We start from the raw sequence: 71,232 nt of genomic DNA, 5'->3' as shown, positions 1-71,232 counted from the left end.
CCTGCAGAAGTCCTTTGTTGAAAGAAAGCAATAAAAAGTTCAATTTCTAATTGGCCACACATTTTGAAATATGCAGAGGAAACTCTCCGTGTGGGGGAGTCGCGGGGACTGTAACATCTCCCCCACTTAACTCCTCCAGACTAGTGGCAGCAGCAATTGGCAAACACCTGCCGAGATAATCACATGAACTACTTCTCAGTCTAAAACTCCTCAGAATGTTGTTAAAGGTTCAGTGAAGAAACATTGTGATGACGTGCAGCGTGTCAGAAAGAGCCACAAGGAAAGTCAAGTCATGTTTGACATGTACAATGTTTTTATAACTGACAGTAACATGGTTAACAGTGCTGTAAATGTACGATGTACAAAGCTGGTCGAGAAATTCCAAAGCAGACTTGTATGCATTGGCAGCTCACACTGTTCACATTTTATTTCTGAACAAAATATTGTGAGCCACATTTCCCCCCCAGTAACTTCAGCTGTGTGATTCTGTTTGTGGTCGACTTTTAAAATGTCCTGAAATTTGAGCCTGCAGGTGTAAATACTGTTGCAAGTTGCTTGTAGACCCTGTCGGGAATGAATTTGTGGCACAGTCTAACAATCTTATTCATTTTTTTTTTTCCCCGCAGCCCCCTCCACATAGCCGCATCCAACGGTCACCCCGACATCATGAACCTGCTGATTTCCTGCGGGAATCACTTCGACAGCACCAACGCCTTCCAGCAGACGGCCTGCGACCTCCTGGATGAGAAGGAGCTGGCCCGGAACGTCATCCAGCCCATCAACCACACCACGCTGCAGTGCCTCGCTGCCAGGGCCATCATCAAGCACAGCCTCCACTACCGGGGGAACATTCCCGAGAAGCTGGAAGCCTTCGTCTTGCTCCACAGATAATGATTGTACAGTAACGGGGTCGCGAGGGACAGAAAGCGGAGCGGGAGCTGACTGTATACGTCAAGGAGCTTTACACACGCTTAACCCACAGGGTGTTTAAAAAAACAAAACAAAACGGACKGTTATCTGGGTTTGGTTTGCTAGAAGAAACTCACACTAAATACCCAACTTAACCAGGATGGACTGAATTCGCCGATAGAGCCGCAGCGCTGACCACCATCAGTCGGTGGGGATGTATTAGAATCACAGTGCAACATGGATTATAACCGGTTGTTTCTCTTAATGAACTTGAACAGAGGGATTTACATATTTTTGCTTGAGGAATTTTTTTTTTTTTTTTTTCATATTCCACAATGCTATTTATTGAATGAAACTTGAGAGATTTTTCTCCATGCTGGCTCTCATCCAGTCTCGACATCACCTGCTTCTCTCCTCTCCAGTCTTCAGCCTACTACTACTGTTCTTATTTAGGTTTTTGCTTTTTTCCCCTCACTTTTGCCAACGGACCCGGACTCTTCCTCAGCCATCATCAGGTTTTTTTTTTTTGTACTCTTAACAACACACAGAGGTTTTGTTCTTTTTCTTTTCTGCTGAGTGGAGTAGATTTTACAGTCATTAGTCTTTCCCACTTTGATGTGTAACAAAGCTTTACAAAATGGGGACAGGGGGATGGAGTGTGTGAACACCATAAGTGCTTTATTTTTTCTATGCACAGGCTGGGCTGTTGGAAAGAGACTGTTGTATTCTGTGCCGGCACTTGTCTGTGCAATATCTCATGAGGTTTTTTTTATTTTTTTTTTTCGTTTACTTTGTTGCTTCCTTTCGTAATCCGCCTTGTCGGGTGGAGGTGAAACCATAATGCTGACTCTGTGAGAAGAGTGAACGATTTTTGAGCGACTGACGTGCGGGTGTGTGTTTTCCATGCGTTGTTGTATGCGTAATTTTTTTTATTTTATTTTATTTTTTTCTCGAAGAGTTACACAAACTGAGAGCAGGCGTTTAATGTAGTGGCGCTCATGAAGATTCCATATTGCACACGACGGCCACTGAGAAACCGCAGAGGCCGAACTCTCCAGAGTGCCGGCTCGTACACAAAAGTGACCTCTCGACGCTCGCGCGCGGCTGGCCTTTAAACGGCACCGTTTATTTTAGTTTTGTAAATTTTATCCGACCCGATCGAGCGGCAGAGAAGTCCGGGTTAGCTCGCTAACGTTTGCCTCGCTGTGCATGTGCAGCCCGTCACCGCGGGAGACCTCCCATGACGACTCCCACCAGACCGCAGCTGGTACGTCTTGTACGAGCACCAGGACTGAAAAACGAGGGAGTGAAGAAGATGCCTCAATACACAGATTAGTAAAGCTTTGTGATCATCATGTTTGCACATATCAGCTCTAGACATGTGGGTTGAGAGGAAGGAGGGAGGGGGAAAAAGGGCTTTTCATAATTTGTAGGATTTCATATTGCAGTTCCAAACCAGACAGAAAATGTACTAGGGCACCCAGGGCAACTCGATTTGATCGGCACTTTACTACAGCGGAGATTAAGATTTGATATGGCATTAATCAAGTTCATATCTTAATTACCAGTTTGACAATAAAACCATGTTGCACTTGTCGTCTTGACCAAATCTCTTTCTTTCAGAGTATTTGCCGTTTGTGAGTTTTACTGTTTTTCTGCTTCAAATATTTTATCCTTAAGTATTTGTTGGCTTTAATAGAACTAACTGGGATTTAAAATGTTGCATATTCTTAAAAAGCCTGAGCAGAACACAAACATAATTTCATTGGGTGTCTCTTGGTTCATATTTCTGGTGCTTTTGCTTTAAAAAAAAAAACAAAAAAACCCTGATGTTCTTTCTGAACAAAGACACCAAGTATCCCCCCCACGCTCCCGAAGGGAGGATTTTAAGCAATTTGTTCTTTTATGCCAGAAAAGATGATGTGATTTGCACAAAGCTTCATCTGCTTTGTGAAAACAAGGAATCCCATGAAGACAGAAATGGAGAGCACACAAGGAACTATCTGTAAATGTGTGTTCGTAATGTAAAATTAAAAAAAGTGAAGCGATCTTGCAAAGTAAAGAAGTTTCCAGGTTGGTCTTGAGCTGATCACCTGTTTGATAAAACTTGTTTAATTTGAGTTCAATATTTAACTAGACTTATTAGATTTTATTGAATTGCCTTTAACAGTCAAATGATTCACAACGCAGACTAGTCGATACATTTATCCTGCAGCAGAGCTGAGATTTTTTTTTTGTGGGTTTTCGCTTATGGATTTTTCGCCGATTGGCCAACACTGAGCCAAGAAGCTTAAAATCAGGGAATTGCTGATCTGATGATACGAATACATCCACATCTATATGCCTGAATTTTGTCACAACATCTTTAATAAATTGCTTAAATTATGGGTTAGCAATGCTAAAAGAGCTGCAAAATTGTAAAAAAAAAAATGCATTACCAGAGATGTGCTTTGTTTGTAAAGATAAATTTAACTCCACGCATTCAGCTACAGTCTGATAAACCTCTCTTCCTTCTGTTGACATTTGTTTAAATATATAGCAGTTAGCTGAAATACTATTCTGACAATAACTTGTCCTTGTTTTCAAGCTACTGTTTTGAGATTTCAGTTATACTTCAGTTAACAGTTTACAGACGAAGGTTGCAGGGAAAAAAACTCCTACTGCTTTATTAACTTTAAATTTATTTTAAACATTTTTAATGACTAGTTGTGGCTTCCCTTCTCCCCAACACTGACTCTACTACTGGTTTTTGTTGGTCAGTTCTATTTGGGACATGCCTAGGCCCTTCCTTTGGTTTTAAGTAAATTTAAAAGCAAAATCTTAATCATAAATACACCCCAAAACAACCTTTTATAGAAGCCGGTTATTAGCTTATTTTACTGCGATCCCTGGAACCGTTTTCATGCAATGTAGTAAAAACATACAAAATAATTTGCTGCTGTCCAACAACCACACCAAACAAGCTTTGCAAGTAAAAAAGGTGACCCAGCTGAAAACCATTCCAGATGAACAATTTTCAAAGGCCACCTTCGTGTCTGGCATTTGAAGCTCTGTCCCCCTGCTTCCTCCACACAGACAGCAGTAGCCGATGCCAGAATGTCACACCTATCCCTCCCGAGCGCTCAGAAATGAATCACTGCCAGGATCTCTAACAAAGCAGAGAGTGGGGATTTCTTAATGAGTCACAAACAATGTGGTTTGGCCATGTCTGCCAGTGTGTGTGCGCGCGCAGCTGACTTCCAAGGCAGGACAAAGCTGGTTTGGGGAGATGCTTCAAACGCCGCTCATCTCTTGTTTTCTTTAATCTGGATTTCCACTTCTTTTTTTTTTTTTTTTTTTTTTTGACGTCTCATTTTGAACGTAGATCACTTGGGTTGGCCTAAAGAAATCAGACGGCTGGAGGAAGTGAGGCAAAAGGTATAAGCAGTTTTGGCTCAGTTTTAAAGTCCATGTCATTTACTGGCACGGTTGCTCGGGGAAGTGTCGGTAAACTGCTTTATCACACATCACGCCCTGCTTGACTCGCACAAACATTACTCAGCAGGTCAACAACATAAGATACAAAAGACATTCCTATCATCTTTTGGAGCAGAGAGAGAAAAATCCTCCTGCTCTTCATCTTCTCCCTTCAGAAGCTGCAGCTGACCTACATCTCCCTTGGCAGGAATGTACTGTAAATATCCCTCTTTGAAGGTAATTGTTAAGTATGCTGGATGCATGTGGCTGGATTGAACAAGTCGAGCCTTGTCGCAGCAACATGCAAGTGTACGTGCAGTCCTGCCCCACTTTCCATACACATGGAGATTTATAGCGGTGTCAGCACCACGTCCCTCAAGATGGTGGCAAAGCCGAAGGAGGGAACAGAAAGGGGGATGGGGGGCTGCAGAGGAAGAGGGGAGTGCAGCTGAAATGAGCAAGACTGTGCACACATAAAAGCCAGATTTTCTTGAAAATCACTTGTCAGCTCCGGCAGAGAGTGGGTGTAGTGAGTCACCGGGTTGCCCATGAAGTCCCGGGAATAGAGGAGCAGATGGGAAGCTTCCGTCCTGAAAAGGTTGCGAGGGGGTTAGAGCGGAAAACACTGAGCCTATTCTTCTCTGCGGGATGCGCATTCAGTCAAGATTGTTTTAAATTGCACAATGTTGCTATATAAGCGTAATCACTGCTAAGTAAAAGCATGAATCTTTCAAAGCGAGCAACATCTACAATGACTTTAGGCGTTTAATATTATGGAAGGGAAGCAAAACCAAAAGGACATCTATACCAGAATTTAAAGTTGTTCTCAACACCTTCACTACATGAGTAAAATCCTTTCACTGGCTAAATTTGATTCGTTGTAAAATTGAGTTATTGTAGAGAATTCACGTAATGCTGAAAGTAACGGAAGGAAAAGGATTTTGACTTTTTTTAAAAAACTAAAATCTGTATACAGTTGTATGCACACACGTTCAGTCCATTTACTCGTTTACTATCAAACTCCGAAATAGTTTGATAGCAAATCTAATTAGTGAGTAGATTCCTCCTTTGCTTACTTTAATCTTGATCTAAACTAACTGAATTTGCCAGAAAACATTAGTGAACAAACAGCATAACAAATAGGTTGCGGAGATTTCTAAAGCATAATTAAGATAATAGAACAATTTTCCAAGCTTTAAATGTCTAATAGAGCTGTGGTCAATCCATCATCCAGTTGCTATGCTACCAAGGCAACAGCATCCGCATATACAAACAAACTGAGCAAGGAAGGCATTCCTTTTAGAAGCATTCCAATTCTGGCATTTATAGAAAAGTGAAGAAAGTCAGAAAAAACAGTCTTAGTTTGTCACAAGGGTAATAGAAGGTTAGATGTGATCCACATGAGAATCTTTGATCAAACGTGGCAGAAAACACCCTGAACATGGCATTTGTATGATGAAACACGGTAGCTGCAACATCAGGCTGTGGGACTGTTCTGGTCAAATGGGAAGATGGATGGAGGTAAACGGGGAACCTGGGAGAAAACCTGTTAGAAAACCTGATAGAAACTGCAGAATGGATAAAACTGAGGCACCTGCTCAGGAGCTCTAAAAATACAACCAGAGCTAAAATAATTGTCAGTGTACTAAAATGGCCTAGTCAAAGCACAGCACTAAATCCAGTTCAGAATCTGTGGAAATACTTAAGTGATCACAGACACTCTCCAGCCAATCTGACTGAGGTGGAACTAGTTTTAGAAGAAGAATGAGCAACAGGTTCTGTCTCTAGGTGACTACGGCTTATCTAACAAAACCCCAAAGATCTGCAACTTAGTTTGCTCCAAAATGGATTGTGGGACGTGAAAACAAATTTCTTTCTAATGTAAATTTAAAAATCAGGTATGGTTTTTATTCCTCTTCACAATTCTGCACTACACTGTGCTTGTGCATTACATAAAAGCTCATCAAACTGCATTCAAGTTGAAAGGATTTTAATAAGGTACTCTCTGTTTTGGGATTCTTTTTTATAAATAAACGCTTTTATCTTTTTTTTTTTTTCATTTGTGACCAAAAGGTTTAAATGCAAAACATCTCAAGTAGTTTTTAGTATATCATCCATGGAGAAGGCTAAAAACATTTTTTTTATTTATTCATTCAGTTGTACAAAATGCTGCCTTGCTGTTAATTGTTTCAGCAGTAAAAGCAAGAATTAGATCGTTTCTAAGCAAAATCAACAACATAACATTTGAACGAGAGTAAACAACTTCTGCATCTCGTGTTGTCAAAACACAAAATAAGCATGTCAAACCTGATTCTTACTCACTGTGTGAAAGACCTCGATTCACAGCTCCTTTTTAAGGCCTTTTGGCAGAACTATCCGCTCGGCCTACTTCTGTCCCGTCTATATTTAGGTCTGAGTAAAGCCCAGTTGGAAAGCTGTCCTACATAAGGCGTCTCTCTGTACCTGCAGGTGAACACGCCTCAGACACCAGACACACTTTTTGATTTCCCCGTGTCTCAGTCTGCCCTCACGTGTCTCTCAGTCAGCTTCAGTCAGTCAGTGAGCCAGTTTGCCGAACGGTAGACGACAAAAGCAGCAGCAGCTGCTCTGATCCAACTAAATCTATTATTATTTGATGTGAGATGTTTTTCTCTTTTCTGCTGTTTTAACCTTGATTGTCGTGGATAAATTTATACCTTTACAAACTCAAAGAATATCCAACTTCTTTGTTTCCATGGCTAATATCCAGAGCTGGATCTTGCATGGATGGAGGGTCCACTCCTTCTGTGTCCTAAAAATAAGTATATGCCAAACTTCATATTACTTGCTTTATGGAAAGAATATCATAACATTTTGACATTGAGCTTACCATATGACATCCAGACTCCAGAGGAAACAGAAATAGCTCTTTAATTAGACAACATTGTACCTTGGATCTCTACTGTAATAAGCAGCTTACAGCAGACAGAAGGTACCCTGAGCACAACAATAGGGAAGCCTGTTGGACTGGACCTGCTGAAAAGGTTTAGGGGCACAGCTGACACACAACATTTAATGTTTCTATTGGTGGAGTGCTTTTGGATTTTCCTTGGCCATGGCGCCATGAGATATTAATCATATAAAAATGCATCTCTAAGAACATATGTATACATTAAAGAAAATCTTTTTTTGTTATTGTTCAGTTTGATGCAGAGGGCCTTTAAGCTTTTGAAACCACATATTTCTGAAGTAGTGAGCAGCTCAGGCAATTTCTGCAAGTTAAGACAACAAGAATCGTGTTTTTTGTTTGGAATTTTTATTTTTTTTGAAAAAGGTGCAAATGCAACAAACAACAGAGGACGCTGAGAAGAGAGATTTCATGGAGGTTGGATTGAAAAGTTACTTGATTAGAACAAATAATGTAGTTTAATATTAATATAAACGTTAAGAGAGCAAATTAAAAGAGTTGTATTAGAAACCACCATAAAAGTAGCAGTAGCTAAAAGGTGGAATAGTTGGACTGGGACTGTTAGTGAAAAGGCAAAGAAAAACCAAAAGTCTCTTTGCTCAGAAACTGTGAGGCTTTCTGGCTCCAGGTCATGTGGGTTTCATAAACCATTACTTCTCTTTGTTGGGCTTATTTTCAATATGTAAGAAGAATTATACAAAATGTATGAAAATCACACAAAGTAATAGCAGATCTCACTTTTAGGTTTTTATTTCTTAAATCGTGCCGTTTTTTCCCCCGCATACTTCTGTCATAGTTTCTATTTTATGTGAAGATCAACAAACACGTCAGGAACTTTAGCATTTAGGACTTGTGAGTGCAACAAATTTTTTTCTCTTTTTTTTGTGAATTTTGTGTGGACAGTGACTCAGTTGTTCTGCAGAAGTGCGATAAACCCTTTCACACAGTCCTTTCAGTTCTTTAATAAACCAAACTGTGACCAGCAAAAAAACTTTTCCCAGTACCTACATTTATTGGCACGTCTCAGTTTTATACTGCTCTGAAGTTACTTAAAGATTTTCCACATACGATTTACAATTAATGTAAAAAAAACTTTTTTTAAAGAAAAGTGTGTAGGAGTCTTGTGTAACAGTGTATAGCATATGAACATAGAGAAATATTCTGCTTTCTATGAATGAAATCAGGTATTTTATTTTGTTGACTGCATAATGTTTATCAGCTCACTGGAAAGTCAAAGAAACTGGCCAATACTCAAGGTTTAAACACTGAAGCCAGTCAGGATGCTTCTCTGTTTGCATGCTTGTGTGTTCAAACATATTTTAGAGTCAGATCGGTTTGATAAGCCGCTCAACAGCCCGTCTCCCTCTGACTCTTTTAAACATTCGAGCTGGAAGGCCGCACGTCTATCATCGGCGTCCCCTTTGACACAAAGTGCAACAAAGACAGATATGTCGTGAGTGCTGCACTTTGCATTCTTATTTACTTTGATGCTCTGACAACCTATCACTTTGGATTTGATGGCAAAACAAAAAAAGGTGGTGACAGTGAAAGTGGTCCGGAAAAAAAAAGAAAAAAAGTCTCTGATTACATAAGACACCCTGCAGCTAAAACAGAAAAGCTGGGTATTAGCACAGGGATCACTGGTCTGAACCTGATACTGGTCTGCACTGGACACACTCATCTCCTCCTCGATCTGTCTATCTCTGTCTCTCTCTCTCACACACACACACACACACACACACACACACACACACACACACACACACACACACACACACACACACGCACCGATTGGAGCAGGAGCCTGTGCTAACTGTGTGTTTGTGAGACAGTAAAAGATTATCATGTGTGTGCGATGTGTGAGAGTGGTGTCTGCTCTCCCAGCACACTGGCAGCAGGACTTTCCACCTCCAGCCAGCTGTCAAAGCAAGACTCATAAAAATAGAGGGAGAATTAGCTGCCATCGCAGTGACTGTAACAACAAATACACACAATCAGCACACATGGGAGCAACACATGCAATCGTATCCTCTTTTGACAGAGGCTTCAGCAGCAGCTGGAGCTAATTGCTATGCGGCGATGAGTCTTCGAAGATATTATTATGCCCTTGAGGAATCGTTTTCAGGAGTAACCGGCGCATAAACTGCAGCAGACAAACAAACTCTCTCCATGTGGAAGTTTTATCGGAAACCTTTTGCTTACAGAGGTGGGCTAATAGGGGAGGGTCAAATGGTTCACATCAAAAACAGTCACTTATATATGAATCCCTCCTGTTCGTGCTCGGTGATGAATGAACTCGCCAAGACAAGAACAAATGTTTAATCATGAAAAACAGGAAAAGTCAAGGCGTGGTAACCAAAGGGCCGCACTTAATTCTTATTGAAAGAGTTCTTTTCTCTTTTTGTACTAGAACACAAAATGCAAAGCAACACTATAAAATGAAACTTAACGCATATTAAAATTTTTATATGCATATTCTACGTATTTTGACAGAGATATGTTCACGGTTTCAACCAGATGGTGAAAAAGTTGATCCCGACCATGTATATATTGTGATTTGATTAGTGAAATGCACTGAGGCAGCAGGTGGTTGGCAGGCAGTGTTGGGTAATAAGTGAATATTTAATCAGCGAAAGTTCACACTTTCAAATGAAGGAAACAGAAAGCAAGAAAAATCTTAGAGGGAACAAGTGGTGAAGGGTGAAGAAGGCAAAACAGGAATCTAGTGGGCAACGTTTATTTATAATGCACCTTTCACAGACTCAAAGTCATAAAACTCTGTGGAACATAATTCACATTAAAGTTTACAATAATATAAAGAAAAACAATAACACCATAACATAAAAGCCGGATATATAACAAGATGGTTTTTTAACAGGTATTTAATTGCATCCACAGAATCAGCAAACCGAAACTACGGGACCAAAATCTTCCTCAGTTTAGGAGCCACAGTCTGAAAGGCCATGAAGTCTTACTAGTTTTACCCTTATTGGTAGATTTCTTCAGAAGGATGAATGCTGCACGAGGAATGACTGAAACTAATAATCCTTATAAATACTGGGAAGGTGGTCAGTGACATAGAGACCAGGTGAGACTTATTCAACGTGACCTAACTGAGGACCTAATGTTGCCAGATGAAAAAACATCTAGCTTGCGAGCGCAATGTGATGTGTGGAGGCTTTGTGATTTTTTAAAATCAGTTTGTCTTAGTCCTAAACTCCAGTCTTCTTGCAATCTCTGTTTAATTACTGTTTAAACTTTACCTGTAATAACATAAAGTTGCCAAGTTTTTAAAGTGCAATCAGTAATACTTTTATAACAAATTTATATCAGTAATGATTTCTTGGTTAATGTCAAGTTGTCATAACAACGACATTTTGAATAATGTCAACTTTGTATTAAAAGTGTCATAATTTACCGTCAACAGTCATAAATATTCTTGAAGGCTTATTCATGTTCATGACAGGTGTTATGTCATGTTTATGACAGTGTCATGTCAGTCTTATTCACCCCCTTCAAATAAAGTGTTACCTTTCCATTTTTATCTAAATTCTTGGAAAGAATCTTCCCGATTATTTCATTGAATTCAAATTTTTCTTTGTTATTCTACTAGAGTTTTTCAGATTGTTAAAAATGCGCATCTTTTAAAATACACGTCTTTCTCATGACCACACTGAGGGTCACATAGGGACTTATTGCTTAAGTTAATAAGAAAACTATTCAAAGTGCTTAATTGTATTTTCTCCCCAGTTTTCTTAAACATACTTTTTCTCCATCTGAGTTTTGGAGTTTTTTGGGAGGCCTAATAAAAGCCTGGGCGAGCCAAAACAATTGGCAACAACAAAAAATTCCTCCTCCTGTCCTCTTTGGACACAAGATACTTGTTATTTAAACACAGTCTGTCTTTTTTTCATAAATTCCAATTACTAACATGATAATACACAAAAAATATTAACTCATTTCATAAACTTTTAATCATCCATACAAATGTACAGATTCTTCAAAAACCAAGATAGACGCATTTAAGATAAAACACTTAGAAAACAAAGGAGGTGGCAACTCCAGTTTTCTAATACTTTGTGTGCAGCTGTGATTCTTTTCCCCAGGGGTTTACACGACCAGTCACACCTTGAGCCACGCAACGCATGTGATCAAAACTCGACTCGACATGTCAGGAAGCGTTCTTCGAGTGACTCAAGTCACCCAAAACGCTCGCAGGATGGAGCCGTGTTCAGTGACTCATCTGGCCTTAATGGGCCTTAATGGTATGATCCTTCAACCAGCTCCAACTGTTTCCAACATGATCAGAGCTGGAGAAACTTTTTAGCTGAGGAATAAAACGTCTTCAAAGTCCAAAAGGAAAAAAAAAAAAAAATCCAGTTTTCTCTTAGTTAAGCATTTAAGCTACACCAACAAATAATTGAACTGAGTCACACTTCTAACATGTCTGTTCAACACACTTTGGTAATTATCACTCATCCAAGCCACTTTAAACCCGATGCTTCACCTACTGAGCTCCTGGCACACATTTTCTAACTGCACAGTTAGATAAACGAAGATGATAATGAAATGCAAATGACGGAGAGCTCCGGGGCATGAATGGGCTGTTCTGTTCACCCGCTATTTGATCAAAAATAAAAGGAGCATATGCTTTTTGGTTGATTATGGGCTAGAGAACAGCTCAGAATCAGGACACGACATATAAAAGCTCTTCAGAATTGTTTTCGTTTCTCACAGTTTGAAAACATTGGCGTGGGAGTTTGGTTTTATCATCTTCTGTCTTTATCTTTTCTTTATCTCAAAACATTTAGTTCCATTCTCTTTCCAGTTGCACTGCAGGGAATTATTCAGTTTTATATCGAATCTATTCACTTTCATTCTTCAAGTGGAGCTTTGTACGGCGACAGTTCCTCTTTGATTGGCCTAAATGCTCGGCTATGCCCACATTTGTTGCCAAACCATCTGCCACAAAGCCGCGGTGACTCATCGGGGCAGCCTACGCTCCTTTTGAGGATCCATAATTTCCACAAGGTGCCTCCTGTTCTTTCTAATCACCACTTACTGCACCGTCCCCAGTGTTTCTGTGTGGCTGCGCCGTGAATCAATCACAGACCTGAGTATGTGGGCGCCATGTGCTGCAGATATAAGAGCTGCCATTATCACAACCTCAGCTGCGAACGCACAGGTTTTGCTGTTTGTTTTCTGTTCTTCTCTATTCTTGTCGGCACACACAATACTTGCATGTGTGAAAATGCACTGATACACACACACACACACACACACACACACACACACACGCACACACCTATCAGAAGTTGATAATTGACACAAAGAGTGACAACAGAGTGACAACAGTGTTTGTTCTGGTGCAGGCAGGGACAGATCCAGTGTCCAGACAGTGAACTGGATGCTCCTGCCTCCTGGAGTCACATGGTCACATGTCGCACCGATTCCACTCTTCACCTCCACATCTGATGTCATATTATCACTTTGTCCTTATTGTCTCCTTTCGTTCAACAATGCAGCGCGAGAGTCATGATTTTAGAGCGGTTTCAACGAATTTTTTTCTGCAGGTTTCAGTCAGATTTCTTTTTCTTATTTTTAATCCAGTTGCCAACAATTGTATTTTTCTTGTCTGTAAAACATGCACTAAAATAAAAAAAGTTGAACAGTTGTCAAAGCATCATATAAAATAGAATAGCAGTATCAACAAGGATGCTGCAACTCTCAGGTCCTGTGTCAGATCTGTTTTCCTTTATTCTAAGAAGGGACTTCCAAATATTTGATGGGATGTAGAGGCAATTTTAACCTTAACTTTTGCCCATTTCCTGTTTTTTTATAGTGTATGTGAGAAGCGTTAACACCTGTTGACCTTTTCCACATTCTGTCATCTCACAGCCACAAACATCAATGTGTTTCGTTGGGATTTTATGATGATGCATAAACATAAAGTAGTGAATAACTGTGTAAGGAAAGGAAAGTGACACATAGGAAACACAAGGTCCATATTTGTTATATCAGGACTTACAGAGTTAAGACTTGGACAGAACTATTCTAACATATGAATATGCTTTGATGTAAACCATTACTATACATTACAATATTTGGGTTTCTGCTGAAAGCAGAACATTTACCATTTACATTTTTATTTTCAGGAACTGTCATGGAAGAAATTACTTTAACAAGAGTCTGGATGAGAAGAAATAAGAAATTTATTAAAACCTTGTGAGCTGAGAACAGAAATACAGAGTCAAAGGAGTCCATCAAGTCTGCTGTGACCAACAGTGGATCTGACTTCCTTTTACAGGTTCTGGTCGGAGAAGAGAGGCTTGATTGGACGAGAGGTGTGAATCCCTGATTGTTATGTACATGGAATTCTGTGGAGCCCAACACAGATGGTCTGGCCATTTGTCTATTGTTAAGGATATGGGGGGATGTTCTTTCATGCTAAAGAGGGCAGATACGTTCTACGATGGGGAAGTAACACTTAGATAGTCTCCAGGATCAAGGAGCTCTCCCCTGCTGTTATACGACACTGCATAAGTCTGGAGAGCAGCTTGACCAATCTCCTGATAAGACTATACCTAAAGAAGAAGAGGGGTGAGGAGCACATTATAAAATTTTCCATTACACGCCTCATATTCGCTCTTCCCATCTTGAAGTGAACAAAGACTAGTTGCGCTTTCTCTGCCCCACAGCATAATGCTGCCATCACCAAGTTTCACAGTGGTGACGGTGTGTTCAGAGCAACGCGCTGTTCTCCAAAAAAAAGGTTACACCTAAAGTCCAGAAGAGGAATTCAATGGGTCTTATCTTGCAAAACGTGGATAACATTCTGTTCACCTCTCACCAGCCCCACGGTGCTGACGTCAGAGTCTCTGCCTCACTCTCTGCCTTTTGCCGTCTCAACCAGGGCGTGCCTGAGAAGTTGAGGTAATTAAATCTGGAATTGAATGTGCAGCACGTTTCTTTGATCATGTCTGCTGTCTGCTGCTTCCTCATTAGAAAAAGTTAAGGTGTGGCAAAGGGGGAGGAGAACAAAAAAAGTATCTGCTGTAACAATTTACTCTGAGAGCAGTTTGCACCGACAGTTTGACCTTTGAAATGCCGCAATCAGACGACTTCACTGTGAAGAAAAGTCTTTGTGGAGTCCGTTAAATCTGTTTCTTTTAATGTAGTATCTTATGGAAAATAAAAGATAAAGATCATAATCGAAAAAATAAGTTTAGTTCCTTTGAATAATTGCTTTCTTCATAAGAAAGACCCTTGGTTTGACTCGATCCTCACCCCGGAGGGGAAGCAGCACCAGCAGCCTTGGACTTTAAAGCACCCAGGCTGCTCATTAAATCCACACACACACACGCACACACATGTCCAGTGTGAGTCCTGAGTGGCATGTCTGCAACCAGTTCCTCTAAGCTCAGCAGGTCATCTCTGTCGGTTTAACACTCGTCTCCTTTTCTACCTGCGACACACACACTCAGAGGGAAACACCAACAGCAGCACAAGTTTAGCTGCTTTGTGAAACAGCCCCCAGGCTCTACATGAACCTCCATTCACTTTCCTCCAGCTGAAGCCTAATCAACTCGCAGGAAACCCAGAGACGAGAGGAGGGAAGACCATCTGCTGCTCGTTGTTCAACAGCTGCTCGCAACATTTTGCTGAAATGTGATTGGCTGTAACAGCCAGCGAGGATGATGATGATGATCACATGGCGCTGCTTTGCTGTCTGAGTTTGTCCTGTCAGACTTGCAGCGCACAGAGAAAGGCTGGTAAATAAGCTTAAACAGAGAGTAAAAGATGAAGGAAAACATGTAAGAAGTTTTCCACTATTTGCATGTGAAGAGCAGTTTATCTGATCAAATAGTCGTCCACCTCTCAATGCAGGTGAATATGTGTTAATTATTGAGCTCAGAGGTGTCAGACGGGAGATTTTCTTACCTTTGGACACAGACTGGCTGGCTTTCGTCCCGTGTTGCTACTCATTATCCTCAGCTCAGTTAACAAGCCCATCTAGCTCTAAACAAGTCAACCTATTGCAGTGCAAAATGGTTGCCTTTGTTTCTCTGCACCCTCTGTCTGTGTGGGACAGTGGACGCAGGATTACTGAGAACATGTTTGAAAATGAAACTATCAGCATTTAGTCGTCTCTTCAACTGCTAGTTTTTAATATGGTCAGCAGGTTTTGCAATAAACTGCACTGATCAGATTTTGTGAATCCCATGATGGCAAATAATCATTTTTAGGTTACTCACTTTTCTGATGGTGAGGCCGACCCACTTATTTTCAATTTCATGTTTCGTTTCACAGCTGTGGGACACGGTCGAAGACATGAGAGTTTTTACTCGATGCAAAAAGTTAAGACGTATTTTAGAGTACATTATTTTAAAAAGACCAAATAATAACGCTTTGCACCGTTTCTTCTGATACTTTGCATTGTGCCTGGAGACTTAAAGCTTGGATGTAGCTGCTAACCCATGGACAAATATACATTTAAGCTCTCTACACATTATTATCGAGCTAATCTGAATAAAAGTTTAGAGAAGTTCAGCTCTTTAACCTGTGTGTACATCTGCAGTGATATTCAATAAATTAAAATACGTGTTCAGATGAGGTTTATTTATCAGATTAAGAGTACATCTTTAGATTAAAGCTACATTCCTGTATTAAAAATGAACTAAAATAAAGCCTTTCAAACATTCATCTGTGTGTAAATGATTTATATAATGTGTTTCACTTAGTGCTACTGAAATAAAAGGACTTCAACAATATTCAAATCTATTGGATGGGTCTGTATTTTGTCTTCATGCTGGTAATAAAGTGCAGCATATCAATGTTTATTTTGAAAACATTTCTGAACCCCTTGGATCTAAATAAAGCAGCAAAACAAAAACAAAGTTCGCACATGTTGTATGAGGAAAGCACGTTGCGTCACTTCCAGTGAGATAAGGACCCGTGTCGTCGTCTTTTCACGGGAATCTGTTTGGTTGTGAACACAACTTTAACAGCGACTGGTACAAACAGGGAAATGTTCCTTGTGGTGAATCAGACGGGTAAACATCACATGGTTGGAAGTGTGATCAGCTTTCTGTTTTACTCCCCCTCTGCAGAGTGAAACTCAGGACCACTGACAGTGGGTTCAAGAAGCTCTTGGAAGCTGAAATTTATCATCAAGATGGAAAAATCAGCTAAAGTGTCTCCCGAAGTTTGACTTGAAATTTGAATAAGTGAAATCCGATTATTTCAATGTGTGACCTTCTCGTTGTACTCCAAATGACATTCAACAAAACAAAAGTTTATGCTAGGATTGACGTCATATGACCATTTCAACATTTTCTGAAGTTGATACTTGTTGTTTTTATATACTTGACTACTAATAGAGAGGTTTATCCTTTTTATCTTCATGCAAGACTATTTTTAATGTGAATCTAGGAGCTCCACTGCACACAGCACGTCTGAAAGATTTCAAAGAAGAGAAAGGACATTAACTATCCTTCTGTTTGTGAACTTGTGAGGGAAGACAATGCTTCTCTTTGACTGGGAGTTGGAGGGTCCACGGAAGAAAGGCTTGAATGTAGCAGTAATGGAAAGCAAACATAGAGCCCTCTGAGCTCTTTCGGCCCTCAAAACTCTTGTCAGATTCATATTTTAGGCCAAATAACTTGGCCCAAATCACTGTAGCTCAGTATGATAAGACGTCTTGGTGTGAGTGAAACCTAAAGCTGAATATGTTCTGACCGTCTCAAGCTTATAGTTCATAGCTGGGGGATAATTCCTAGTGGCAGACACAGAGTGTAATCAGTCCTCAGAAGCAGAAGTATCAGATCCTGTCACTGCTGCAAATTAAACATTTCCAAACTGCATGTTTTTCTACTCAATTTTGTCTGAGTCACCATCAGTAAGAGAGGCGTAGGACTGTCATAACACTTTAAAAGTCAAATTGGGTTCAGTGCTTCCCAACTTTTATAGATAGAAAAAGAGTTGCTCCAATGCTTCATTGTTCATACTGCCAGCATATATAAAACTATCGTCACGATTAGAAATTAGAGTTTAATTTGTATAATTTTGATCATGTATAACAATACCATTTCTAATCACGACAGTACGAGGACAGAAATCTTGCAACTCTTCCAGGCGATGCTGAGCTGGGCGGATCTGGCAATGTGGACACTGTGTGGTCATGGTGTTGAGTGAAAGGTCAGAGGAAAGCATCAATGAAGTCAGAAGTCTTTCGACCAGTCCACCAAAGCGTGATAAGTCGAACTTTAAGTCACTCAAATTTAGAACTGTCTAGTATTTCATAAGGAAATAAATGCAAGGATGTATCCAGTCTGCTCAGGTGTCTCGCCTGATCCCTGAAACGGGAGCCAAACCTTGTGTTGGCAACCTCCACACCAGTCTAAACTGCTTTCCATGCCCCCCTCTCACGTGTAAGTAAGCGATCGGACGAATCTCAGCTGTGACCGGGTTACATGTAAGTCTGCAATATGGGAAACTGGGTGTCAAGCAGTGAAATTGTGAGTAAAGACACTACTGGAAGCCTACACATTAATACGTCAGTAGAGTCCATGAAATACCACGCTCTAGTGAACTAAAAGCAGCTCTGACAGTTTTGCTCGTACGTTCACATCGCAGAGAGATTGAGGCTCGGCAGGAAAAGCAATTAACCTGATCACTTTCCCTGTTTTCCAAACCAAGCTCCTCAGCATCCAAATCATTCAGTGATATGCGGTCACACACACAGCCTAAAATGCATGAGTCCCCACCGGCTAGCAGTCCCCTTTAGTCTAACATGCTCAACATGTTGCGCAGGAGGCGGTCAGATCATGTTGCGTTATAGTTCCATATACGATTACAGCAGGTGTCACAGAGAGCTGTGCATGCGTGTGTTTGCGTATGTGTGTGTTTATGCGTGTGCATGGCCTCATTAACCTGCTGAGGAGCCTCAGGGCAAAATGTTTGTTCTTAACCAGCTGACCCAGTCAATCTTCTGTGCTGAACTAAACTTTGCATGCTTGGGATTAAAGTAACTTGCTGGGTGGAAAGGTTCCAGATCACAGGCTGTTTCTCCACAGTAATGATACACTTGAGTGGCTCAAATATCTAATCAAATGATCACTTGATTGTTGATTAATCAACTTGTAGCCACTTTTGCACTTTGCATCTTCCTGATCCTTCAGAGCATCGTGTGTGTGCATTCTTGTTTTTGATGCCTCGTCAAGACAGCTTTTAGGATTGTCACAAACGGCTGAGAGACCAGCAGGCCTCAAAGGGACCAAAGGTCAATTCTGATAAGGGAGAGCGTCGTATCTTGATGGGAAATTGGTTCAAGATAATGATCAAGCAGTAACTGGAAATGTTTTCAGAATTTGAAAACAGGAAATGAAAACTAATGAACACGTATCAAAGTGTACTACAGTAGGTGTAAATAAACTAGGTGTCATAGATAATTATCAAATTTTTTATATGATATGGTATACAGTACATAAAAATGCACAAATGACAATTTTGTGATGTAAAAAATTTTTATGAAAAATATTTTGATAGTTTTTTCTACTTTTATTGTGCCACTTATGCTACATTATTCAACTTTAAAAGTAAAATGCTGCAATAACCAGATAAATTTCTTTAAGAATCTTTTGATCTTAAATTACACCTGCTTCCAGTTAGAGAACTTCAGTTGAGTGTAAATAAAGTCTAGCTTTTCTGGAGGATGTGTTTTTTTTTGTTTGTTTTCTTTATCTACAGCTGTACTTTGCAGCAAGGCAACAAAGAGCAACAACGGTGACATTACTGCAACCGTGTATTTCCGAAGAGTTAATAAAAAGAAAATGTGAAAACTGGTTCAATAGTCTGAAAGGAACTCTGCGCTGCAGGAATCTGTGCCAACTACTTTCTGTGCTACATCTGACAACAACCTCTTAGATCCTCCATATGTCTGGACTAAAAGGTAACATTGAAACAAAAAAGTATTTTTTGCTGCAAAAAAAAACCTTGTGAAAGTGTGAACATTATCTTTTAACACATTGAGGGAAAATGGATTGTGATTGGATGAAACAAAATTTCACTTTTGGCCATAATCCCAAACTGTTAGTTTGACCCACATACTGCTCATATCTAGCATATGTAGTGCCAGCATTATGACATGGAGTTACTTATTTTTTCAAGTTGGATAAATTCATGAACCTTTCTAAGTATCAGTCAGTTTTGACCCACATCCTTCAACATATCTCTGTTAGGAGACACAAAAAAGGGATTTCAAAGTCGCTTTGAGTCAAAGCATCTGTCAAAAATAACAAAACAACAATTTCATGATGAGGAAAAACAAATCTTTTGAATAATGTAACCAAACTAAGGCTGACAGAAAATCTGCAGCATCACCTGAAGATGACTAGACATAACTTCACATTCTCAGAGACTTTGAAAGTTTTTACAAAGTGGAGCAGTCAAATATGGTCAACATTTAGCATCCTTGCAGTTTTCAAGACTCAACATTTGAACTTGGCTATATGCAACAATTAGTATTCAGTTCAAAGATTATAAGTCAAGTGGGTGCGAATTTTCACTCACTAAATATATTTGTCGGTGCAGGACGTCTATTTATTTGTAGATGTTAAACAAACATGCTGACGGAAATGACTCCCGTTTAGGGACAGGATAGAAGCCGCTACAGATGAGGAGTTAAACATGTAAACACATCTGACTGCTGTTGGTTTTAGAGCACGAAAACTCACATGCTTGCACACAAACATGGTGGCATAAATAACCATGTACCAGCTTCTGCTCCTGACATCCCTGCACGGAAAACCAACCTCTCAGTTTACATGGATCGTGTCTCATAACATTTCCAACCAATCCATTAGCTGCTGAGAGGAGATCAAAGGTCACGTCTTCCATATAATCTCGCTTTTTAAAAAAAATCTTTCTTCACATTTAGCTGCTGTCACCTTTCATTTCAGCCTTTTCAGGGCACAGAGATTGTTCAGGTTGTCGCATATGAGCAACGCTTCCAAACTGAAAAAGTAGGTTTGAGATAAGTTGTGAGACGGGTTTAGTTACATTACCAGTAGATTCAGGGGGTGAAAGACACACTGAAAGAAAGTATCAAAAAGTTGGAACTTGTTCAACTAAAAGTATTTCACTGATTGCTATGGATACATCTTAATCATAGGAGTAGAATGGAATTGAATATAAATATCCTTTATTATCCCTTAGTACTAGGGATATTTTTGTTTGTGTTTGTGTTAGTGGATGTGTTTTCATGATACGAAATGCTGCTTTATTTTTAAAATTACAGATGCTTGTGCTCCTTTAGGAAGGTGAATCTCTACCCGAGTCCCAGATCTTTTGGTCCCATTAAATCTGACTCGCCTCTTTGTTCCTAATTTCTGCATTTTTCTGGTTACTCATCTGTACAAGCTGGTTATGTGGACTGTACCACAGATTCTTCCACCAGAGGTATTGACCTCTGCACCTCATCCAGTCTTAAAATGGCTCTTTGTCGTACTCTTTGGGTATTTGTGTTTTGGTTCTCATTTGAATTTGGTTAGGTTTTTTTAGATTTACCTCTCTTTGTATTAGTTATTTTACATACGGTTCTCTTGGGTGTATTTTTCTGTGTTCATTATTCTTAACCTTTCCCTGTTAATTTGTATATAGATTTCTTCTCTGTTTTCTCTAATAAGTCTGCCTTCAGTCCCCTGCATAGATTCTCCTCCCACTGCACTCTGTTGAACGTACTCACCTGGTCTCCATGCCACAATCACATCACCTTGATCTCATTCACTCCCTGCTGAATTCTTGCATTTTTCTGAAACGCCCATGATCTGACTCCTGCGTGTTTTCTCTCCGTGCTCCGTAACTTCTTTCATCATTTATGTGTTTTTTGTGTGTGTGTGTGTGTTGAATATTGCAATGACAATATTCATTAATATTAACTACCATTATCTTCACTACTCACTGTCTTTTCCACCATCACACCGACTTCTCTTCTGGAACCTTTTGATCTTTAAAGACTTTAAAGACTAACTGTGTAGCAGCTGTTGGCATGAAGTACAATTAAAGTCCTTCCAAATTACCAAGTATTTTATTGGTGCACAAAAATTTATTGCACGGCTCCTGAAGTATTACATCATATTGCATCCGAGAAGTAATTTACAAATGCAATTATGCAGACACTAAAAGTGCACATTGCACAATCCCCTAAAATATGTGTAGCTTTAACATAATCGCAAAAGATTTAGGGATGTGAAGATTTTTGCACAGCTTGTATGTGACAAAAGCCATGCAGCCACCTGTCCATTTTATGTCAAGTGTTAACTAAATAAACTGACAGGTGAGCTGTGAGGTTCTGTAATAGCTGGATTTTTGCCACTGCAACAGAAGTCCAAAAATAACATTCCTGCTCAGGAGAAATAATTATATTTTCGTTTACAGTTGCTTTATTGCGTTGCCATTTTGGCGCACATACACGTCTGACTCGCATTCTCCCTGCTTTGTTACCTCCTGTTTGCCTTATTTGTTATAGCGACCAGCAGAAAGTCCATCAGATCGTGTCTTTCGTCAAATTAAGCGAGTCTCTTGGAGGAGGATGAGACAGGAAATTGTAACACTCTTCATTAAGGAGAGCAGTTACTATTTATGTGGCGACGACAACTCTGCCTCTGCGCCCATGGGAGAGACCATCCCCAATATCTGCACTCAATAATGGATACAGGTTGCTATTTATACAGCAGTCCCTCCACACACTTCTATTTTCTCTCTGACTGTCACTTCGCCAGCTCTCATAATAATTATAGCTGTTGGCCATTATGAAAAAGCTGTTACAGAAAAAGTCAAGGACTCTGCAGAATGCATAAGCTGTTACTGAAGAGACCGAGGTGTGTAGGCGGCTCCAACCATGGAGCTGTGTCAAGATGCACTCTGAAGCTTCTGAGTTAGAGATAGAGAGTGATGATAAAAAACATTTCCAAAGAGAACCCAGTCAAACTGCAGCAAAAAAATGTTTAGTTACAGAGAATAGAGACCCATTTCATTGAGCAAATCAGATAAAAGACCTATCTGATTTGTTGATTTCAAGACGTCTTGGTTCAGTTCAGTGACTGCAAGAAAAGTCGAAAAGATAAAACAGACCGATGCAAGACGTAACCATTACTATTTTAGAAGAAGAATTCTGCATAATTAAAAACTGACTGAGGTTTTCTGAATGCAGTGATTCTTTCTTATTCAAATTACAACAAATAAATCAATACTCTTGCAAGCTGATCAAACTGTTTTGCCCATTTTTTCATTTCCATAAAAAAAAAAAAAAACATTTACAGCAGATGCACGGCATGTTGGAGAGCTGATTTAAGCTTTAGATTAAATCACATAAAGCTTGTTTATATTTTTAAAATAATTTTAAAAATCTGGTAAAAAATAAAAGAAACAAAGAAAATATTGTTTAAAATGCTTCTGTTAAATGTACTAAGCATGCTGATTCTGGTGAGGAATAAATAAAGCCACTAAAATGTTTAGAATCACACAGTTTCTGAGCATTTTAGAAAACGTTTACTCTGTTCATACTCCAGACATTTAGTTTATTGTGCCCTGGACTCTTGTAGTAAGATCCAAAGAGCTTAAGGGCCTGAAAATAGTTTAAAATCTGCCACTTCATTGTCTACAATTGGAGAAAATTCAAAGCAATGGTAAATACACCCAGCTCTGGTCATCCAAATAGGTTCACCCTGAAAGTAAACAGTGAGATGCTAAAATAATTCTGCAAAAACCCTTAAAAATGACATTGTGGGGCCTGCTGGAGGCTTTCACTGTGGTTGAAATGAAATGTCTGAAACATCGGAAAAAGACTACATGATCTCTCCATGCAACTCTCACTCGGAAGACAGATTTGTCCTTCAGAAAAACATGTTCAGAGTGAAGTTTGTCAGAAACAACGTGGACAAAAACACGGACTTTTGAAACAATGTTTGTTATTTCAGATAGGTCTAAAACTGAATTATATGGACACCAAAACAGAAGAGATGTTTGACATAAATCTACAGTAATGCAGCATTAAAGGGACAGTACCTCATATCAACAAAAAAGTATAGAGTTGGAGGCGTCATGTTTTGGTGGAGTTTGGCTACAGTAAGACCTGACCACTGCACACAATGAATCTCCTTGAGGAAAATGTGAGACCCATCTATTAAAAAATTTAAGTTGAATCAGAACTGCACCCTACAACTTGACCATAGTCCAAACATACCAGTAAATCCACCAGAGAGTGGCTTAAAACTATGACGTGAACCAGCGGGTTGACTTTATATGCAAGAAACGACTAAAAATTAAAGTGAAGAGTGATTCTTGTGTCAACACTGTCGAAAATACAATGTTGACAATTTCTACTCAAATATTCAGAGCCGGAGCAAGACGTTGGCGGCAAACAGCGTCCTCTGCTGGTTAAAACTAGAAACAACAGGAGTGCGCTACCTGACAACAGGTTTTTTTTCAATAAAGTTTGCTTTGTTTGCTTTCTCAATCAAACATGGCCGCCTTAGCAACCGCTCTATTCGATGATGAACAGTTCACGGCAGATTTTATCGAGGTACATTTCTTATTTTCTTTGAAGCACAGACAGTGTGTTGCTTAGTAGATATTGACAAAGTTGCTAAACTGTCAGTGAGTGCTAACGTAAGAAAATATATGACTATCACGATATATACTGTAGTTTGTGGAAAAAAAATGCATTTTTAGCCGTTCGTCATTATTTAAATAAAGTATTTTGAGCAAACTGCATGACGTTTAGGATAGTAAAATTTACTACGTTCACTGTAATAGTCGTACGCTCATTTGTTTTTGTTGTTTTAAAATGAATTTAGGATGAGCAAGAATCTTCTGCCCCCACTACCACTGCGTCTTACACGGTAAGAAAGCAGGAAAGGCTGAACAGGGAGGAAATCGGTCGCTTTCTGCGGGAGGCAGAGAGGAACAGTAGGTTGTGAGTGAAATTTGATTTAAATTTTGTAATACAATGAAGGATAAATCAAATCACTTAAAGCCTAACAGATATATAAAAGTACCACTCAAAAATTATTTCATCCACCCAAAACTATTTAGTTCATCACATATATAAAATTTTTCTATATACTTTATACTGACTTAACTAGACTCAATATTGGATGGATGGATACATACGATCTTCAGCTAGGTCAGTAATCTAGACTGCTGTCTGCAATTTGGGAGCCTGTTGTTCTTAAAGGGACATAGATTCATACCCTGTGATTTAGAAACACATTTAACAAGGAGTTGAAACAAGAACAATCTGTATCTCTGCCCTATAAATGTAACCACTGACTTAAAAGTCGGTTATTTGCCTTTTGCCTGACAGGATTGAAAAATTCGAGAAAGAGAGAGCTGTGACTGTTCTGTGCAGAAAGAATGCCTGGACGGATGTCATTGACGAACTTGAGGAATATGAAAAAATATTACAGAAAGATAGGTTTGCTCAAAGTAAGTCATTTATAGCCGATTTTCCTTTTGTCACATTAATAGGCATCTGTTTCACACTAGGATGTGCAGTCAATGTGAAAAAGAATGGATTGCTCTTGTAACGAAATAGATTTAACACTTCAGGAAATAAATCCTTTATCAGCTCCTTCGTCATGGTAAAGAGTATGTGTACAAGCGGTTAGAAGTAGATTGGTAAAACCGTTCATCAGTAATAGTTATCTGAAGCTGCAATTTGTGTAGACCGTGAATTTAAATGTTGACGTTCGTAAAGTATCTTCAATGTGCCTGAAACTTGCAGAAACCCGGTAAAGAAACCAGACTGTTTCAATATGCTATTGTACAGCTTTAACTGAAATATAATATCATGCCTTTTCTTCAGAGATGATCCTTCAGAAACAGCTAGTGAAGATCAATAATGGTGTGAAGAAATTTCAGAAACACCTAACTGATGTCAGGCCGTCTCCTGAATGTGAGATTTTTATTTCTTCTTGTTAAAGAACCTGCAACTCGGTTGTTGTTGTCCATTACCTAGAAAAACTTATAGACATTATTTTTTTTGTCATTATTAATATTAATATTTGAGCTACTTTCTGGGTTGATATGTGAAATAATATTACAAGTTAAATAATTGAACCTCAGAATAACATACGCAGTGTCAGTGATGTGAAAATTAAAGTCTTTTGGGACAGTTTGTTGATATTGTTTCTGCAATTTTGTTTGTATTTCCAGTGATTGGAAGACTTAAAGAAATAATGTTAGATGTGGAAATGTCGATAAATACTCTAAAGGAGGAGCAGTGTTTAAGGTAAAAAGATTTGCTAAACATTCATCTTTACACCACTTTAGCCTGGAAAATGGGGGGCGGGGGGGGATATTACCTTTTATGAATGATGTTATGTAACTGCGTCCTTTACAATCTTTCATAAACTAGTATGAAAGCCACAACATTCACTCGGTATACACAAAAGAAAAGTGTGCATCTTATGAGAAACAAGTTTAAGAATATCAAAGAATGTTGGGAAGTAGAGAAAATAGAAATAAAAAAAGCTTAATATATAAACTGAGATTATTTGTAGTGAAATGAAATTACTATAAGGAATCAAACCTTATGTTTCATGCTTTCTCTCAGCTTTGAGAAATATTCAAAGGAGGAGCGGATGTACAAGAAGGAAGTTATTGCTTATGAGAAGAAGTTTGAAAACTGGAGTCTTCTTGTCAAGTCAAACCCTAAATTACCTGCGTTGAAGGTTTTCAATTTACACCATTATGTTTTTTCTTTGTTGTTTGTGACACTCACTTAAATAAGGAAAAAGGGTGACGGGCTGTTTTTTTTCTTCTGTTTTCTTTAAGATCAACCCCTTCCACAAAGATCTCCCTGCCGAGGTCAAAGCTCTGGAGGATTTCCTGCAGAAGACTGGAGGTTCTCATGGAGGCTGGGACCAGTTTGATCACCAAGCGTTCTTAAGAGTAAGAAATACAAAGTCGCTTCGTTAATTACTTATTTATTACTTTTGACAGTTTTAGTGGAGCGACTTTTTTGTTCTAACAATGACAGGTCTGGATCAAGCACGGTGGGCGGTCGTCTTACAGAAAAGAGGCCAGACTCTACCTGCCGAGCAAAACAGAGGAGGAGGTCCAGCAACACGAGGACTGGCATCAGAAGCTGCTTCACCTGCAGGACCAAAAGAGAGAGGTGGAGAAGAAATGTGGCCAAGCATGATGTTAGAGTTTAGCGGAAGTAACACTTAAGCACTACTTTGTAATTAATTAATTTCAACAAACTTCTTTTTTCAGGGTTTGGCATGTGTCATGCGTGAGTCTTTGCGTTACATGTATTTTGTCCAGTTTTAACAGTTTTCTTCCGTCCCACCCAGGCTATTCAACGCTGGAAAACCAGTAAAGAAAAAGAGCGTCAGACGAGGATCCACACTCAAGAGGAAATGGAGGAGGCACAAAGCAAAGAGAGGAAGACCAAGAACTTGGCTGAGCAACAGCAGTGAGCATCAATGGCTGAATAAATTCAGATCAGAAACGTTTCAAATTTGACTCACGCAAACTGTTTGACTTAAGTTAAGTCGTTTATGTTTCAGGACTGAGGAGGAGAGGATGGAGGTGGCACGGTGCCTGGAGGAATGGAAGAAAAAGAAAAAACAAAAAGAGGAAGAAGAAGGAGAGCAGAAACTGGCTGAGGAGATTCGCAGGAGAAGACAAGAAAAGGTGCTTAGCGGTTCATATTTTGCCATCGAAACGTTTTTTTCTAACTGCAGCACTGCTTTTCGTAATCAAAATCACATAATATGAGGTTGCTTTACTGGGCAGATGCCTATTTTTAACAAAATGATCTCTGTTGATCAGGAGGAGCGCCGCCGCCAGCTGGAATTAAAGATGGCCCTTGAGGAGCGTCTGCGATTGAAGCGCGAGAAAGAGGAGGAACAGGAGAAGAGAAAAAGAGAGAAGGAACAGAGGGAAAGGGAGGAGAAACGAAGAGAGGCAACGAAAGTCATCAAAAGCTTCAGTGAAAGGGTATCAAGTTCTAAAGTCTTAGAAATACATGAAAACAAAAGATAAGGCTTAAGTTTTTGCTCTCAAATTCAGACTTTCTCATTAAATTACTTGCAGTAAAAAGCGTTCAGACAATACACAGCAGGTTCCTTTGAGCTCAGCGAGAAGAAGGTGTGATATCAACTTTACTTTGCAAAATACATAGTTTGATTGCACCTTGGCAGGATCTTCACAAGGTGGAGGCAAAGCTTCATGAGAGGCAACTGAGGGAAAAGGAGGAAGAGGAAAGACAGAAAAGAATCATAGCTAACCTGAAGGAAAAGGTGCAGTGACCAGTCTGAAAGATTTCAAACTAGATTTCAAACTAGATTTCAGTCATTAGTCTCAGAGAAATAATTTGTTTTTCTTCTTCAGATGGATGGTCATGTGAACAGAGACCCCTCCCGGCTGATTCGCCCCACTAAAGGATGGGAGGAAAGGATGAAACACATTGAACCTTCAGGACAAGGACCCATGCTGCAGGTGTTCCACAGGTCTGGACCTGTAGACTTGACTTCAAGTTCTGATAAGTAACATTTAGGTAATTACATATTTTACTATTTTTATTCCAGAGCCATCCCCTCTTGGAGACAAGGGCTCTGATGTCACCATGTCCTGCAGTTTTCCACAGTTTCCGGAACCTCTTTTTGACTTAAATTTGTTTTGTTGTTTTGACACTTTTGTTGTTATGGTAAAGTATTTACAAATAAAATGTACAAATCACAGAAATATGACCTGCCCTGGGTTGATGTATGACAAAAAATACTCTGAAATAGATTCAAGATTAAAGTCCAAGCAAAAAACAACAACAACAAAAAAATTCGTTAACCCACCTATACTCAATGAATTACGATAGCGATAGCGGTCAATATCACAAATACAGTCCCCATAACTTCAACCCCTAGGATAGGCTTTTATTTTGAAAAGCAAACGCACCGGAAAAGATTCCCCATAGGTGCGGAAACAAAGATGGCGGAAGAAGAGAACCAGTTTGAAGAATTTGAGCAGATAGACTTTTTGAGAGACCGACATGTCCGATTCTTCCAGAGGACCTTGCAGGTGTTACCTGAGCGGTACGCGTCGCTGGAAACAACCCGGTGAGTTCGCCAGAGGGCTCATGGGAGCTCTGGTTACTGTGGTTTGTTGGGGAACTGAACAGCAGAGGAGCTAGCTGTGATTCATTAGCCCTCAGTTAATTAAAGAAAACTCATCTTAGCCTTTATTTAACCATTCAGGTTTTCTGGGTATGATTATATAGCAGCTTTTCTTCCTGATGGAATGAGCCTGTTTCCAACTATGTCTATGTTAACGTCTATCATTCAGTGAACCCTAATTTTCAGCTTGGTTTGCATCTATATTGTTTCTTAAACAATATATATGAGCTATAAAACATGTTGATATGGGGACTTAATAAACGAGCACATTGTAAGATCAACTGCTTTCATTCCAGGTTATCTATTTTATTCTTTGCCCTGTCTGGTCTGGATGTATTGGATGCCCTGGAGGTGGTGGATAGTAAAGTGATGATTGAGTGGATTTACTCACAACAAGTGCTGCCCACCCAGGATAGTAAGTGTTAAGTCTATTTTTATGTGATTGTATGAAAATTTTATTTTCATTTAATTGCAACGACGTGAGATGAAATGATTTGCAAAGTCGGTTTATGAAAAATAAATTTCCTCCAGAAAACTTGCTTAGCCCGGTGACAGGGTGCAGAGGCAGTCATTCATCCAGCGGCTTGTTGTGTTTTTGAGTTAAAACATGTTTAAAATTGACAGTAAATTTGAAAATACCACTTGATAAGTATGTGCTATTGGAAGATTAACACCTGAACACCAACTATAAAGTCTGAGAAGAAGTAAACATTAAAAAAAAATCTTAAATAATGAATACTTAGCCTGGTGGGGCACAAGTAAAGCCTGGTGGCCCGCCAGGCTTTTAATATGCTGGGGGAAACTTTAAATGTATAGAGTGTATTATTATTTTTTGTCATAGCTTAGTAACAGTATTGATAATGTTAATGCTTTGCTATTCCATACTTTGCTGAAAATGCTTTTCAGAATAAAATAATAATTTGGATAGATTCAAATGTGCTATTGGTAAAAATCTATGTTGTATTTAATTAATCAGTGATGGCAGGAGAGAGGTGGGTGGACTGATTAGGGCATCTTGTGTGGTAATGCAGAAGCTGCACCAAAAGTAAAATCTCTTGATTTTTCTTGCTGACCCTCACGTTTAGTGGTGAGATGTTGACCTTGACTGGAAGAACAGGATCCTAGAAGCATGCTGTGTAAATGAGCTTCATCCTAGATGTTTCCAGGCGCGGATTTTGATCACCGAGTGTAAAAGAATGATTAAATATCAAAGTGTTGTCACTGAATAAGAGGCCAAGTACGGAATTTCTGACATAGGGATGCTTAGCTCCGTCATCTCAGTTTGGACTGCAGCCTCTGCTCCCCCTCATTGATTGGAGGCAAATGACGTGATTCTGGCACTCTATACTTTTTTGTAACCCGTTTGGAGGTTTTTCTGGGCGTGTCCAGAAACACGGCACATTGAGAACTAGCTGGATCTAGACTCAGCCTGTGGTTTCCTTCTGACTTAAGAACCTGTTGGGTTTCCTCACTGTGAGTTGAAGAATGCCTGTGAGGAGTGACATGTTTTCCCTTCAACACCTGTCACCTCATCGGCCAAACACTGATTTCACATTTTCTTTTTGATCCGGCTGGTGGATTTTAATTAGATTCAGTTAAGGTTTTCTTTCTTTATATAAAAAAATAAAATAAAAGAGGGAAAATAATTTCTGCTAATTATTTGATCAGTGTAGTAGGCTTTTGAAGGAATTAGAAAATTAAGCAATTAAATTTCTGTAATTTAAAATTCCTCTCCAACTTTTATCCGATTCTTGATAAAGGTGAAGAAAAAAAAGAGCATTAAATGGCAGCCTGTTGGTTGATGCGTTTAATGTCAAGTTTAGTGCAAGTTTTTAGTAATGGATAATTATTACACTTTTTTCAAATGCTGATTCTACTTTTAAGTTATTGTAAGTTAGTTTGTTTCACACTGAGGTAGTCGTCTTTGCATCCTCCGACTCGTCAAACTTTAAAGTCTGTCATGTTTCTTTTCCCACTCTGCAGATTTCCAGGCAGCTATTGGCCCTCAGTTGTCTGTAGATAACCCAGTGCATCCTTACAGCTGTTCATCAAAGAAAAGTTTGACTCTCAGGCTTTTAATGACTTGTTTTGGGACTGATATGTTATTTATTTATATATTTTTGCCTCCGACAAGCCACTCCATGCCATCTGTTGAGAAGCGCATTTCATTAATTATTGAAGACATCAATAGAGATGATGGAGGGATAGTTGTGCTTGATGGATTTCTGCAGCAGCCATATGTTGGGAGGCTGGCAGGCTTCTTCTCATTAGATCTGAGGGAAAAAACAGTTGAGAGACAAATGTTATTTACTAATGATTCATTAGTATGATAATCCCTTGTTTAGCAAACTATTAAGACTTACAGAAAGCATTTTGCTTACGTGGGATGTTAGTCTCCAGTAAAATGCAGGTGTTTGACTGAATTCATCTGTGTATACATGCAGGGGATTGACATCAGGGTTTCTGTATATGTTGGTGGAAAATAAAATATTTACTTTTCCTTCAGTACAGAGGACGGATGCCATATTTTTACCAAGTCTTGCATAAAGTTGGGTAGCAGGATGAGCTGTTGTAAGGCTGATATGTGATACATGAATATATTGGTCCATTCGTTGTTCAGTCATCGCATAGAAAATGTCAAAGCTTCTGTGATGTTGTTGTCATTTTGATGTGGCTTGGTGTTTCTGTCATGGCCAGAAGGTGGAAGCAGAGCACTCCTCTTTTCCTGTTGTATTGATGAGAACCTTTTCTGCAGGTCATACGATGAACAGAAGGGCTTTAAAACATAAATCAGAAGACTGATTTTGTTTTGTTTTTTTTTCCTGTCTCTTGTTCTGAATATTTCCATCATTTCTCATTTATTCCATCATTTCTCATTTCTGTCTGACCCATTACAGAATCCAACCTGAACCGTGGGGGGTTTCGTGGATCAGCACATATTGGGATTCCTTACAGCACGAAGGTACTACCGGAATTGTTTTTCAGTTTGAGTACTGTGGCTTTTTCTTTTTCAGTATCAGTTTCTTGATCATTTATTGCTTCAGTAGAATGATGCAAATACCATACCATAGAGTAGCAGATTTGTGAGTGCCAGCCTTGGAAAGCAACAGTGACCAATGTCATGAAGGGTATTATTAGAAATTAAAAAAAGAGAGAGAGAGATTTGCTTGTTTTTTGTCTCTCAAAAATGAAACTAAACAGGGAAGAGTCTACTCTTCTACGCCTATGGTGAATGTCATCTCCAAAATAGTCTGTGTGTGTCTGCAGCCATCAGCTGCATCTCTGATTTCCCTCTCGGTTGTTGTCCTCAGGGTCCAGGTGTGCTCCATCCGTACGACAGTGGCCATGTTGCCATGACCTACACCGGCCTGTGCTCCCTGTTGATCCTCGGAGACGACCTGAGTCGGGTGAACAAAGAGGCCATTCTGGCCGGTCTGAAAGTGCTGCAGCTGGAGGACGGCAGGTTGGCGCACACGTTCGCTCACTTTTGCACCTAAATCCTTATTTACTGTGGCATTTTCACTCTGACTCAAAAGCACCCGAAGCCATCTGAACGCAGATTTAACACGGTCTGACTGTAGCTTGCATTTGGGTGTTCTGTAGTTCAAAAGCAACTAAATATGTGAATTTGAGACACAATCTCCTGTCCTCCAGTAGCTGGAGCAGCTGCATGCTTTAGCGTGCAGATGTTCATGACTTCTCTTCTAAATCTTTGCTGAGGTCTTCTTCTCAGAAACGCACTGATTATGTTGAAGATCAGCTGATGATAAAATGTGCCAACATGGCAACTAAGGATGTGTGTAGACTAAAGGAAATGAACCGTTTCTTCTCCTCTGTTCTGACTTGAATGTTTACGCCTCGCTTCATGATGTTGTCCAAGTTCAAGCGCAACTTTTTGTGTAACTTAGTGGCCTGATGTACTGCGCTGCCATAAAAACTTTGTTCAAAAACCAAAGCAAAAGAAGTCCTTTGAGACGAATAAACGGAAATGACCGTTTATACCCTGCGGTTCAACGCTGTAATGAAGAGAGAAGCAATAAGCAGCATTGCATTGTGGCATTTGAATTAAAACTTCATTAACTTTAAATAAAAACATTGCTCTTAATGCCGCTGTAATGATCCCAAATGTCCAGTCCTGGCAGATTGCGGCCGTTGTTGAGATTGCGCTCTGGAATCGATCCCACCATCATTCCTTACAGCAGGTCTGTCCCAAAATGCCTGGCAGTGATTTTCCAGTCCAGAGGCTTTGTTTATAACCTCTATTATGGTAATCGAATTGCTCCAGGGTCCCTGAGGTGGACCCAGATAGTTACCCCAGAAACAGCCTGTCGTATCCTTGTCCTTTCTCTCCTCTATTTTTCTTTTCTTTTTCTTTTTTTCATAATGAATTGCTTATTATCATGGTGTTTTCTTAAAAACCTCACCATTATTCCACTCACTTGGAATAACAGGTCTGTCCCAAAGAGAGACCTGGGCGGCCTCTCTTTGGGACATAGTACTTGGGCGGTTAAAAAAAATTAGGGCTATGTGGGTTGGGTTTCATTTTGTTTAATAGATTTAAGCAACACATTGTAGTTGGACACTTGTGGCTAATTATTTCATATGTTTGTTAGTTTCGCACCTGAATTATTGGTCATTTACACCAAATAAAGTAGTTTTCAAACAGTCAGAACCTAAATCTGAAAGCATAAAACCAGAACCCAGACAGTTTTTTTTTTATGTAATTCTGCTTTTTTTTGTTTGTTTGTCTGGCTTTCAGTTTCTACGCCGTGCCAGAAGGAAGTGAGAATGACATCCGGTTTATCTACTGTGCAGCTTGTATCTGTTACATGCTGGATGACTGGTCAGGCATGGACACCCAGAAGGCCATCGAGTACATCCGGGGAAGTTTGGTGAGTGAGTGTTGACAGGTTAAATAAAGTGTGTCGCTTCTGATCCTCCTTCAGTGGATAAAAATAACAAGATGGTTCTGATGTGAACGCTCCCACAGTGGACACCAACCTTTCTTTTCTGCAACAAAAGAAGTGAAATTAAAATAAAAACACAGCCCACAAACTGTTACAAGGTCTCAGTTCATTTGCAGACAGTTCATTTATAATAATTAGAGAAGATGGAGTAATCTATCATCGTCTGAAGGCTGCAGCGAAGGCTTTTTTTCTGCATCAGTTGAAAAGAATAAAAACTGCAATTTTCCCAACTTTGTTGGCTTTGTTTGCATTTCTGGGCGTTAGACACATCAAAGCGCAGTATTTTCTCTTTCTCCTAAGCTGCACACGTCACCTGGGAAACTTCAGCGTGTATCGAGTTGAACATTTCAGAGTCCGTGTTGTTTTATGGGTGTGTTCGTATCATGCTTATTCGTATCTATTTGTGTCCTTTCGACATGGATACACAACAAAAGTCAGAAAATAAGTTTAGTTTGGTTTAGAAAAGTCATTTAAATTGTGACCTTAAAGCTTATTTTGGTAAAGCAGAAACTGCCTCACATGTCGAGATGGATCCATGCAGTAGCCATTTTTGCTTTAGTGTCATCAGAGCAGGAACAAGCTGGGAGTTATTTGTTCTTCCCGGTCGACTACCACCTCTAGCTTAGCTTGTATGTTTTGTCTGAAACTGTACAAAATAAACGCAGACTGTTTGCGTTTCTTCTGTTATTGTTTGTGTCCTGTTTTAACAAAAAGCTGGTTTAAACAGATGACACTCATGTATTGTCAATGCGGTAACCTTCCTCATTTAATAAAAGACAGAGAAAGGCGTCCTAGATTGCAAGTAGATTGTGCGAAATAAAAATTTCTAGAGATAAATCTAAAAATGGGTCATCAGTTTCTCAGAGATGTCTCTTTTTTTTTTTTCAAACAATAACAAATGTGAGGATGAGGAAGTGGCTGTATGTGATGCATCTTGTGACAAGCGCAATGTGTGGGAATCTTTTCCAACCACATCGATTACTTTGTTTTGTTTGGGGATTTTTGTCTTGCTTATTTTTTTTTAGAAAAATTGCACTGTAATACATAACGGTGTAATGTTATGTATTACACATGTTATGTGTTGAACTTTGCAGCTCTCTCTGATGACATTTCTCATTTTAGTTAGAGATGCAACAATCACCTGGCTAGAAAAGAAAATCTACCATTTTTTTCTTTCTTTGAACTGAGGATCAAATACTGCAGCATCTGAATGTTCTTCCTGTTAATTAAATAGATCAAAACTTAGGCTGATCGTAATAGAAGTTCAATCAACAGTCAACAATATTTGATCCACTTTCGAAGTCGGATAATGCATTAGTCAGATAAAGTTCAAGGTTTTTGAATCAAGTACAGAGTTACTATATTTATCTAGGAATGTATTACGGTTAAAATGATCCTAATCAGAGTCGATCAAAATTGCAGTAAGCATGTCGGAGTTCAAAGAAACCAAAAATCTGCATCTGACCTGTGTATCTTTAAAAACAATACGTCACTTTTTTATTTGTAGTAATTTTTTAAAAATATTATTTTGTTCTGGTGTGGAGTCTAACATGTATGCTGTGTTGTTCTTCCTCTTCAGAATCTCTGATTTGTGTCCACATCAATTATTATTGATTCAAATATCATTTCTAAATCTATTTTCTCCATAGTCGTATGACAATGCATTTGGCCAAGGAGCTGGGAGAGAGTCTCACGGTGAGTGCAAATATGTTAGATGTTATAAATGTAAAATCCTACTAAGTTTAAATAAGTAGAAGAAAGGACATGCACTGTTGCAACAAGTAAATTCTGAAAAAGTTTGATGATTTAAAAACATTTTTTGTTTTATTTCATTGAGTATTTTTTTTACTACAAACTATCCAGAACACATTATAACCAATATGTTGGGGGTTATACTTGTAAAAGGCATGAAAAAAAAACCCAGCTTATAAAGGATTATCTCTACAGATCTGTTGCTATGGATACAGCACATTGTTTTCAATCATTTGTCCCCCACTCCAATTAGACCTTGTTTTTCTTTTACGAAAGTTTTCACGCGACGCAACAAAAGCAGCACTTAGCAACATATCTGCATGACCTTGGTTGTACAGAGAAGATGAAATTCCTGCCAGCTCTGATGTGCTCTTAAAACACACATTTTTTTTTTTAAATTGCAACTGCTTCAAGGGGCAAATTTTATTGGATCTAAGTGATTTTCTTCTCGCTTTGAATTCGAGTTCTGTGATTAAAGGCTTCGGTGAGGCTGTGCTGAGCCTACCAACTCTCTAAAGGGCTGATTACAAATCAGCAGAGATGCTTAGTCGAGGCCCATTACCGGTCTACCCTTGAGGTGTGTGTGCTCGTTCAGTGCCAGGACCTCCCAGCGTTGCTTTGAATGTGCACAAGCACATTTTTCTGGGATGTTATGTCTGTGCAGTTATGTAGGTGAAACATGAAATTATAGAACCTCATGGGTCTGGGCACGAGACTGGATTTATGTATCCGATTTCAGTCCTTAGTGTATATTTATTACTTTTTTTGTTGTTGATGTTTTATCCGACTTCACTGATCCCAACACTGGTATCCATGGACGATGTTTCTCCCTGCCTAAAGGAAGCTGAGTTTAGAAAAACAAATTATCTGAAGCCACCAGGTGTTCACCCCTCACCTTAAGATTCTAGTAGAAACAATCCTTCAAGTGGATGTACAGTTTATTGCAAAGACATGTCTCCACATCTTTCTACATTCTTATTAAATACGTTGTTGTAACTTTCATGTAAGGGGGAGGTTAGGACCTCAGGATTAAATTAAAATAAAATAAAGTTTTCTTGCACTCCTTGTGAACAAGAATGCGTAATGTAGCAAAAGCAGAAGAAGTAGTTACATTTATGTTGAGTTGAAGTAAAAATAATTTGACACGTCATTATTTGACCGTTAACCAGAAAATTGGAAAAGTCTGAGAAATTATTAGAGATTTAAATGTGTGAAGCTGCACTTTCAATGTAATCTGTAGATTTGCGCAAGTTGAAAAAAGTTATTAGGAGTCACTTGTTTAAAAAACTGCTGATTTCCAAGAGCAAAGTTACTGGAATGTGGCTTCGGCTTGGGTACATCCTGGAAAAAGGTCCAAACTGAATTGGTTTGGTAGTTTTGGGACCAACCCAGGAACAAGGCAACGCTCAAGTTTCCATGAACTCAAAACTGCCAGAATGTCATTTCCAAGTAAAGCAAGTTTTACTTCCCCTTGGAGACAGAGCTTTATAGCCCGATGTGCCAATCATCGAGCTATTACGCCACAATGACAAGAAGTATGTTTGATGATTGAAAGTGGGGCGTTAAAACCTACTAACCCCTGTACCATCCTGTACCATGCTGCCATCACTGTGTTGGTGATGGCAGCATCAGGTTGTGGCAAGAATAAATAACAAACTTTGACACTGGGTGCATCAACAGCACAATAAATCCCACACACACGCATCTAAATTGGCCTTTGAAGAGATAAGAAATGCAAATATTAACTACCTAAAAAGTTTCCATCCCAAAAGCAACATCCCAAGCTTTTATGGAAATTAATAGAGAATGATTCAAAGCCGGTTGTGTTCCAGGAAGCAAACTGATTTAAATGAGTTTTGCCTTGAGGATTGATCAAAATTTCCAGCCTGAATTACACCAGAAGTTTGTTGATGACAAGTGGAAAAAAAATGGTGATTATATGTATTAGGGGTTTTGACTTGATTTAGATGAAAGAAACTAATCCCTACATTTGAATTGGCTGCTCCCAACTCTTGTTTTTAGAACGCCTTAAAGATGCATTTGTATATTTATTGTAATTATTAAAGACTGAGATATTAATACTCATAGTGAGCAGATGTGCGCCCCAGACTGCAGCTTTATGTGATAACTCGGTGACCTGTGTGCCAGGTGGTTGGACGTACTGTGCCATAGCCTCGCTGTGCCTGATGGGCCGGCTGGACGAGGCTCTGAATCCGAGGGAGCTGAACAGGATCCGGCGCTGGTGCATCATGAGGCAGCAGAGCGGTTTCCACGGACGTCCCAACAAACCCGTGGATACGTGCTACTCCTTCTGGGTGGGAGCTACGCTGGAGGTAGCAAACACTGAGATGTCTTCCTTCTTCGTCACATAATAAATCAGTGCCTGCTGTGTCTTACACTCTAAATTTACAGAAACAAGTTTGAGGTTTAAGCAGCCTTAAACCTCAAACTTTAATGTGGAGATTTGCTGAAACTAAAAGCTTCTGCTGTCATCAGTCTATAAATCCATTAATGTTTGATGTCCTTTTGGAGATTATCTTTTAATTTACTGATGGATTCAAAACTACGTCTATGAAAGATGTCTGAGAAAAATATAAAAGATTCTGGAAATCGGAATCAGTCAAGAAAATCCTGATTGGTACATCTGTAGTTCTTAAAATGTTTTCATTTGATGGGTTTTGTATTTTTCTCCAGCTCCTGGATGTGTTCCAGTTCACACACTTTGAGAAAAACAGGAGCTTCATTCTGTCCACGCAGGATCGTTTGGTCGGCGGCTTTGCCAAGTGGCCCGACAGCCATCCAGGTAAATGATGCCACTTGACTTCTACCGCCTACAGTAGAAACGCCATGCTGCATTTTTTTGTGGTTGTTGCATCCATAAAACACAAATGCCCAGTGTTTTTATAGTGCAGTAACAACCACAGGAGCAAAGCAGGCGCTGAATGGCGTGTTTAATGTCTGTGTAGCGCTTCCTAGTCATTTTCCTGTAGCTTCAAAGATCTCACATTAGGGACAAAACCGTTGTGGATCTAAGCAGTTTCAGTTCATTTATTTTCCTCTCTTTGAGCAGAACAGTTTGCGCCTCATCTTCCACAGGTGCAGTGAAACAGGGTGGAGCTGTGGTGGCCAGTTTTACTTCAGCTCAGTGGGAAAAGAATCTCCTGTAACCCTAGACTTCAGCAGTCGTGTTTTGACCTGCCCTCATGCTGGGTAATTGATGAGGCGATTGTTTATAGGTAGCCTGAGGAAACGGCAGACGGAGCTCCTCGTGTTACCACAGACAGACAGATGGGAGGACAACAGAAAGAACCGAGTCTTGTGAATGTAAATGAATAAAAGAGTTTTATGGAAGAAGGAAACAATAGTGAACAAATGTTTCCTTTACAGTGGGAACTGGGTTGGTTATTTGGATGTGGGACAATGGATGCATCAAAATGATTCTAGATTGGGGTTTTTTTGCGGGTGTTTTGTTGCTAGAAGATTCTTTATTCTGTGTTAAAATGTAGAATAAGAGACTAGAAAGCAAAAGATAGCAAAAGGTTTTAGTTAAAGCTCTTAAATTTCAATTGGAGAGACTGGTGTAGATTCTCAGTCATCCAACACGTCACAGAAAGCAGCCAGACTTCTTCTCTTGTTTCTTGATTTGCCTCACATCTAAAGTTTCTGTAGCATCTTGAAGAGAAGAACTGTGGAACAAAGAAAATTCACGTAATACTTGAATGTCTAGCTCTTACTCCTCAAGCTAAATGAATTTATCAAGACATACTTTTGTTTGTTTTGCCTTTCCAAAACTTGTTTTCCTCATTGAACATTTTTGTTTTTAAGTTGCTGACAAGAAACTCTGACCAGGTCTCGTAAGGATTGGTAGATAAGGGAAAAATGTATTATTTGCAATGTGTTAAGATATAAAACCATAAAAGACAAGTGTAGAAACTAGAGAGTTTTAACAACAAAGTAGATTTTTGAACAAGATGGTACCTGTCTGTCTGATATGTCGTTAAATCTGAAGGAAAATTACGAGTCAGAGGTGAGATGGTGGATAAATGTTTTGCTTTGCTCTTGTGTGGATGGCTGCAAAGATGCCACGGAGGAGAGGAGCATAAACATCCTTTTACTGACACAACTCATTAATACCCACAGTTTATTTTAAACTTGGTGTTTATATATGATTGTTGGCAGTGATGACTTCAATTTAGTCTTAAGTAATTGGTTTGTTAAAGCAACACCAAAGTTTGGCTAAAAGCCTATTTGGCTGCCAATGCTATTTATAGACTAGACTGGCTTTAAAAAAAAAAGTCAGATTAATGAAAGTCGGACACTTACAGGCCAGGACTTCATCACATCCGTGTTGAAGTTTCCCCCCTTTGCTGTTATGTCTGTGGCTGCTGAGGATGTTGACCTCAACAACACGTTTGCAAGTAGGTGTGAAGTGGAGGGTGGCGCAAGCCGCCCTTCATCCTCTCCAAGCACTCTGCAGCTACTTGATTGTTTCACATTACTTGCTTCTCCTGTGTCAGTCGTTTCCTGCAGGATGTGGCTGGCTCACTGGACGTCTCTAAAAAGTATCTCAATGTTAAACATGGATTGAAAGTCACTGTAATATTGAGGCCTTTTGAAACCACGTTCTCATTGGTGTAACTTTGAGTCCGAGTCCTGATGGGTGAAGCTAATGGTTCCGTGATGGTTTCTAACGTCTCTGTCCAATCATCTGTCGTTTCATTGTAATTCAATTACTGCTCCACTTACTGGCCTGTGGAGCTTTTATCCTCGTCCCGAGGGAGAGAGACACTGCTAGGGGCGAAGCAGCGTGCATTATTCACATGTCCTTAAAGGTTCATTACGACAAACTTACAAACCTTGGGACAGCTGAAGGGTCCAATGAGTTTATAGATTGAATCAATCAGCAAACATCCATTCTAAGTACCAACTCTGTCACGTTCAGGTGCTTCTGCAGGGACTCCTGCTATCAGCTCTGACCCGGTTTCTCCCTTTTTGTCCGTGGTTTCGTCTCTCCAGACCCTCTTCATGCCTACTTGGGGCTGTGTGGCCTGTCTCTGATCGGAGAGCCTGACCTAAGGAAGGTCCACCCAGCTCTTAACATCACCCAGAGAGCCTTTCAGCACCTCCAGCAGCTGCAGCAGACGTGGAGGGACAACACCGGCAGCTGCATCGGACGGCAGTGAAAGCAGGACGATTTACTGTGCTAACTCTGGAGCAGACGCCGTCTGCTGTCGGTCACCGGCCGAAGGCGGCTGGACTTCTGCCGGGTCTCAGAGATACTTGGCTGCTCAAGAAGTTTGAATTGTTTGGAATTGCGAGGATTTAAACACTTGAGGACCTCATTTAAAGTCCATCTAAAGCAACTTATTTGTTGAGCAATATATGCCACACCTCTTTGCTGCCTTTAAAAAAAAAAAAAAAAGAAAACAAGAAACAAGTAGTTGTTAATAAAGTTATGCGGTGCGGTTTGTGAAAATACAATATAATAATGTGCCAGAAAGTGTAATTCACTGCAGACTTGAACAAACGTCAGATGCCTCCATCTTTATTTTATGGCCTTTTTTTTTTTTAAATTATGACACTTTTCTTCAAAGATGTATTGCTTTACTTCCTTTTCTCTGCTTTGCTAACCTGCCTGGCGCTTCCGTCCGCACGTAGCTGCTGAATGTTTTGAGCCTCTCATGATGCATCAGGTCTTAGTGGGTCGTGACCTCTGGCTCCTCAGTTTGAAATCTGATATCCTCCCTACAGGTTTACTCCCTTCAGCTTCTCGCCGCAACGTTCTCCGGTTTCACCACTGCAGGCTTTAATTTTCAAAGATCAGGAGATTAAAATAAAAATGGAACTGGCTCGGGTGACATTTGAAATGGGGCTAAATGTACCTCGGCTGTTGATTAGTTGTGTATTTTAAGAAGATTATGGAATAGGATTCACTTGAAGCCTTTTTATAGGGATTTTATCTGACAGACCACGTCCTGCGTGGCTCGTAATTATGCAATGGAAGGAAAATTGTACAATGTTTTCAATATTTTTTCAGAAATCTAAAGTACGGAGCATTTCTCTGTGTTCTGTTTGTTTAGTTCCTCTTTGAAAAATGTGTTAATCTCCTTTATATTTGATGAAAAGCACCTACAAACATTGGATTCTCCATTGGATGCAGTTCTGGACTTTGACTGGGCCATTTTAACAGATCAAAGCGCTATGTTCCAACATATTTAATTGTACTTGTAGCTGTGTGTCAGCTTTCCTCCTCCTTTCCCCAAGTCTAAAGGGTTTTGCTGCCAATAAGAGGCTTTCATCAACCCTGACTAGTTTTATCATCCTTAGTGAAGTGTTAGGGTTTTAGCTTTGGTTTTTCCATCACATGTCGCCTTTTGCTTGTGAGCCTAAAAGTTCAGTTTTGGTCTCATCCGACCAGAGCCTTTTCTTCCACATGTTTGCTCTGTGTCAGACTCCGAACATGGCTTCTTCTGTGAGGATCACACATGTTCGGAGAAAAAGCTCATACAGATTGTCCCACCTGAGCAGTGGGACCCTTCTGCTCCTCCAGAGTCACACCGGGCCTCTTGGTTGCTGCCACGGTTTATTTTCTCCTGTCAGTGATCTTTTTTATTTTTTAATTTAGTTACTTTTGAAGGTGATTGGTAGCAGTATATTTTATTTAGGGGTGTCATAATTCAGATTTTTAAAAATATATATATATAATTTTGAAAACCGTGTAATTTTCCTTCCTCTCCATCAACGTTTGGTTGTAGTGCAAAAATTGTAAAAAAAAAAAAAAAAAAAAAAASRAGYATGAATAATTTTGTCAAGCGCTGTAAATCTCCCCTCCCAAATTAAATCCAAATCTCCTCTTATAAGCAGCAGTGTGTCAGGGAGGCTCCCCACGACCTCTGACCTAAACTCATTCACCTGCTTCCTCCTCCCCTGTGAGGTCGCATCCAGCTGGAAATCAACGGGGAGATTAGACAATGGCATCCTAACGAGAGGAAAACGGTTCTTTGAGCTGTTTGTTCGCGACTCCAGAAAGGATGCAGGATGAAATAAAAGAACAATGGCCATGACTGCACCTCCACATGTCGGGAAGCAGAAACGGCTTTACACGATCCCTTCTTAGCTGTTGATCGCCATCAGAACCGACTGTAAGAAGAACTTCTAGCTTTGCTTTCAGTTCATTCAGACTTCTATGCAGGTGTTTGAGCTGAGGTCCTAAACGGCGTTCACGACCTGGCAAAGGGAGTCTTTCCACCTTTTTGCCTTTACATCAGTCGTCTGTCTTGCAGCAAGGAAAACATTTCCAGCTTTCACACATCGCTGCTTGAAGCGACACCTTTTCTTTTTTTTTAATGAGGCCACAGTGTGAGGTAGCACCTGCTCCCCCGAGTTGACATGTGACGAGATGCTTTGAAAGCGTGTCAGAAACACAGCTGCCCGTCTGCTGCCTGTTTACCTGCAGCTCTTCTCCATGTGCAGACGCGCCTGTGACTGCGTTTAGGAAGACACACTGAGGCTGGCTCTGCTGTCAGGGGGGAAAAAGAAAGGGGAGATGTGAGGAGAGCTGAATGAATAAATAACGTGAGCCATCTATTATTAAAAGTAAGCTGTCAGAGGCTGGATTCGGCTCTTTGAGTCCAGACAAAATCCTCGGTTCTGGTGTGAAAACAATAGGATTCTTAACTAATGTGCGGCGTTATTGTTTATTTTGCACTGATCAGAAACAATTTCTCTTTCTCAAATAATGTTACCGTTTTTTTATTATGTATACATAATGCATAGAAACCATTACCACAAAACGCTTTGACATTTTTAAACATGTTGCTGAAATGCGTGGATTTTTTTCTATTTTAACCCTCTGTAACTGTTTTCTTTACCTATATGCTACAAGCCTGTTCTCTTTAGTTGAATATAAAGCTGACTGGATCACTGTAAGTAATCTGTTTGCTTCTTGGTTTCCTACCAAAATGATCCAGTTTGGCTTTTATTTGTCTGTGTACATAGATGAAGTCACATGGTGAAGCCACTTTCTCCAGCTTGCCTCCTTATTGTGCCTAATGGATTGTTTTCCGTCGCTGCTCTCTGAATGCTTTGCTTTCGTTCGCTTCTCTTATTGCCTACTTTAGATTTTTGCTTGGATCCTTCTACGAAAAATGACAGTGAATATCAAGTTGACCTACAAAGGAAGAGGGAAGTGCAACCTGGATATTTGTTTAGATTCTACGGGACGATATGTGTTGCTTACATGTGTGACGATCAGATATAAGTAGGCTACTCTCTGATTGGTATCGTCCAAAAATATGTTGGGATTTATTTTGACAGGATACTGAGTGGCACTTACCAGTGCTAGTAAATGATTATTTTAGCTCAGTCCCAGCAGCATGAAATAAAGACAGCACTGCTTTGTGCTTCCAAAAGCTGTGAAACGATTGTCCAAGAGATGCAGCCAAAACACCACATGCCGTTTTACGAAGCACTGCTATACATATTGTAACAATAAATTGTGTAACAAAGATAAAACATATAATGGAGTTTATTTTTTCTATGCTTTATAGAAATGTTGGTGTAGATGGATGTAAATGTCTATAAAGATGCGACTTCTGCTGGGGGGAAGTGACCAGAACGTCTTTACATCAGAAGAACTGGACCTGCAGGTGTCTGTGTGTGACGTGTTGTTGAAGTGCAGCTTTTCGAGTTTGGACTAATGCTGATTCTCGCTTGGCACGGAAATTGTATTTATGGTAAATAAAACGTGTACTAACTTTGACATTTGTGTGCATTTTGTGTTGTCAAATGGTACCTTGGAAAAGTAAAACCCTCGTGATGCAACCACAAACCTCAGAGTTTTATCGGAATATGTAGTGATGGACCAAAATGGATGGAAAGATATAAAATGATTTCAGAATGATCCTCGCTTCATGATGCTGCCACTGCCGTGTTTCACTATGAGGATGGTATTCAAGGTGTGGTTTCAATTAACCACACAACTAGCAAGAAACTAAGAGTTTTAACGTTCTTAAGTTGTTTTCTTAGATTATCTTCGTATTCTTTTTTTTTTTAGTTTCAATATCCACAATTATGATGTTCGTTGTTTCACAACTCATCTTTTCAAATGACTAAAAAGCGAGAAAAAAAAATACTGTTCAGTTTCTAAAAAAAAAAAGTAGGATAATCTTATACTCATATGAGCTTCTATTTTGTTTTTACTGGTTGTTGAAAACTGATACAAAAAGTTTGGTTGATAAAATTAACACTGGTCTTGTCAACAGATTCTCCCACCTCCAGAGTTGCCATGGTGATCATGGCTGCTTTTCCCAACTCCCATCCTGTCAGTTAGGAGGAGCTCAGTGGGTGTGAATACTTTTGCAAAGCTCTGTATTTGTCTTGATTCCTCTTGCAGGGTGTAACCATTCAAAGCACAAAGATGTGCAACCGAATCTACCTTTTTGTTTGGCGTAACAAAAGTTCAGGAGCTCCTCACATGCCAGCTCAGTCCAGGTACATAGTGCTCCTATTCAAGCTATCTGTATGCAACAAAGAGGAAAAAGAAGGGGGAAAAGAATCAGCCCTGATGATCTTGCTGATCCTCATTTTCTAAATTTATTTCATAAAGTCAGCTCTGCTTTATCCTAACATACACCAACACAAAAAAGCAAGGATTTTCCCTGTAGTTGCTAAAATAAAAAGCTCAGAGGTCAAACAGGTAAAAGAAATGTTTTTTAAACTTGGGGATCCACATAGGAGGAAAATTTGAACTTTTCCTGAAGAAAACAAAAAAAATCCTGTTAATCTCAGCTTCTAACTGAATGCATGAAGAAGTTTTCCTAAAGACAAATGCCGCACACTGAAATGTTCTTGGTCGCATGCTTTGAATGTTTTTTTTTTTCCCTATAATGAGGCAATTAAACAAAACTTGGAAAAAAAAAACATGAAATAATTTTTTTAGGTTAGGAAATGGACATAAAATATTTAAAGAATATGAAATGGCAATCATCATGTCGCCTTTTTGAATAGCCAGTGTTAATTTTGAAATTGCATAAATGGCTAAACAAAGTAGAAATGTATCCATTTTTCAGCAGCCAGCACACAAATCTGTCTCCACTCACAAAGTTAATGCACTTTGTAAAGAGAGACGGAGCTCGGTGACATTTAGGGAAAGGAAACTAAACTAAAACCTACGAGTCGATGGGACCAACCTATTCTGTTGCTGAAAGTAGGATATTTCATAAATACAACTTATTAAAAAAAATGCATTATTAAACATCCTGTATAAATCAAGAGCTCAGCGTCTAACTCTGATGATACTCCAAAGAGTAAACAGGACAAACTTTGACTTCTCTAGATTTTAAAACAGCTGTATGAAGCCCGGTGACTCGACTATTTTTCTATTTTTAAACTTTGAGTTGAAAACTGGTTTGCATTTTTCCCGATCTGCTTCATTTGCCTCTCATTTTCCTGCCATGTGGAGCGTTGTGGTCTTTCTTCTTTACTAGGTCAGTGAGTAAGACCTAATTAAAATCTATAAAGGGAGGAAGGGGGGGGGGAAGGGGGAGGGTTTCACTGGATCTCACATGCTGAGCCTCATCCCACCTGGGAGCCGAACTGAACAGACTCTGACTCCAGTGCTGCCGCTGACACAGTAATGTGAGACAAAAGTGGCACTGAGACCCAGTCTAGAAACCACAATCTGCTGCAGAATGACTTAAATATTATCCAATTACAGCTTTAATCTACATGATGCGAGCGTGTGTGTATTTGATCATTATCTTAGGTAGTCGTTCACCGTAGTCATTTTGTGCTGGAAGATATGCTGCCAATCAATGCAAAGCATTAATTATTCAGCCGGGCAGAGAGCTCACTGGTTTATGTGGCTTTTTATGGGGCAGTTAAGTGTCGTCTCCGGTATGTTAAACACATCATGACCTGCCATAAAATTTGTAATGTGAATAATGTGTCACACACATTTAAACATGAGTAATGACTATGTTTTTTTTATATATATGTAGCATGGAGCTGACCTCTGATTTGGACATGACTTGTGAAGTTACAGGTCACGCTCCTGATGTATGTGGTGCTCTGATCAACTAACACATGAACATGAACATAGAAAGGGGTGAAAATTGACCTTAGCATTAAAACAATGGATGTTTTTCATCTAGACTGCATAACTATCAGCAGAGGAGACGGTAGCTCACATTGGGATTGCAGCCATGTGTGCTGCAACCAAAAATCTTAACTTTTGTTTTTTGTTTTTTTTTTTTTCAAATTTTTGCATTCACATTGAGAAAAAGCATCTAACTATAACTGATAACTTAAAAACGTAATAAATTAAGCCTGTGCAACTTGTCAAGAGAGCACAGTTCCTGTTTTCTTGTTACTTTCCTGACCTTAGACTAACGTATTGTGGAACGTTACACTCTAAAATGTTCCAACAAAATTATTTTAAACCCTAAATATTACATTAAATAGATGAGTTAGCCCTTTTTTCTCCACCGACAGTCAGTCAATAGCATGAATTTGTTATTCACAGGCCATTAAATGTAGAGTTTAAACTTAGAGGACTAAAACAAAATGCTGAGAAAACCACTCTCATAGAGTAAAATGTAAAACAGTACAAACCTTCTCACCAGGCCCTTTTTTGGCGGGGAGGAGGGTAAAGTCGTACCCTGGCAATCTGTTTTGCCCCGGTGGATGCTGTGAAATGGTCCCTAAAGTCTAAACTCGTCTTTATTTCTTGTGGAACCGGAATGGAGGATATCTGAAACTCCAAACACCAAACACGAATGATTCTCCTCCTACATTTTTAATAGGGGAATATTCAGAGATCAATAAATCCTTGTTCCTTTTGCTGAACAATGCACAATTACATACGGCCAGCAGCTCACAGCTTGGTTTCCCAGCAGAGGCCTCGAAGATAAATGGCTGAATAATGACTCGGCCCCTTTCACACCGAATGAGGAGTTGTGGACCAAGCCAGGAGAAAAGAGCCTGCTTCTAGAGAAATTAAAAGAACGAGAGTTTTTCTTGTTCGTTTGCAGAGATAACTAATTCAGCCTTGCAGGTTTTCAGTCATGATGTCATTTAGCAGTGATGGCAGCTTTTGAGTTATGTATGTAGTCATACTTCTGCTGCTTTTTGTCAGGGCGGTCGCTGGCGTCCCCCTCTTCATGCCCACCGGGGTGGAGGGGAGTTTGTCTGCGTGACGCCATGAGGCCATCTGCTGATGCGGAACAAGTGGCATTGCCAGAAAAATGGAAAACACGAACCTAATCCTGGCTTCTCGCTGTCGCCCCACATTCTGTGCTCTGGCCAATGTTAAGCTGCTTGACAGAGCCGCATCGAGATGCACCCCCGGCCAAATCCGGGGGGTCAACAGTTTACTGATTGTCTGGACATGTGACCTCTCTTCTTATAACAGCTGGTAACCGGTTTCAGCTTTCAAACATTTGGTTTTTGATTTAAGGCGAAGTCAAAGAAAATGACTTCTTCATTATTCATCACTTTCTATGATTCATCAATACAACTGGCAGCTAAGCAGACCCTCAGCATGACGCCGCCACCGCCATGCTTGATAGTTGGGAAACTGTTGTCAGGTTTAAACGCTTCACATAGAATCTTCCAAACATTTTTCTTGTCATTTCAACTTGCAAATAACTCAATATTTGTGCCATCGGACTTTTCCATATGGGCATCTCCAAGTTTCAGTCCTGCATGAAAGCAGCATGAAAGCTTTGTCTTTAGCTGGTTTCTTGCTAATGTTAAGCTCATTGTTTTTTTTTTAGCGTCTTACAGTTTGTGATCAGATCGAGCCTCTGCAGTTCCTAAATTGTTTTTCAAACATCCTGACGAGTTTCCTGTCATCTATAAGGTAGCTTAGGTCAGATGGATGAACATTTAACACACTCCGGTGTTTTCATGACACAAAACACACTCATAGAAATTACTTTTGAAATGGATCAAGCAAACTAAAATCAAGCTGCTCTGATTTGAGCGTTGAGAGTTTGACTTAATAACTGGTCTATTTGCTCTTTCTGAGCCTTCATATGTATTTAGCTTCGCTCTGGTTTGCTGCTTCAGTCTCCCTCAGGTCATGATCCCTCATGTGCTGCCATAGCACTCAGTCACACTGACCTGTTATAAGCTTGTCATTTTTCTCCAGCAAGTTTAGATTCTTCATGTAGCCTCATGTTGATCCTGTTTTTCACCAACTTGTGTTAGGAAGCATACGCTGCTTCGCTGCGCTGCCTTGAGTAAGATTCCTGGCTACTGTAAACCACTGCTGGGAACTTTGCTGAAAGATGAACAATCATCTTTCAATCAAAAAGGCAGCAAAGACAGGCACAACCCTACCAAATGTAATTTTCTATCTGCTGAACACGATGTACTATGTGTAGATCAAGAAGATACAGTAAGCGCCATTTATTGTCACTAGAAATATTTTACCTTTGTTCTAACATAAGTATTACCTATTTCTTTTTTATTTTTTCAATTTTAGCTTTAAAAATACCAGAATTTGCACAAACCTTACATTTTGACTGATGACATCAGATATGATTCGATATTAATCAGACAATTACTCAGCACTATAATTTTCTGAATATAAAAATACAAAGAGAGGTGCTCACATTTCAGCCATTTAGGCATAAAGACACCGCCAGCCACGTCTAAAAACGTAACATGATGTCACCAAAAGATTTACGATTCTTCCTCTTAACCTCTTTTCCCATATTCTGATCTCTCCAAGAATGGGATTATTTTTAGCGACTGGCGGATAAAACAAGAGTCAGTGAGGGTGGATGTTGCGGGGAGGGGTGGGGGGGCACAAAGAGCTCAGTGGGTCGAGACATCGCCGCCGAGGGATGAAGAGGATGATGAAGGAGGAGGAGATGGTACAGTAGAGACGAGGGCGGGGTTTTTTTTCCTCCTCAGAAAAGAAGCCAGCTACCAACAAGCAGCAGCAGCAGCCGGCGCATGTCCTGTAGACTCTCCTGACAAAACATGAGCTTGCACACAGAGAGAGGAAGGAGGGAGGAGAGAGGATGGTGATGAGGGGAGCCGCTCCTGCCTCATGATGCCATCTCACCTTCCCCTGTGCAGCCTGTCGATCCTCCTCCTCTAAGACTCTGCAGCCCATTTCTCCCCATCTCTACCCCAACATTATTACTGCGCTTTACTGAGCGGTCTGTAGCGGCGAGCTTGCTCTGGATCCATCCCCATCTGTAGCCATGTCAGACTCCGAGGACATGACGGAGTTCGCCAGCATCGTGGAGCGGATCGAGCGGGGAGAGGTGAGCCTCATCCCGATGATTTACGGCTCTTCTGACAGCAGCGGTCTGCCTGTCAGCGCCGGGGGCCGGCCTGCAGGCTGTCAGAGGCGGGAAGCCATGCTCACTCACTCACACCCATCTATTCTATTCTATTCTATTCTATTCTATTCTATTCTATTCTATTCTATTCTATTCCGATATGAGCTATAATTAGCCTGTTCTATTTGCTTAAAGTGGATAGGCTTAGCTCCTATTATTTCCTATACAATACACATGCATCTGCCTTTCTGTTCTCTTTAAATGTGCAGAATGAATTATTGTACTCTGAATTTATAACCATTTGTAACCAATTTATGTAGATTTATTTAACTGTACTAATTTGAACCAAGGGAAGCCTTTTGGCTTTGATCTGCATCTCTGTTGGGTGGGTTTGCAGTCTTGACAGATCATTGACTTCCGCCAATATGTCGGAGCAGTTCTTTTTCAGACAGAGGTGTTTGCTGGTGTCCGCATAGAGCGAGCTGCTGTCTTTGCCCACCTCAGACTGGCAGAATGAGCCCCAATGTGTGTTTCTAGTCAGCTTTGAGGTTTATTCACGCGTGCATGGAGCCGTGAGAGAGAAAAAAAAAAAGAGCAGGCTGTGTGGGACTGAATCACCACCACAGTTTCTGTGATACAGAAAAATTTATTACGTTTTGCGTAATCTCTCTAACAACATCCCATATTTTTTATCTTAGCAACTTTGTATACAATTTATTAGAAGTGTTTCTGCTTAAACAGAGCTGCACTTAAGTTATTCACACAACTCGGTTGCATGATGTGGAGGTCACTCAGGCATTTGATTAAATATGCGTGCACATCAGTCCTAGACGCACAAAATTTGAGACCTTTGTCTATAATCTTCTTTTTTTATGTATTGATAAATGAGGATTTATTTTACTGCACATATTACTGTTAGAATTGCATATATTTAGCACATTAGATGTTTTGGAGGGCTTTTCTTATTGTAGCTATGCATTTTAAGGAGAAAAATACAACAGTATTTTCACTACATTTGCTTGAAAAGTAGCGTCATACATACCCAAAATACTAACACATGTTAAACTACGTATTGTAGTGTTTGTTGGCATAAATAATATTTGCAGAATATAATTAACCTTTGCTATTTTTCATACTTTTTAAAAATAACTAACTGCAGTTTAGACAATATATCAAAAGACTTCAGAGAAGAAGAATTTCCTTTACCCGACTCTTCAGAAACACGAGGACTGAGACAAAGGGATAAAATATGACAAATTGGATTCTGGTGCAGCTCAATGTGACCAAACCACACACTCCTCTCACACATTTACATTTGTGATGGTAGAGCAGAAAAGGCCTTTTCTGGCACGCTTCCTGAACAACCAGATGGGATACAAATATCATCTAATGGTTGCCATGGAGACTTGGTCCCCCTCCACCCCCAAAACACTTTCCCAAAAAGCTAATGCCACTCCTCGCTACAGCAGTTTGAGAAACGTTTCCCTTTTCTGAAGTAAAATAACTAATCTGTAAGGATGAACCCAAATGAAATAGAAAAACTTTAGGGATTTTTCCTTGACAATAATATGATATTATTTGAACTTCTACTTTTATATGCTTTATACATTTACAGTACAAGTTATTGTATTGTAGCGACCATTGGCCTGATTATTTCAACAGTTTTGAAGGAGCTTGGAGGAATCGGTGTAATCAGGATGTCCCACTGTGAGGCAAAACTGGAGCACAGGTAAAGGTAGAGCAGGGGGACTTTACTCAGCCAGCTGGCAGATCTCAACACAAAACCTCTTTTGTGATGGAGAGAAAAGAGATACTGTCTGCAGTATTAAAGAACCACTGACCTACTAACACATTTCTGCTTGCTAAGGACAAAGAAAGTAATTCCACCAATGCTACGGATACTTTCATTGCCCTTTGTGACTTCATAATTAATCATTTTACTCCACCCTTAAAAGAGACTCAACATTTTTTTAGGTTGTCTAACCAGAACTCTGTCACTTTAAAAACGCTTCATGTAAAAGCAGCATAGTGAGATCTACATAGATGTGATAAATTATTCACATGATCTGAAACAATGGCAGTGTAATCAGTGTAACTCTCTGACCCACAACAAATATTGGGAAAATTTGATCAGTCTATTTTGTTAAATGCAAACATAGTTTGGATCTGATCAATGGAATCCCAGCTTGGTGAACAATTTCTTTTCAGTCTTGCTAAGTACTTCTACTTTTCCTCTTGTGCTACATATAAAACCTTTATTCTATAAATAAATATATATTCAATAAAACATACTTTGCTCTATCCAGAGTATATAATAATTTTAGGATTTTTTTCTATCCTTTCGGTGCTTTTCTTTTTTTATTTAAATTAACTGAATCTGCATAACCAAAAGCCAATTTTTTATTATTATATTTTATCATAACTCTGTAAAAACTGTAAAACAGTAAGAAATGTGTTAAAAAATTCTTCTTTAGGCTAATTTTCTCTTAAAAATATTCCTTTCTGTACTGAAATTGAAATAAAAAATTCGCTTGTCTTTTTATTCTAGCTAAATGCTCTTGTTTATTAGAAATTTTTAGAAATCACTTTTTAGAAAAGATGCCGTTTTTTGGAGACTATCTCAATCATTTTATGACTGAGATGGTTAAGTTCTTCTTATACAGCAGGGTTAACTCAGGTTATGTGATGGAGTCATTTACATATCCCCTGTTTTGCAACGTCATACAGGAAAGTAATTCAATGCTGTACCAACGTATTTAAATTATTTTACACAACCAGAAGGATTAGGTGGCCAGAGACCTTAACAGAGCATGATTCATATAACATGAGTTCATACAAAGGTAGAACACGAATTTGTAATTTCCCACTTCTGTTTTGGTGTTCCTTACATAATAACAAAAAACAGTATCCATGCTGATCAAGTTTTAGATCATCATGGATCTAAAATGGAGTTTTGAGAATTGCTCATTTCACAAAGCAACTGTATTTCAAAGCTTTTGCTAATAGATACATTTGTCTAATGTTTTGTCAAGTTTTTCTGAAATCATTTTTTACCTTGAGAGGGGAACTGGTTTTATTCTGTTAGTGTTTTTTTCCCCCATTTAATTTTAGCTCATCAGACGTGGAGAAAATTATGCACAAGGTTAAACCTGCTTATCTGTGCAGGTGTGACTAGGAGCAAACAAAAAATAGAAATGTATTCAAATATAGTTAAAAGATTATTTGAATACAAAATGTAAATTTGTTTCGTAAAATGATTAATAAGACAAGAGAATCCCTGGATTCCAGCGCCAACTTTTATTACAAAAAGTAATAAAAGTAAAAATAAAAATATTTTATTTTATTTTTTCTCAGTTCAATTTAATAGATGAGGGTTAGAAACGGTGTGAAGAGTTTTTGTTTGGAAAAATGTCAGGAAAATTGATGCAACTCTGAATTTAAAGGAGGAGTGTCACTGAGTGGAAACTTGTATTGTAGAAATTCATCAAAGCAACAAAGAGGGCGTTTAATCGGGTTTTTCCTGAAGTCAATAAAAGCAGCAGCAGTAGTCTCAGTTCCCAGATCCATCCCCCTCCCTCCTGCCTGCCTCTCATATCCTCCCCCCCCCCGGGCTGCACTCGCTGCGGCAGCGGAGTAGCTGCTGATTCACCCCCGGTCGGCCGGCGTAGCTTGGCGTCGCGTGGCGTGGCGTGGCGTAGCGCACCGTCACTCTTTATATTCACGCTGCCGTGGCTACTTGGCATCTTCCCCCTGCTCCAGTCAGGAAAGTTTGCGACGGTTTGTCCTGGACTAATTGATCGGATAAGGCGTTTTTTTTTTAAACCCTCAGATAGAAAGGGAAACAAAGTAGAAAAGAAAAACAAAGTAGCCTATTTTATTTATTTATTTTTGCCTCATCATGACCGCGGAGATGCGGCGAAGCAGTAGTGCACTTTCGGTAAGAAGATAATGTTTGTTTCAGTCATTGTTGAATCAGCCTGTGGCTCTTCTGCCTGCTAAAGTTGCAGACAGACAGACAGAGAGCAGGCAGAGTTGTCCATTCATTGTTGATTCGAGTCTTTGTTTCGTCTGTATTGGGCTTTTCTTCCGCTTTTTGTGGGCAGCTTTGTTTGTCTTTCTGTCATTAAACTTCCTTTATCCTTCTGGGCATTGTTGCGTTAACACGCTGGTTCTGTGGCAGCTTGGTTTGGTCGCACCGTCTGAACCAAATTAACAATCAGCGGCTGGTTGTTGGACGCTAGAAGTTGGCGTGCAGCTTTTAGAATGACTTTCTTATCCTCATTTTATGTTAAAACGTGAGATACTGAAGCGGGTATTTGTGTTTCCCTATATTTAGCCAGGGTTAATCCCGTGTTATGTAATCTGGATGATTGGTGTAAAATATGGATGGAATTGCTCGAAAGGCGATACAAGCATGAAACTTTGCATAAATGTTTTTTTTTTTTTTAATTTAACAATGTTGGGGAGTATAGACGAAAAATTATTATAATTGTCTTAGCAACGGTCTCTTGGAAACCATTTTATTATGACCAACTGTTTACACTCATTAAAAAAAATTAAACTATTAGCAGAGCATAATTTATTGATGAAAATGCAACCAAACTATTTTCAAATTTTATTTGGTTCCAAATGAACATGGTGATGACTGTTGTAATGCTGTCAGAATCGTGGGAAGAACATGGCAAATGGTTGTTATGGAGGCTTTCTTTGTGAGAAATTGAGGTCACTGTGACAATGGTATGTCTTTGCCAGAGTTGGACTTCAAGATACTGAAATATTATTTGTGAGATGGTTCAACATCAGATTTTCAAGTATTTCCACAAATACCCAATTGGATTTGACTTTGGACTCTGAATAGACCATGGATGCCCAAGTCCAGTCCTTAAGCTTTACTGTCCGGCAGCTTTTACGTGCCTCCTCTCTAGAATCAAACGGCTCATCAGCATCTTTTTACCTCTGCAGAGGCCTGTGAGCATTCATGTGATTCTGGTTTGTAGAAGCAAGAATGCATCTCAAAGTTGCAGGATGGGACATGTTGAGGACCGGATTTCAGCTCTCCTGGCCGAAACCACACATGAATATTCTCTGATGTAAACTATTACTCTAGACATGTGCTAATGGGTGTTGTATGAATAGAAATCCCCAGAATGCAAAGCTACAACCACCATGTTTCACATCTGTGCTGGTTTTCGGCCACATTTTAGCCAAAATGTACATCTTGGTGTTTACCAACCATCAAACACATTTTTCATCTTTGTTTCCCCAACTTGGCTTGACTTTCCTTAATTTCTAACCAAATACGTTTTCATGATTCTGTGTGTTGGTGACTTGTGTTCAAGATAACATTCCCATTGGGAGTAAACTTCAAGTTTTAAGCATGTCTTATGGTGGAGACGCTGTTGGTAACGGAGTTCTCCGCTGCCAGGTCCCGATCAAGAACATCGAGCGGGAGCTGATCTGCCCCATCTGCAAGGAGCTGTTCACCCACCCGCTCATCCTGCCCTGCCAGCACAGCGTCTGCCACAAGTGCGTCAAAGAGCTGTTGATGCTGAACTATGACGACTCGTTCGACGCTGGCTCCGAGAGCTCGGTGCCGGGCAGCCCGAGGTCCAGGGTGCCTTCCCCCTCCATGGAGAGGCTGGACAGGCTTGTCAGATCAGGTGAGTTTAGGCGGTAAGGAAGGCAAATTGATTAAATTCTGTGGCTCGAGTGAAAGTTTTTTTTCTTTGTATTCAAGGAATGGGATTTACAGTTGAGGTGATTAGTGTTGGGGATCCAGCGTGTTTAGTTATTAATGGGAGCTGCTGTCGGGGAAACGGTGCTTCGACCTGATTAGCAGCTATTTGAGCTGATGGAAATTAATAACCAGATCTTGGGAAAAGATGGGTGTTGGGTCATGTTTATCGGCTTCCACTGAAGTCAAAATTACTTTTTCCACAGTAGTGTTGACTTCCTGTTATTCTGTTCCTCTTGCAATTTCCTTTTGACTTCAGCTTTTAACTCTGCTTTCAAATCACATGTAGTTCAAAATCATATTTACTTTATAGAAATGTACATAAACTTCCAGGCTGTATTTACTAATGAGCGGAAACGGGCAGTGAGAGTATTTTGTGAACAATAGGCAAATTTTTAGCTGATGCAAATGACTGACTGGTTCAGAGTGAAAAGGCTTAGTTTGAGCAGCAGGAAGTAGGACAAGTATTTGTGTGTTTAAATGTGGTGCAGACACAGCCCTCCCTCCTGCTCTTGTCCCACATAAACTGGAACAAACTTTAGAAAACTGTTAATTTCAGTCAGCACCACTTCTAATCTCTTTCTTTAAAGGCACAATGGAGCAGAAAAAGGAATTTGATGGGCTGCTGGGTTAAAGTGCAGAGACGAGATCTGCCTGCCTCCTGATTGTCTCTGTCGGCCGGTTTTCACACACCTGCTGGGAAATGAATGCCTCCTGGTCATTATTTTTTTTATTTTGGGAATAAAAGAGTAGCTGCAATTTTCTGTCGCCTTCCAATCCTTCTACAGTTGTACGAAATGTATGTTTGCTTTTTTTTTTTTTTTAAACTTAAAATTCAGGGTTGGTTGCATGCACGAGCGGTGCATGCTCAAATATCTTGATTGTCCAGATGTATGATGGGAATGAGGCCTTTTGAAATGAATGAATGTACTTTATTAATCGCAGAGGAAAATTCCCATCCAAATTCACATAAATCATCCAAATAAAACTGGAACAAAACACAAAGCTGGTCAGCAATTAAAAGTATAATTAGGCTGGTGTAACTGCAAGAAATAACATTTAAAGCTATAACCCTCAATTATTTTTACGACATACACGTCGGATGGAAATTTAAATCTTAATCTAAAGTGTATATATATAAAAAAAATTTTAAACTAATTCTCTGGATAATTTATCATTGTATAACTTGTTCCTTGTTTCTATAAATTTACACAGAAATTACCTCCAAGCAGATTCAACAATTTTTGGTTTGATCGTCTCTGACCTGATGTGGCGGTCAGGTCAGAGACGTGCCGGTCATAAACTCGAGACTGAATTCTTTCTGATCCGTGAAAGCATCATATTCAAATGCTACAAGTTAAACTAGCCACCTTTTGAATCTACGACTCGGTCTTACCAGTTAACCCATCGGTAAGGTATTCAAAAAATAATTGCAAGGAGGATAAATGGTCAATGAAACCATTTTAAAGACTTTATTTTCTATGACCTGTTGAAACGTTTACTGTCCACTTGGGCTCCTTTGTCTTTTTAGTTTTCAACCTCTGTTGAAAACGTTCAATCAGAAAACATCTACAGACTGTTTAAAACTCAAATATATAACCATGTTGACTTATAAAGTGTCAGTATAACAGTTTCAGAGTAACGACTGTCACACCTCTGCTTGCAATAAAATGATCGTTTACTTATTGCAGGAAGTTTAGAAAAAATATTTTCAAATGCTGTTAAACCTAATAGAGAAATTAGAATAATGTAGAACTTCCCTCAGGAGGTCAAAGGTTTACAAGAACCGATAAGAAACCAAACTAAAAATTCAGATCGATGAATCTGTTGTGCCTTACTTTCCAAAAATGTCCCTGACTATTTCAGATTTGACGCGCTGTAGTTATGAACCCGAGATGCCACGTTGCCATAATTTATCATGAGGAACTTGAACCAGAGGAACAGAAATCCCTGGAGTACAGTGAGGTGAATTGCTTTCAGCAAGTTATTCAGCCTTGGCTGAAAAAAAAAAACAACCTCTGCATGCTTTCAAACTCTCATTCAGAGCCTGCTTCAGCAGCCTGAAAGAGCTCATTCTTCACAGACAGGACTGCGTCTGTTGATGCAGGAAATGATCAAATCCTCCTTTTGGTAAACAAATGACACAACTTGCTGGTACAACTAACTTTGTATTTGATATTTGTTGTCACTTTTTCTTAACTGGGGCTTTTTAAATAATGGATCTTGTGGAATTCCCTCTGTGATTAGTGGTGAATTTGCTCACGTCTTAAACGCATCTAATCTGCAGATTAAGAGGCTCAGGTTCTGTGGGATTGGGGTGTTTTTTGCTCAACTTTAAGTGGACTACTGGCTCAAACTCACAAATGGGGAGACTTGTTCTGCCCCCACTCCTCGGAGATCAGATAACGTGTAGCCATAGTGATGCGACCTGCCTGTGAGGAATGAATGAGGGATTAGATGAACGGAGGGGAAAAGACTTAAGCCTATATTTGTCACTAGGCAGCTCGGACAAGATGTACTGGGAAAGAAGATGGTGGTCACAAAAACCTTTTCTTTTTGACTATCGTTTAATTTTTATGATAAAATGCATCAGTTAAGATAACTTGGGTTAAATGTCATTCAGATGTTTTATACAAAAAAACTGAATTGCCCAAAATTGAGAGGTCAAAACTCTTGAGTGAACAAATCCAAAAAAGAAACTAGCGTTTACTGAACAGTAAGAAACATGATGAATTTATCTCCATAACTGATAAGTTTCAGGTGTGAAATAACAATGGCTATCAGCTGTATATAATTTAATTAAAAAGGTAATGGTTAGGCTTTTTGTCTGTTGGGTAATATCTAAAATCTCTGTTTTGAAAGACTTTCAGTTTCAAAGACCAAAGTTTAAAGGCCTAACATAAGGTTTCCTAAACAAAGATGATGTGAGGCTTTACCTTGGTCTTTCTGGTTGAAGGACAAGAAAAAGCTACAAAGATTCTGGGTTTTTCTTTTGTTTTTTTCACAGGAACTGAGCCCCTTCATGCTACTGAAAATGTTTCTTCCAAGATGTTTTGACACTCTGATGTATTCTGTAGAGAATTGTAATGTAGGAACAGCAAGACACAAGGTTATTTATTTGTCACCGTCCCTGCGGACGGATACTTTCACATTAGGAGTATCTTTCAGTTTCTATTCCTGAATGTTTATTTAATGACTTAAGAAACCAACTCTTGTAAATCAACACAATACTCTGCATGTTAACTGGTCATTTGGCTGCAGAAACTGGCATTTAAAAGCAGCTTCATAACAGAGCTACACAAAGGATTTTGTGACAGAAATTAAATTAGTTCCAAGGAATCTATGGCCCTGGTTTTGACTAGAACTAAACTATAGGGGAGAAAATGCAATAAACCCTCTAGTGCTTTAGTAGAATATTGTGTACTGTCTAAATATTAGCCTCTCAGATAATATTGGTTCACATTGATTTTAGGTGGATTAGTTATGACTAAATATCAAAATCAGTATTTCGAAAAACGGCTTGTAGGTAAAACTAGTCTTGCAAGTTTTTTAATCGCTGTCGGACTCTTCTGACCTGATTCTTAACATAAAACATGTTTGTGGTGACAGTATTTTCATGTTAAGCCCTTAAGCTTAAAGATAACCAATTGGAATTAAGCGTTTGTTAAATATACTTTTATTCACAACCTGTTGTCACATTTTGTTTTCTTGCCTTTTCCTTAGTTTAAGTTTGCTTATCCACTGTAATGCTTCTACCAGCTGGATTCACTCGTCACTTTCACATCATGTATCATTTCATTTTTCTTGTTGGTCTCATCTCACCTCTCTGTTCATTGCTTGCAGCCGCAGGGCGAAGGTCGTTGGGAAGTCGAGGTAGACGCGGGATCCGTGTTTTCAGTAGCTATAGTAGTGAGTACAGTGTTGCCATAGAACCCCTGTAAGACCCTAATTTGGTTGAACCTCTGCCTCTACATTTCCAACTTTACCTCTCAACACAACCATACAAACCTCACTCTGTCAGATGGAAATATAAAGGAATATTTATCTGTAAAGAGGCCAGCTTGATAAGAGGACCGTTTCATGCTGACAAACGTTTTAAAGCAGAGGCCCTCTGCCAAAAAGAACACAAAGGACCAAAATTGGTGAGGAAGTTTCCTGGGAGTTGATCTAAAACTGGAATGTGTGTTCATTGGCTCGACTTCATAAATCCTGCTGGCGAGAAGAGTTTTATTGAGAAGGATTAATGTCGTTCTCAATGTAAAAAGATAACGGCATAAAAAGTTGAAAGCCTTAAGTATGTTTAAGCTGTCTGAGTCTCAAGTATTTTATGGACAGAAACGTGTTTGCCCTCAAGCTCTTTCTCTTCAATCCCAAACCTGACAATCATACCACAGCTAGTAAAAAAAAACAAAAGAACGTTAAAAATGTAGACTAAAATAATTAGTCTGCTGCTAATTATTTTATACATTTGAGTTTTTAGATTAATCAGACTGATGACTAAGAAAACAGACTCGATATCTACTTTGTTGATGCTCAGTTCTTGTTGGGATCAGGAGTAACAAGCTATCCAAAAAAATATATTCACCTCTTAAACCATCTTGGCTGATTAAATATGCCTTGGAGCGTAAATAAGCTTTAAAAGTAAAAGAAAATTGAAAATGGGTAACAAAGATAATTTTTGGATTTGAAAATAAAAACCAGCTTTTCACAAAATTACTTGGTCAGAGTCCGATGCCATATATTGCCAAGTGTTGACTCACCCATCCATATCAATGACATGAGAATTTCCATTGACTTCCGTTCGCACATGTACATAAAATCAGGACCGAGGCAAGCAGACTGCCTCTACAAGCATTTATGAAAGAAGGTGTCGCTTTAAAGTCTTTGGTAAACTTTAACGTAACACGAAATGCCACCAATTTTCTGCAAAGACAAAAACTATAGACCTCCAGGGATTGGAAAAGTATGACAGAAATGTAAACTTTTTTTTTTTTTTTTCTTCTTTCAGATAAGTGATTATTATTGAATAAGAACCAATTCAAGGAACTTTTGTTTTCTTGATTGTGGGAAAAATCTCCTGGGACAAATTGTCCCTTTTCAGACCTGCGATGACTTATTTTAAGCTCTTTCTTCAGCTCTACAAAATAATTCATACATGGATATTTTTGCTTTAGCCATATTCTGTCTGCAGTCTATTTACACACTCTGTCCTGAGTCATCATGCGGTCTTAAGACGCCCATTTATTGATCACCTTTCCAGGATAGAAATGGCCGTGGGGTTTATTAGTTACTCTAAATAAGGCTTTCATCATCCAGTGACATCTGTTGCCATAAAGTGCAGTTATCTGTAGGAAGGTTTCGGTACATAATTTGCTCATATTCAGAATTTGCCACCTTCTAGTCAACCATCCCCACACAGTCACCATCTCACCTAGCATGTACATGCCTACACAAATCAGTTTGCTGCTGCTCTGTCACAGCTTTTTACTTTCCTTCAGCTCCACCTTGTTCCCGCAGAAGTGCTGTTTGAAGTGGCCTCCTTGTGTGTTTGGCTTACCTGAGGAGTGTTTGATTTAATTTCCAGGTCCCAGGAAACGAAGTGGAAATACTGGCTTGCAAACTGAGATAAATCCAGCACTCCTCTCTTCCCCTGTCCCCCAAAAACGTGAAGCAATATTTTGATTTCTGTGTGTTTACTGACTTAAGTTTGCTGGCTTTCAGTGTGGTCATACTGCTTGTGTCTGTGATGTGATCTTGTGAACGGTTTGTGCTGCTGCCTTGTTGTGATGCTGCTGCAGCATCAGTAGCAAGATGGGTGTTGTGTAAATCTCTTGAAAGCTCTGCTGCTTCAAGAGATTTTTGGTGTTGTATTGAACTGAACCTTTGTTCATTTGCTTGACATTTATATCTATAGCATTTTACTACTTGGCCACATGGTTATGTTCTGTTAAGATGATTTTTATTTTTCCAATGGGAAAACTCATTCAAATCACTGATTGCACTTAAAGTTAGCATCACTTGCATTGTAGGTGTTGGATGACTTGAATATATTTTTAATTAGCTGGTAGGTTTCAGTCTTCATCTGATGAATCCTCACTAATGCTCCATTCTTCCCAGATGGTTTCCCCTTCTGTACTTTTTTCCTCTGGATGACCTCTGCTCCCTGCATTGCCTGTGCTGGTGTTTTGCTCCATGTTTCTGAGCAGTTGTCATTGTGGAAATAAAGCACAAAGGGAAACATGCAGAGGCCCTATTTGTGAAGGCTGCGCACAATGGCATTTTGGCCTTAAGATCATAGCTGGTATGTCACCCCCAATGATGTAACGACCCAGAATCTGGCACAGATGAGGTCTCGGATTCAACAAAGACCCCCATTTGACTCTCATGGAAACTATTCCCTTCTTGTAATTCATTACATTGATGCTCGCATGTCCAAATAGAGCCTCTGACAAGACTGGAACCATTATGGCCTGAGGGTATGAATCCAAATGGCACTTGACCTTTACCTAATGCATGGGTCTCTGCTTTCCTTCAGGTTCAATCTCATCCCCGGGCTGGCGCCGAGGGTCTGTGACTCCCCGGGTCACCGCCATCCCGTGCCCCGGCTGCCAGCATGACATCGACCTGGGAGAGCGCGGCATCAGCATGTTGTTCCGTAACTTCACCCTGGAGAGCATCGTCGAGCGTTACAGGCAGGCTGCCCGCGCGGCCGTTGCAATCATGTGTAACGTCTGTAAACCTCCAAACCAGCAGGAGGCAACCAAGAGCTGCATGGACTGCAAAGCTAGCTACTGCAACGAGTGCTTCAAATTACACCATCCCTGGGGCACACCCAAAGCCCAGCATGAGTACGTTGGTCCCACCACGAATTTTAGGCCAAAGGTAAACGGCAATGCTTCTTGTGAGATGTGATTCTGTGAAGGCTGCACATAATTTTTTTTCTGAACAGTTTTTGACTGCCAGGGTCTTGGATCAGTTTTGAACAAAACTTGTGGGTTTAAAGCTAACACTCTTTAAGTGTTACTAATGTTAAAAAAGCTGATTTTAACTAGCAAAAATTAAACTAGTATTGAGTATCTTTATTTTATTTAAATTTTTTAGGTTTAGAGAACAAACATGAAAAATACCCCTCGTGATTTTTGTAGTCAGTATCTTTTAAATTTGAGTCTAAAATATGGTCTTCTCAAATGGAAACTTTGTGTGAAACGACAGACAAATGCATTGAATACTAGCGTTTATTGCTAACTGTTAGCCTCGCTGCTTGAAGCAGCAATTAGTAAATTTTACTGCTTCAGATAAAATGCAAAGGTTACCCTGTAAGGATGAAACTTTAAACGATTCATAGACTTTTAGAGAAGCTCGATTTTAATCAAACAGTTCAACTTAAAAATGCTTGACCTCTATGGGGGACCTTGGCATTTAAAAATGCAGTTTCATCTCTGTGTATTTTAAGACTTTTATTATTCAGAACTTCCTACTACTTAAAGTTCAGATCCTCTTCCTGTTTCCCTTCAGCTCATTTTTGATCTGTGTTGCTTCAACCTTGCATGCAGTTATCTGCTCTCCGGCCGACTGTTTCATACATTCTTCAGGTCTAATTTTAACTCCTTGTTTAAATGGATGCTGTAACTCTATAGTAGGCAGCTGTGTGCAGCACTTGTGCCCCATACGACTTCCTCAGACAATAATGGTGTGATATGTTGAATTTCTCAGGTGCTCATGTGTCCAGAGCACGAGATGGAGAAGGTGAACATGTACTGTGAAGTCTGCAGACGGCCGGTGTGTCATTTGTGTAAACTGGGAGGGTCCCATGCCAACCACAAAGTCACTTCGATGAGCAGTGCTTACAAGATCCTCAAGGTACAAAGACAATTTGCTTTCCTGAGAGAGAAAAAAAAAAAGGTGGAATAAACTTGAATTGTTTTTCTGCTTTGTATTTGGGAGTGCTTCAAAAACTTTCCCCAGATAACAAAGATTAGTCTGAGTGAGTCAGTGGTGATGTTGTCATGGGCTGAAAAACACTTTGGACTATTGATATTTTTACAGTAAAATCCTACATGTTGGACCTCCTTTGTTACAGGGGAATACATTCAGTGCATGTGGTCACACATTACAGAACTTCCACAGTTGTATTTAACTTGAGTTTGATCAAGTGTCGTATAGAAAATCTCATTTGGAGCTGGTATTTTATCATCCCGTACCATGAATCAGCAAGTCGCTGGATCTTTTTCTCCTGTTGTAATATTAATGCTTGACGTATACCTTCTGTGTGCACCAGACTGCTGATGATTAACAGACTGTGGAAACTGAAACCCAAGTGGAGAAACATCAGATTTATGTCCCCAGCATAGTTCATTCTTGTCCCTGTTATATTTTTCAAAATGTATGGATCTCCCTAAGAATCCAGAATTCAGATTTGAGACTTTGTTTGCTGCGGCTATGAAAAAATTCTGAAAATTAAACCTTAAACGGAATGGTCTTGGTTTAAAAATATGAAATAGTTGATTAAATCTCTGGTGCTATTCAAAGCACGTTTACTGCAACCCTGTGTGCTTGTCTGTGTGGCTGCAAACAATGCATTCTTACATATTTTATGAGACCATTTGTTCCTCATCATTCTGCACACATTGTAACTTCAGAATAGATTGTGTATCAAATGATCTGAGTGGCTCTGGAAACCTCCGTCAGCGAGTTGTTTTGGGTTTCTGCTGCTTCGAACACTAATGCATTATGGCACACTCAGGAACTACTTACAGCTGCTGCTGCTGCTGCTGTGAATTGTGGGATGGGAGGTAAATATTGATCTCACCCAAGACTGCACAGGATGAGTGTTGGCACAAACAGAATTACACAAATGAGATTTTAAAGTGGTTCCATGTTTAAAGCATTGGTAAAAATATACTTAAATGTATGTTGTTCTATAAGTTGTTTGAAATGAAATATTCTTTAAATGCTGCTGATCTTTTGTCTCCCTAGGAGAAACTAGCGAAGAGCATCCATTATCTCATCAGTAAAGAAGACCAGGTCAGGACTCAGATTACTGAGCTTGACCGGCTCATCAGTCAGACGGAGGTAAGGGAGAGAGGACGCTGACTCATGCTGCTGCAACTCCTTCATTCTCTGCTCAGGGTTTTTTTTAATTGTACTTGACATTCTGAAAATATTTTCTAACATGTCTTTTTATGCAGTTAAAAAATATAAGTTAGTATTTCCAAAAAAGGGATTTGGGGAAATTCATGAATATTGATGCATCCTATCAGTTGGTCGGATAATCTTTGTATGAAGATGAAACTGACGTGTAAAGAGGAATCCAAAGCTCAGTTTGAACTCAGTTTCTTTAGACTACCTTTTATATAAAATGCTCTACCTTTTTCTCTTTGAAGTTGGACTTTTAGTACTCATCCCATCCTCTTAATATATCTGAGCACAATAAGAGCCTTTTGGGATGCTCTTGAGTTTCAAAATGAATTAAAGCTGTTCTGTGTTGGAGACTTCAATGCCGTAGTCTTCAGAATATTTGGATATAAAAAGGGGTTGCAGTTATCAACCTTTCATTTATCTTTAGCATTTTTTAAATGTTTGTTTTTTTTATTTTGGGGGTTTAAATTTGTTTTAATTTATTTATTTTTTTCCTGAAGGAAAACGGACAGCTTGCAGAGCGTGAAGCCAACGAACATTTTGAACGTCTGTTTGAGACTCTTCAAGAAAGAAAATCGGAGATGCTGAGATCCATTGAACAGTCCCGTAACAGACGCATAGACCAACTGAAAGGCCAGGTAGAAAACATCTCAATATATGTTTGGACAATTAAATTAAACCTGGATAATTTAATTGTACGAAACCAATTGAGGCGTTTTAATACGTTTAGAAACCACAGGTTTTTATTTGTGTTTTTAGAGTATGCATTTTCATTTTTTCTATGCCTTGCTTCTTTCTAATGTTTGCAGGTGGATGAGTACCAGGGTATGTTGGAGAACAGCGGCCTGGTTGGCTACGCCCAGGAGGTGCTGAAAGAGACCGATCAGTCCTGCTTTGTCCAGACTGCAAAGCAGCTCCATGTCAGGTACACAGCAGAATATTATTGCCAACTGGATCGATTCAGAAAAATGATCAACACTCTGGTTGGCAATTGCACGAAGGATCTTCTGCAAAGTTAAAGTAATATTACAGCGGTGTTTAAACAGCTTAATGTTGCAGTGCAATGCCTAAAACCAGGGAATATGTCAACTGCATCTACTAAAACAAAGTAACTTTTAATTTTTTTTTTTCATGTGATGCGATGAGATTGATTGACTTAACTTTTTTTTTTAAATGGTTTTAAAAAAGTCCTACTTTCATTTTTGTGAGCTTTAACCTCTCTGCCCCTTAAACATGCATATAAATTGTGGAACGGAATATGATCCATTAAACTTGGCATGCATTTTAAATTGGCATGCAGAATTTGAGTGCATAGCATTTGACTCCTGTTAAACGTTGCATGCAGAAAGGCCTATTCAATATAGCTTGCATTAATTTACCCAATAAATATTTTGTGCAGATCTTATGGAATTTATAATGCAACCAGCTGAGCAAATGGAGAAGTATGTATCTAACCGAAAATAAAAACCCTGCTAGACTATTGACAATAATGCAAAAATCTACTAAAGACAGGTGTGTTACTTAACCTTGACATTGCAGACAAATATGGCAACAAATCAAATTCTGCAACTAATGTGTGGCAACGAGAGTAAATGGCTAATTCACCATTTCCATAAAATGGGCTTGCATAAATTCTTAACGCAGTAAAAAGACACTTGACTACATAAGATCTTGCATCCTCTCGTTTCCTCTCGACCTCGTCATCCTCAGAAACTCGCATACACTCTCACATTAATTACATCTTCTCACACAGACACACAACTCCATTTATGCTCTTAACAATACAGCACTAATTCACTTAGTCAGACATTCCATTTACTTTATCACATATGGAAACACATTACAACTGAACACATCTTTGGTTTTCTTTTGGTCAAGATTTAGTCATGTGGATGAACATTTGGAAATCTGTTATGGCCTCCAAGTCCAGGGGCAAAACTTGTGCAGATCCAATGGAATAAAAATGCTTTTAACTGGAATGTCGCAATGTATCAAATCACAATTATGATCATAGCTACAATGCTGCCAACATTTGCAATCCCAAAGGCTGCGCTTAAAGCACCATGCATTCAGACGGTGATGGCCAATCATAATTGTGGCCAGAAGGATAAACTTTTATACCAGTGCCAGATATAGATACAAATTGCAGATGGAGTGATGGGGCCATTGTGATGATGTAAAACAGAGGAGAGTATGACTATTATTTTTTTGTTGGACGTCTTTACTTGTTCTCCTGCTGCTGTTCTGAGCTGAGTTGGGTGGGTTTATTTTAGTATTCAGCCTATTAAAGTGGTTACGTATGCGACTGCGATGTGTTGGGAACACAGTCACGTGCACAGAAGGGCACGTAAGGAAAGCTTTTTGCTGCAGTGGCCCATCAGCGCTGAGTGTTGCCGTATCTCCTGCACTAATCTTCCTAATTAATCTGCTTTAGCAGCTTTGGTTAATCTGGGAAAGTTTTCACTCGGGGGAATTACAGTGGAGAGTTTAGTTTTCTTGTTAAAGCTTTCATTTAGTTTATAGTTGGTCTATATTTAATTGCTTAGACGACCCCAGTCCAGAAAATGTGAACAATCATACCTCATGCAAGATGGCCTCTTCAGTAAATGTCTGTGTTGATTCATTTTAATGTTTGTGGGATTTTTCTTGCTTGCTTGTTCTTCAGGATTCAAAAAGCCACAGAGTCACTAAAGACCTTCCACCCTTCAGCTGACCCTTGCTTTGATGAGTTTGTGCTGGACACGTCCAAAGAGGAAACATTGCTGAAAGAGATATGCTTCGGTGGAGGTATAGCCACTTTGTTGCATTTTCTCTGCTTAAATTTTCAGTCTTTGTCTGCTTGTGTAATGTTTCTGTCATCAAACTTAAATTATAAAAATGCTTAATTCATAAATGTATATATTTTTTGTCAATGAACATGCAGCTCATTCTTGGACAACTCCAAAAAAGTAAATAAAATAAAATGTAGTCTTTTTTGTGCGTGTTCATTGAGCATGTGGACACATTCCCTGCACTCAGCCTTTTGGTTCATATAGTGCTGTTGATGGCCAGAACAAGTGGTTTATAATCGCCTACATGTCACATGCTCAGCTGTGAAAGGGCAAAGAGGTCAGAGGTCGTCTAGGGTAAGCAAGTTGAGCAATGGATACAATGATGGCAATATGCCATGCGCTGTGCTTTCTGAAGAAAGAACATTAATGATAAATACCCTCATTACATGCACATTTAGAATGGAGCCCATTGACGTATTCAAGATGCAATAATTATATAAACGGAAAGCCGTAAACAATTATCTGTTCAGATGAGTGCGTTTGAAATATTATACTGTTTTAGCAGACAGCTGGGGTTAAAATTATCCACTGCCGACTCCTATGTTAATTGCACATCAGCAATAAATTTCCAAAACCCTCAAGAAAAGTCCAGAAAAGATTGAAATTAATTATTTTGTCAAGTGTGTGGGAGATTTTTTTTCCCTTTTTTTTAAAATGTAAAAATATGCTTAAATGGCCTTTTAACTCCTCGTTTTAAATGTTTGTCCAAAGCCCATATTTTATAACTAGTTCAGTGGCAGCTGTCTGAAGTCTTGAAATTCAAGTCTTGAATGTATGTAGGAGCTGTCTCTGTCAACATTGATGTGCATCAAGCCAAGATTTCTAATTGCTCTCCTCCTCCCTCTGTCTTAGTTTGATTACAATCAGAAATGCCTTTAGTCTTTAATTATTAGAGATGGACTAAATCTAAATTGGTACTACTTTTTTTTTAACACCAGGTAGCTGACTTAATCTTTTTTTTATGTATAAGTGTTGCCTGAATTAGTCCCAACAGTCTTTAAGGGAAGAGTTTAGCAGATTTAATGGAGCAGTTGGGTGGCAGCTGTATCGACGTTGCGCTAATCCATACAGCCTGCAGGCCTTTGCTGCAGTGACTCACTCTCTTGTGTTCAGAGGGGAAATATGCTCTGGAAGCTTTCTTGTGCTGCAGTAAATGAGTTCAGGTCTTGGTGGATGATGCATCAGTAAACACAGGACTGCTGCATATGTGGAAGAGTGCGCCATGCTAGGAGTTTTTATGTCTGGACCTTTTTGTTGGGTTTATACAATAACAATGATTTCGATCAGTGATTTTTACAGAATTTCTTTTTCTTCATGGAGATTGTGTTTCCATGTCTTCTGGTTCTGTGTTTTATGATGGAGAATGATTAATCTACTCTTAAGAGCCCGTGAAAGACTTGAACTTGATTCTCATTTGTGCTCCTTTTCCAATTCTCACATAATGTTTGTCAAGATGGTTTCACCAACATCCTCAAAACAAGTCTAATTTTTTAAAATCTGTATTCAATATTAGATTGGTCACAACCTTGTTCACTAATTACTCATCTACAAAAAAGACAATCCCTCTAGCCTGGAGTTTGGTTTTCAGAATTATACCAATTAACTCCAAAATGAGATCCCCAGCTTATGCAGCTTTAACTGATTTTGCAGACAAAATGTGAAATCAAAGCACATAAATGTATAGTGGATTGGCAATGGTGCTCTTATTGTATTATGCTTTTCAAAAGTTAATTATTTAACTCTGTTTGAAAATGTACAGTGCCTTTGAGAGCAGGCTACAAAGAAATGTTTTCCAGACAGATTAGTTGAGTAAATCTGCATTGGTAGAGCTTTTTAAAAAGCAGTCACCGAGGATTTGAAAAGATGTTGATCAAAAACTGAAATGTCAAACGAGTGAGAACGTCGCTCTGTCAACTTTTAGAAAGTTGGTGACCTTCCAGGTTAGTGATGTGAAGTGTAATGTGCTGAATTTTCTCTAAAGTTTGTTTGATCTCCAACGTCGCAGTATGACAAATGAAAAGCAAAAGACAGATTTTATAGGGGAATACTTTCTCACAGCACTGTAGAGAAACCATAAAGAAATTAAAGGGCTGTAAATGTTTTTAAAGCTACTGTGAGGTGGCTGTTTCTTAGGCAAGCTCTACTTCCTGTAAATGGAGAAACATTTGAAATGTGTGGAAAGGTCAACTGGGAGGGAGGAGAGGAAGACTGTTGGTGCGTGGGGTGTTTCTACTTCCAGGCAGCGATTCTGTAAAAACCTTTTAAGCTCCATTAAGCCAAGGCCTCTTATCCTTTCTGCTGAGTGGGAAGAGATGATCCAACCCAATACGTTTCTTAAATTAGGACGGTTTCATTCTTGTTGAAGTTGATAATGAAGGGCAACACTTCACATTACAGGAAAACTATTTCATCTCTGCTTTGTCTGAGACAAATTTCAAGATTATATGTAAACGTTTGTTTTTTGTTTTTTTTCTTTTACATTTACCATTTCATGTGTAGATTTAATTCATTCTTTTTCCTCCCCTCTCGGCCAGTCCCAGACCCCCCTCTGATTGACTGGTCCCACAGCAGAGTTTACAACGAGGCCTCCATCTGCTGGAGACTCTCTGAGGACCACCTACCAACAGATCACCATGTTCTAGAGTACCGCAAGTATGTTGAATTATAACAATCATACAGTCACTCCACGCGTTATAATGGGAAGAAATCTTAATTCCATCATCTTGTCTTTCAGACTTGGGGAACAAAGCCGGTCTCCATCTCCTGGGAATGGAGAGGACAATGGCGTCTGGAGGGCTACAGACCGGGTGTATGGGTCCAGTGCTCTGGTGCACGACCTGGAACCTGACAGTCGGTACGCCTTTAGAGTTCGAAGCTGCAGGAACTCCATGTTCAGCCCGTACAGCCCAGAGGTCTCCTTCCACACTCCACCTGCACCTGGTAAGTTGTTTTTACTCTTTTCCGCTTTTTTTTTTTCTACATGGAAGTTATTTTTGAAATGGTTTCATCTCTATTAGAGAATCTTTTTTTCCACACTTAATGTAGTCGAGGAACTGTGTGTGTATGCATTCTCTTGATAAAGTTGGATTTCGTCTTTCATAATTGAAAACATGAGACCGAATAAAAAGATCCACTCAATTTTCTACTAATATTTGGTTACATCACTCTGAATAGCAGCTTCTTGCACCAAAGAAGTGCTGGACAACTGTCATGCCATTGTGTAGGCCATAACATTTGTGTTAAAACATTTTCTTGGTTCAATAACTTCATTTTTGTTGGAAAAATTTTTATGAATCGGTGACTAATTTGTCAATTTCACTCTTGGAATTAGAGAAATAAATTAATTAGTTTTTCGAACTGCACCTTTCATCCTGCTTGCACAATGTGCTTGGCAATATTGAAAACAAATTCAAAACGCTGACAAAAAAAATGTGACAAACGAAACAAAATCTTGCATCAGAAGTCTTCAAAATCGACTTGAATTAATGTTTTATTCATGTTTTAATTTGAGAAGAACCTGCACTTCTAAAAATAAACTGTTGCAGAGATGGAAAAATGTAAACTGAGTAGAAAAATCTATTACTAAAATCCCCCCCCCCCCAAGCTCAGTCACTTCAATAGATTGTTGTTGGTGTCAAATTCATTAAAGGGCAAACGGACTACTGGAGCCACAGTCCCCCTTTGGTGGCCTCATTTTGGCCCAAGCAGAAGCAGCTAAGCTCCTTCTCTCTGTAGTTTCTGGGAGCAACTAGCAGCATTGTGGAAATTTATTTTCTCCTAAAAAGATGACACGATAAATTAGTTTGGTAACACTTTATTTGAAGGGGGGTGAATAAACATTTTCATAAACATGACATGACACCTGACATGAACATGAATATTTATGACAAATATTTGATATTTAACAGTCATAAATATTTATGAAAGTGTCATTACTATTTAAACTTTACCTTTTATAACAGTTACCTAATTTTTAAAGCACAATCAGTAATAATTTTATAACAAATTTATATTGG

The 71,232-nt window shown here is 39.3% G+C and overlaps 4 protein-coding genes across 9 annotated transcripts in view; all 4 read left to right on the top strand.

Annotated features, from left to right (window-relative positions):
- Positions 1–2,505, top strand: part of fem1c (fem-1 homolog c) — a 10,776-nt gene extending 8,271 nt beyond the window's left edge. The window contains exon 6 of the mRNA XM_008418432.2: positions 627–2,505. Within this exon, the coding sequence (XP_008416654.1) occupies positions 627–891 (265 nt within the window). The 3' untranslated portion in view covers positions 892–2,505. The remainder of the gene's footprint in view (positions 1–626) is intronic.
- Positions 2,506–23,792: 21,287 nt separating this feature from the next.
- Positions 23,793–28,045, top strand: ccdc112 (coiled-coil domain containing 112). The gene is made up of 14 exons (XM_008418431.2): positions 23,793–23,894; positions 24,169–24,287; positions 24,678–24,799; positions 25,179–25,268; positions 25,529–25,604; positions 25,929–26,046; positions 26,150–26,266; positions 26,355–26,492; positions 26,674–26,795; positions 26,890–27,016; positions 27,155–27,322; positions 27,526–27,624; positions 27,716–27,834; positions 27,913–28,045. Exons 1-14 carry the CDS (start codon positions 23,835–23,837, stop codon positions 27,941–27,943), a joined length of 1,506 nt encoding a protein of 501 aa, XP_008416653.1. The 5' UTR covers positions 23,793–23,834; the 3' UTR covers positions 27,944–28,045.
- A 66-nt stretch (positions 28,046–28,111) lies between these two features.
- Positions 28,112–43,974, top strand: pggt1b (protein geranylgeranyltransferase type I, beta subunit). The gene is made up of 9 exons (XM_008418430.2): positions 28,112–28,437; positions 28,791–28,909; positions 31,392–31,456; positions 31,806–31,957; positions 33,254–33,386; positions 35,111–35,156; positions 37,362–37,546; positions 37,908–38,016; positions 40,230–43,974. The coding sequence occupies exons 1-9, from the start codon at positions 28,310–28,312 to the stop codon at positions 40,394–40,396; spliced, it is 1,104 nt and encodes a 367-aa protein (XP_008416652.1). The 5' UTR covers positions 28,112–28,309; the 3' UTR covers positions 40,397–43,974.
- A 5,167-nt stretch (positions 43,975–49,141) lies between these two features.
- The window catches only part of trim36 (tripartite motif containing 36), a 26,101-nt gene continuing 4,010 nt past the window's right edge, over positions 49,142–71,232 (top strand). The window contains exons 1-12 of one of the 6 annotated variants that reach the window (XM_017306859.1): positions 49,142–49,495; positions 54,939–55,173; positions 59,091–59,153; positions 60,832–60,912; positions 61,783–62,129; positions 62,961–63,107; positions 64,224–64,319; positions 64,886–65,023; positions 65,195–65,310; positions 67,051–67,172; positions 69,751–69,868; positions 69,951–70,156. In XM_017306859.1, coding sequence (XP_017162348.1) covers positions 49,433–49,495; positions 54,939–55,173; positions 59,091–59,153; positions 60,832–60,912; positions 61,783–62,129; positions 62,961–63,107; positions 64,224–64,319; positions 64,886–65,023; positions 65,195–65,310; positions 67,051–67,172; positions 69,751–69,868; positions 69,951–70,156 — 1,732 coding nt within the window. In that variant the 5' untranslated portion in view covers positions 49,142–49,432. Of the gene's footprint in view, positions 49,496–53,092; positions 53,451–54,938; positions 55,174–59,090; positions 59,157–60,831; positions 60,913–61,782; positions 62,130–62,960; positions 63,108–64,223; positions 64,320–64,885; positions 65,024–65,194; positions 65,311–67,050; positions 67,173–69,750; positions 69,869–69,950; positions 70,157–71,232 lie in introns of those variants that run through there. The other 5 variants (XM_017306857.1, XM_008418424.2, XM_008418426.2 and 2 more) reach the window with 5 other exon arrangements.

The sequence above is a fragment of the Poecilia reticulata genome, linkage group LG9 (genome assembly GCF_000633615.1).
Source record: "Poecilia reticulata strain Guanapo linkage group LG9, Guppy_female_1.0+MT, whole genome shotgun sequence".
Classification (NCBI taxonomy): domain Eukaryota; kingdom Metazoa; phylum Chordata; class Actinopteri; order Cyprinodontiformes; family Poeciliidae; genus Poecilia; species Poecilia reticulata.
The sequence above is the reverse complement of the archived record's forward strand: the minus strand, read 5'-3'. Positions and strand labels throughout refer to the sequence as shown.

Coding starts and splice junctions, on each gene's coding strand:
- ccdc112 (XM_008418431.2), top strand. CDS start 23,835: ATGGCCGCCTTAGCAACCGCTCTATTCGATGATGAACAGTTCACGGCA. Junction 23,895..24,168: donor TCACGGCAGATTTTATCGAG/GTACATTTCTTA, acceptor AAATGAATTTAG/GATGAGCAAGAATCTTCTGC. Junction 27,835..27,912: donor ATGCTGCAGGTGTTCCACAG/GTCTGGACCTGT, acceptor TTTTTATTCCAG/AGCCATCCCCTCTTGGAGAC.
- pggt1b (XM_008418430.2), top strand. CDS start 28,310: ATGGCGGAAGAAGAGAACCAGTTTGAAGAATTTGAGCAGATAGACTTT. Junction 28,910..31,391: donor AGTGCTGCCCACCCAGGATA/GTAAGTGTTAAG, acceptor GACCCATTACAG/AATCCAACCTGAACCGTGGG. Junction 31,457..31,805: donor GGATTCCTTACAGCACGAAG/GTACTACCGGAA, acceptor TGTTGTCCTCAG/GGTCCAGGTGTGCTCCATCC.